Source organism: Callorhinus ursinus, unplaced genomic scaffold, assembly GCF_003265705.2.
Source record: "Callorhinus ursinus isolate GAN/ISIS: 27379988/994484 unplaced genomic scaffold, GSC_fseal_2.0 scaffold5, whole genome shotgun sequence".
Lineage (NCBI taxonomy): Eukaryota > Metazoa > Chordata > Mammalia > Carnivora > Otariidae > Callorhinus > Callorhinus ursinus.
In genome coordinates, this window is record NW_027397067.1 from 81,894,623 (window position 1) to 81,964,782 (window position 70,160).

The 70,160-nt window shown below is 47.0% G+C and overlaps 2 protein-coding genes and 2 long non-coding RNA genes across 5 annotated transcripts; 3 read left to right on the plus strand and 1 right to left on the minus strand.

Annotated features, from left to right (window-relative positions):
• The first annotated feature begins 20,261 nt into the window (after positions 1–20,261).
• LOC141372780 (uncharacterized) lies at positions 20,262–29,768 on the plus strand. The gene is made up of 3 exons (XR_012378188.1): positions 20,262–20,402; positions 23,652–23,802; positions 29,757–29,768. It is a non-coding gene; the product is annotated as an uncharacterized lncRNA (long non-coding RNA).
• On the plus strand, positions 20,644–22,458 carry LOC141372779 (uncharacterized). Its single transcript, XR_012378187.1, has 3 exons — positions 20,644–20,727; positions 20,980–21,047; positions 21,980–22,458. It is a non-coding gene; the product is annotated as an uncharacterized lncRNA (long non-coding RNA).
• Positions 29,769–30,467: 699 nt separating the features above from the next.
• On the minus strand, positions 30,468–60,370 carry LY6K (lymphocyte antigen 6 family member K). 2 transcript variants are annotated; one of them, XM_073893332.1, is made up of 4 exons: positions 58,272–60,370; positions 33,562–33,658; positions 32,550–32,654; positions 30,468–30,856 (listed from the first exon to the last, which is right to left on the minus strand). In XM_073893332.1, the coding sequence occupies exons 1-4, from the start codon at positions 58,326–58,328 to the stop codon at positions 30,576–30,578; spliced, it is 540 nt and encodes a 179-aa protein (XP_073749433.1). In that variant the 5' UTR covers positions 58,329–60,370; the 3' UTR covers positions 30,468–30,575. The 2 variants fall into 2 exon arrangements, with proteins under 2 accessions (XP_073749433.1, XP_025727325.1); XM_025871540.2 differs by lacking the exon at positions 58,272–60,370 and adding an exon at positions 37,337–37,466.
• GML (glycosylphosphatidylinositol anchored molecule like) lies at positions 37,545–58,301 on the plus strand. The gene is made up of 4 exons (XM_025871532.2): positions 37,545–37,677; positions 39,710–39,791; positions 40,266–40,373; positions 57,802–58,301. The coding sequence occupies exons 2-4, from the start codon at positions 39,725–39,727 to the stop codon at positions 58,095–58,097; spliced, it is 471 nt and encodes a 156-aa protein (XP_025727317.2). The 5' UTR covers positions 37,545–37,677; positions 39,710–39,724; the 3' UTR covers positions 58,098–58,301.
• Positions 60,371–70,160: the final 9,790 nt, after the last annotated feature.

The window sequence follows — 70,160 nt, forward strand, 5'->3', positions numbered from 1 at the left end:
AAAGGCACTGGCAGTGGGCCAGGAAGGGTGGGGAGGAGCTCACTAGCCAGAGCAGGGGCCAAGGTGGATGAGGAGGCCGTCCTAGGGATGCCTGTGTGGGAGCAGCTCCCTCTCTGAGCAGGGTGCTCTAGGCTTCTGTGCCGGCAACACACATGGAAATCCCGGCACTCCCTGGGCAGAGGCAGGCCATTACCCTGCTCACTGCGCGGCCAGGGGATGGGGTCGTGAGCATGCCGTGAAGGCACACGCTCGAGTTGTGTCTTTCCACAATGTCAGCTCTATTCGGTCATCAAACACGGCTACATCATCATAAAACAGGCTTAGGATTCCAAATTCAGTGACATCTCACCACATGACTAACACAGCACACAGAGCAGAACACAGGACAAGCCACACAACGAAGATTACAAGGGGGTAGGGAGTTCGCGAACCAAACACGAAGTCGGTCTGTGGGCGGCGGCTGAGTTGAGGTCTCAGGTCCGGGTCAGCTCTCGGCACTTACTGCTCCTTATGTTCAAGCAGGGAAGCATGTCAGTCCTGTTGGGAGATCAACCGGGCAGAGCCTTGGGCAGCAACTGCCTTTCTGAAGTGGTCAGACTGAGGCGGTCTGTCTGTCTAGAGGCGTCAGGTCCGAAGAGACTGATAGTTTGCTGCAAAAATCCTCCCTTTTAATTTATTTATTTTTTGTTTTTATTTTGTATTTAAATTAAATTAATTGACATATAGTATGCTATTAGTTTCAGAGGTAGAGGTCAGTGATTCATCAATCTTATACAACACCCAATGCTCATTCCATCGAGTGCCCTCCTTCAGGCTGGTCACCCAGTTACTCCATCCCCTCACCCCCCTCCCCTCCAGCAACCCTCAGTTTATTTCCTAGAGCTAAGAGTCTCTTATGGTTTGCTTCCCTCTCTGATGTCATCTTATTTTATTTTTCCCTCCCTTGCCCTATGATTCTCTGTTTTGTTTCTTAAATTCTACCTACAAATCAGATCATATGGTATTTGTCTTTCTCTGATTGACTTATTTTGCTTAGCATAATACCCTCTAGTTCCACCCACATTATTGCAATTGGCAAGATTTCATTTTTTTGATGGCTGAGTAATATTCCATTGTGTGTGTGTATGGGCTAAATGCTTTCCATCAAGTTTTTCCATCTTGTTATATTATATACATATATATATAATATATATATCACATCTTCTTTATCCATTCATCTGTCGATGGCCATCTAGGCTCTTTCCATAGTTCGGCTTTTGTGGACATTGCTTCTATAAACATTGGGGTGCACATGCCCCTTCAGATCACTACATTTGTATGTAGTGGTAAATACCCAGTAGTGCAATTGCTGGGTCATAGGGTAGCCCTATTTCCAACTTTTTGAGGAGCCTCCATACTGTTTTTCAGAGTGGTTGCACCAGCTTGCATTCCCACCAACAGTGTAGGAGGGTTCCCCTTTCTCTGCATCCCCGCCAACATCTGTCGTTTCCTCACTTGTTAATTTTTGCCATTCCTGGTGTGAGGTGGTATCTCATTGTGGTTTTGATTTGTATTTCCCTAATGCCAAATGATGTTGAGCACTTTTTCATGTGTCTGTTGGCCATTTGGTTGTCTTCTTTGGAGAAATGTCTGTTCATGTCTTCTGCCCATTTCTTCACTGGATTATTGTTTTTTGGCTGTTGAGTTAGACAAGTTCTGAATTCCTGTATGAGTTCTAGCCATTTTGGGGTGGAGTCTTTTGGGTTTTCTACATAGAGTATCATGTCATTTGCAGAGTGAAAGTTTGGCTTCTTCTTTGCTGATTTGGATGCGTTTATGTGTTTTTGTTGTCTGATTGCTGAGGCTGGGACTTCTAATACTATGTTGAATAGCAGTGGTGATAGTGGACATCCCTGCCGTGTTCCTGATCTTAGGGGAAAAGCTCTCAGTTTCCCCCCCCTTTTTAAATATTTTATTTATTATTCATGAAAGTCAGAGAGAGAGAGAGAGGCAGAGGCAGAGGGAGAAGCAGGCTCCCCGCCCAGCAGGGAGCCCAATGCAGGCCTCGATCCCAGGACCCTGGGATCATGACCTGAGCCGAAGGCAGACGCTCAACCATCTGAGCCACCCAGGCGCCCCTCAGTTTTTCCCCTTTGAGAATGATATTTGCTGTGAGCTTTTCTTTTTTTTTTTTTTTTTAAAGATTTTATTTATTTATTTGAGAGAGAGAGAGAATGAGAGATAGCACGAGAGGGAAGAGGGTCAGAGGGAGAAGCAGACTCCCCGCTGAGCAGGGAGCCCGATGTGGGACTCGATCCCGGGACTCCAGAATCATGACCTGAGCCGAAGGCAGTCGCTTAACCAACTGAGCCACCCAGGCGCCCTGCTGTGAGCTTTTCATAGATGGTTTTATGATATTGAGGTATGTACCCTCTATCCCTACACTGTGGAGAATTTTAATCAAGAAAGGATGCTGTACTTTGTCAAATTCTTTTTCTGCATCTACTGAGAGGATCATATGGTTCTTCTCCTGTCTTTTATTAATGTGATGTATCACACTGACTGATTTGCGGATGTTGAACCACACCGGCAGCCAGGAATAAATCCCACTTGATCATGGTGAGTAACCCTTTTAATGTACTGTTGGATCCTAGTGGCTGGTATCTTGGTGAGAATTTTGGCATCCATGTTCATTAGGGTTCATAGTGGCCCATAATTCTCCCGTTTGGTGGGATCTTTGTCAGGTTTGGGGATCAAGGTAATGCTGGCCTCATAAAATGAGTTTGGAAGTTTTCCTTCCATTTCTATTTTTTTGGAACAGTTTCAGAAGAACAGGTATTAATTCTTTAAATGTTTGGTAGATTTCCGCTGGGAGGGCATCTGGCCCTGGACTCTTGTTTTTTGGGAGATTTTTGATTAACCGCTTCAATTTCCTTAGTGGTTATAGGTCTGTTCAGGCTTTCTATTTCTTCCTGGTTCAGTTTTTGTAGTTTATACATCTCTAGGAATGCATCCATTTCTTCCAGGTTATCTAATTTGCTGGCATATAGTTGCTCATAATATGTTCTTATAATTGTTTGTATTTCTTCAGTGTTGGTTGTGATCTCTCCCTTTCATTCATGATTTTATTTATTTGGGTCCTTTCTCTTTTCTTCTTGATAAGTCTGGCTAGGGGTTTATCAATTTTATTAATTCTTTCAAAGGACAAGCTCCTAGTTTCGTTGATAGGTTCTACTGTTCTTTTGGTTTCTAGTTCATTGATTTCTGCTCTAATCCTTATTATTTCTCTTCTCCTGCTGGGTTTAGGCTTCATTTGCTGTTCTTTCTCCAGCTCCTTTAGGTTTAAGATTAGGTTCTGTGTTTGAGACTTTTCTTGTTTCTTGAGAAAGGCTTGTATATTATATATACTTCCCTCTTAGGACCGCCTTTGCTGCATCCCAAAGTTCTGAACTGTTGTGTTTTCATTTTCATTTGCTTCCATGAATTATTTTAATTCTTCTTTAATTTCCTGATTCACCTATTCATTCTTTAGTAGGATGCTCTTTAACCTCCATGTATTCGTGTTCCTTACAAGTTTTCTCATGTGATTGAGTCAAATTTTAAAGCATTGTGGTCTGAAAATATGCATGGTATAATTTCAGTCTTTTGGTACCAGTTGAGACCTGATTTGTGACCCAGTATCTGATCTCTTCTGGAGAATGTTTGATGTGCACTCAAGAAGAATGTGTATTCTTTTGCTTTAGGAGGAAATATTCTGAATATATCTGCGTAGTCCATCTGGTCCAGTGTGTCATTCTGCTTAGATGATTTGTCCACTGCTGTGAGTGGGATGTTAAAGTCCCCTACTATTATTGTGTTATTATCAATGTGTTTCTTTAGTTTTGTTATTAATTGGCTGCTCCCAAGTTAGGGGCATAAATATTTACAATTGTTAGATTTTCCTGTTGGATAGACCCTTTAAGTATGATATAGTGTCCTCCTTCATCTCTTATTACAGTCTTTGCTTTAAGACCTAATTTGTCTGATATGAGGATTGCCACCCCAGCTTTCTTTTGGTGTCCATTAGCATGATAAATGGTTTTCCTCCCCCTCACTTTAAACCTGGAGGTGTCTTTGGGTCTAAAATGAGTCTCTTGAAGACAGCATATTGATGGGTCTTGCTTTTTTATCCAATCTGATACCCTTTGTCTTTTGATTGGGGCATTTAGCCCATTTACATTCAGAGTAACTATTGAAAAATATGAACTTGGTGCCATTGTATTGCCTGTAAAGTTACTGTTTCTGTATATTGTCTGTTCCTTTCTGGTCTTTGTTACTTTTGGGCTCTCTCTTCATTCAAAGGATCCCCTTTAATGTTACTTGCAGGGCTGGTTTAGGGTTACAAATTCTTTTAGTTTCTGTTTGTCCTGGAAACTTTTTATCTCTCTTTTTATTTTGAATGAATCGTAGCTGGATAGAATATCCTTGGCTGCATATTTTTCCCATATAGCACCCTGAATATATCATGCCAGTCCTCTGGCTTGCCAGGTCTCCGTGGATATGTCTGCTGCCAATCTGATGCTTCTGCCCTTGTAGGTTACAGACCTCTTGTCTTGAGCTCTTTTCAGGATTCTCTCTTTGTTTCTGAGATTTGTAAGTTTCATTATTACATGTTAAAGTGTTGACCTATTTTTATTGATTTTGAGGGGGGTTTTCTGTGCCTCGTGGATTTTGATACCTGTTTCCTTCCCCAGATTAGGGAAGTTCTCTGCTATAGTTTGCTCCAATATACCTTCTCTCTCTTTCCTCTTCTTCTGGGATCCGAATTATTCTAATATTGTTTCATCTTATAGCCATCACTTACCTCTCAAATACTCCCCTTGTGATCCAGTAGTTGTTTATCTCTCTCTTTTTCAGCTTCTTTATTCTTCGTTTTGTCTTCTATATCACTAATTCTCTCTTCTGCCTCATTTATCCTAGCAGCTAGAGCCTCCATTTTTTATTACACCTCATTAATAGCCTTTTTGATTTCAACTTGTTTGGATTTTAGTTCTTTTATTTCTCCAGAAAGGGATTCTCTAGTTTTTCTATGCTTTTTTCAAGCCCAGCTGGTATCTTTATCATCATTATTCTGAACTCTAGTTCTGACATCTTACTAATGTCCATATCGATTAGGTCCCTGGCAGTCAGTACTGCCTCTTGTTCTCCTTTTTGAGGTGAGTTTTTCCATCTTGTCATTCTGTCCAGAGAAGAATAGATGAAACAGAGAGAAAAATACTAAAATGGCAACAATGACTCTAGAGAACTATACACTAAACAAATCAGAAGAGACTCGAAGCTGGAAAAAAAAAAAAGAGAGAGAAAGAAAAGAAAAAGAAAAAAGAGAGAGAATATAATCAGACTGGTGAGCAGAAAAGAGCAATACACTGGAGTCTGTGTGTATTTTGGTCTGTTTTGTTTTTTTAGAAAACTAGATCCCAAAATTGTAAAGAAGGAAAAACTTATGTATGTACAAAAATAAAATTAGATACAATGAAAGAGTAGAATTTAACCGTAAAAATGGAAATTGAAAGACAAGAAAAACAAAAGAGAAACAACAACAACAACCAAAAGGGAGGGATATAAACAGAGAGGTGAACAGAACAGAGCAGTACACCATCTCTTAAGTGTATTTTGGTCAGTCTGGTAGAGAAAACTACATCTCAAAATTGTAAAGAAAGAGAACCTTATATATAAAAATAAAATAAATACATTGAAAGGATAGAATGTAACTGTGAAGATGAAAAATAAAAAAGACTTTAACAAAACAAAACAACAACAACAACAAAAACAAAGTAAAAAAAGGAAGGGAAGAAGAAAAAAGAAGAGAGAATATGATCAGACAGGTGAATAGAACAGAGTCATACACTAGATTTTGGTTATATTTTGGTCTGTTAGAAGAAATTGTATCCAAAATTTAAAGAAAGAAAAAAAAGTATATATACAAAAATAAGATTAAATACAATGAAGGGATAGAATGTGACTGTAAAGATGAAAATTAAAAAAGATTTTTAAAAAGGAGTTGATAAAATAAGAAGTTGGTTGAAAAAGGAAAGAAGAAAAATTTAGAAAAAAAGAAAAAAATTAAATTAAAAAAACTAAAGTTGAAAGACTAAAGAATCATGGGGAAAAAGCCATAAATTCTATGTGCTGTATTCCCCTCTAGAGCTAGGGTTTTGCAGTTTCATTGATTAGTAAACTTGGTCTTGGCTGGATGATTTTTTTTTTCACTTTTTTATTGTTATGTTAATCACCATACATTACATCATTAGTTTTTGATGTAGTGTTCCATGATTCATTGATTGTGCATAACACCCAGTGCTCCACGCAGAACGTGCCCTCTTTAATACCCATCACCAGGCTAACCCATCCCCCCACCGCCCTCCCCTCTAGAACCCTCAGTTTGTTTTTCAGAATCCATCGTCTCTCCTGGTTTGTCTCCCCCTCCGACTTACTCCCCTTCATTCTTTCCCTCCTGCTATCTTCTTCTTCTTTTTTTTTTCTTAACATATATTGCATTATTTGTTTCAGAGGTACAGATCTGTGATTCAACAGTCTTGCACAATTCGCAGCGCTCACCATAGCACATACCCTCCCCAATGTCTATCACCCAGCCACCCCATCCCTGCCACCCCCCACCACTCCAGCAACCCTCAGTTTGTTTCCTGAGATTAAGAATTCCTCATTTTGTTTCCTGAGATTAAGAATTCCTCATATCAGTGAGGTCCTATGATACATGTCTTTCTCTGATTGACTTATTTCACTCAGCATAACACCCTCCAGTTCCATCCACGTCGTTGCAAATGGCAAGATCTCATTCCTTTTGATGGCTGCATAATAGTCCATTGTGTATATATACAACATCTTCTTTATCCATTCATCTGTCGATGGACATCTTGGCTCTTTCCACAGTTTGGCTATTGTGGACATTGCTGCTATAAACATTGAGGTGCACGTACCCCTTCGGATCCCTACATTTGTATCTTTGGGGTAAATACCCAGTAGTGCAATTGCTGGATCATATGGTAGCTCTATTTTCAACTGTTTGAGGAACCTCCATACTTTTTTCCAGAGTGGTTGCACAAGCTTGCATTCCCACCAACAGTGTAGGAGGGTTCCCCTTTCTCCGCATCCCTGCCAACATCTGTCGTTTCCTGACTTGTTAATTCTAGCCATTCATACTGGTGTGAGGTGGTATCTCATTGAGGTTTTGATTTGGATTTCCCTGATGCCGAGCGATGTTGAGCACTTTTTCATGTGTCTGTTGGCCATTTAGATGTCTTCTTTGGAAAAATGTCTGTTCATGTCTTCTGCCCATTTCTTGATTGGATTATTTGTTCTTTGGGTGTTGAGCTTGATAAGTTCTTTATAGATTTTGGATACTAGCCCTTTATCTGATATGTCATTTGCAAATATCTTCTCCCATTCTGTCGGTTGTCTTTTGGTTTTGTGGACTGTTTCTTTTGTTGTGCAAAAGCTTTTTACCTTGATGAAATCCCAATAGTTCATTTTTGCCCTTGCTTCCTTTGCCTTTGGTGATGTTTCTAGGAAGAAATTGCTGCGGCTGAGGTCGAAGAGGTTGCTACCTGTGTTCTCCTTTAGGATTTTGATGGACTCCTGTCTCACGTTTAGGTCTTTCAACCATTTGTAGTCTATTTTTGTGTGTGGTGTAAGGAAATGGTCCAGTTTCATTCTTCTGCATGTGGTTGTCCAATTTTCCCAATACCATTTGTTGAAGAGACTGTCTTTTTTCTATTGGACATTCTTTCCTGCTTTGTCAAAGATCAGTTGATCGTAGAGTTGAGGGTCCATTTCTGGGCTCTTTATTCTGTTCCATTGATCTACGTGTCTGTTTTTGTGCCAGTACCATACTGTCTTGATAATGACAGCTTTATAATAGAGCTGGAAGTCTGGAATTGTGATGCGCCAGCTTTGCTTTTCTTTTTCAATATTCCTCTGGCTATTGGGGGTCTCTTCTGGTTCCATACAAATTTTAGGATTATTTGTTCCATTTCTTTGAAAAAAGTGGATGGTATTTTGATGCGGATTGCATTGAATGTGTAGATTGCTCTAGGTAGCATTGACATCTTCACAATGTTTGTTCTTCCAATCCATGAGCATGGAACGTTTTTCCATTTCTTTGTGTCTTCTTCAATTTCTTTCATGAGTATTTTATAGTTTTCTGAGTACAGATCCTTTGCCTCTTTGGTTAAATTTATTCCTAGGTATCTTATGGTTTTGGGTGCAATTGTAAATGGGATCGACTCCTTGATTTGTCTTTCTTCTGTCTTGTTGTTGGTGTATAGGAATGCCACTGATTTCTGTGCACTGATTTTATATCCTGCTACTTTGCTGAATTCCTGTATGAGTTCTAGCAGTTTTGGGGTGGAGTCTTTTGGGTTTTCCATATACAGTATCATATCATCTGCAAAGAGTGAGAGTTTGACTTCTTCTTTGCTGATTTGGATGCCTTTGATTTCTTTTTGTTGTCTGATTGCTGTGGCTAGGACTTCTAATACTATGTTGAACAGCAGTGGTGATAGTGGACATCCCTGCCATGTTCCTGACCTTAGGGGAAAAGCTCTCAGCTTTTCCCCATTGAGAATGATATTCACTGTAGGTGTTTCATAGATGGCTTTTATGATATTGACGTATGTACCCTCTATCCCTATACTCTGAAGAGTTTTGATCAAGAAAGGATGCTGTACTTTGTCAAATGCTTTTTCTGCATCTATTGAGAGGATCATATGATTCTTGTTCTTTCTTTTGTTAATGTATTGTATCACGTTGATTGATTTGTGGATGTTGAACCAAACTTGCAGCCCAGGGATAAATCCCACTTGGTCATGGTGAATAATCCTTTCAGTGTACTGTTGGATCCTATTGGCTAGTATTTTGGTGAGAATTTTTGCATCCATGTTCATCAAGGATATTGGTCTATAATTCTCCTTTTTGATGGGGTCTTTGTCTGGTTTTGGGATCAAGGGAATGGTGGCCTCATAAAATGAGTTTGGAAGTTTTCCTTCCATTTCTATTTTTTGGAACAGTTTCAGGAGAATAGGTATTAATTCTTCTTTAAATGTGTGGTAGAATTCCCCTGGGAAGCCATCTGGCCCTGGGCTTTTGTTTGTTGGGGGATTTTTGATGACTGCTTCAATTTCCGCAGTGGTTATAGGTCTGTTCAGGTTTTCTATTTCTTCCTGGTTCAATTTTGGTATTGAAACATCTCTAGGAATGTACCCATTTCTTCCAGGTTATCTAATTTGCTGGCATATAGTTGCTCATCATATGTTCTTATAATTATTTGTATTTCTCTGGTGTTGGTTGTGATCTCTCCTCTTTCATTCATGAGTTTGTTGATTTGGGTCATTTCTCTTTTCTTTTTGATAACTCTGGCCAGGGGTTTATCAATCTTGTTAATTCTTTCAAAGAACCATCTCCTAGTTTCATTGATCTGTCCTACTGTTCTTTTGGTTTCTAGTTCATTGATTTCTGCTCTGATCTTTATTATTTCTCTTCTCCTGCTGGGTTTAGGCTTTATTTGCTGTTTTTTTTTTTCTAGCTCCTTTAGGTGTAGGGTTAGGTTGTGTATTTGAGACTTTTCTTGTTCCTTGAGAAAGGCTTGTATTGCTATATACTTTCCTCTTAGGACTGCCTTTGCTGTATCCCAAAGATTTTGAACAGTTGTGTTTTCATTTTCATTGGTTTCCATGAATTTTTTTAATTCTTCTTTAATTTCTTGGTTGACCCATTCATTCTTTAGTAGGATGCTCTTTAGCCTCCATGTATTTGAGTTCTTTCCGACTTTCCTCTTGTGATTGAGTTCTAGTTTCAAAGCATTGTGGTCTGAAAATATGCAGGGAATAATCCCAATCTTTTGGTATTGGTTGAGACCTGATTTGTGACCTAGGATGTGATCAATTCTGGAGAATGTTCCATGGGCACTAGAGAAGAATGTGTATTCCGTTGCTTTGGGATGGAATGTTCTGAATATGTCTGTGAAGTCCATTTGGTCCAGTGTGTCATTTAAAGTCTTTATTTCCTTGTTGATCTTTTGCTTAGCTGCTCTGTCCATTTCAGTCAGGGGGGTGTTAAAGTCCCCCACTATTATTGTATTTTTGTCAATGTGTTTCTTTGCTTTTGTTATTAATTGCCTTATATAATTGGCTGCTCCCATGTTAGGGGCATAGATATTTACAATTTTTAGATTTTCTTGTTGGATAGACCCTTTAAGTAAGATATAGTGTCCTTCTTCATCTCTTATTACAGTCTTTGTTTTAAAATCTAATTCGTCTGATATAAGGATTGCCACCCCAGCTTTCTTTTGGTGTCCATTAGCATGGTAAATGATTTTCCACCCCTTCACTTTCAATCTAGGGGTGTCTTTGGGTCTAAAATGAGTCTCTTGCAGACAGTATATCGATGGGTCTTGTTTTTTAATCCAATCTGATGGCCTGTGTCTTTTCATTGGGACATTGAGCCCATTTACATTCAGGGTAACAACTATTGAAAGATATGAATTTAGTGCCATTGTATTGCCTGTAAGGTGACGGTGACTGTATATTGTCTGTGTTCCTTTCTGATCTATGCTGCTTTTAGGCTCTCTCTTTGCTTAGAGGACCCCTTTCAATATTTCTTTTAGGGCTGGTTTTGTGTTTGCAAATTCCTTTAGTTTTTGTTTGTCCTGGAAGCTTTTTACCTCTCCTTCTATTTTCAATGACAGCTTAGCTGGATATAGTATTCTTGCCTGCATATTTTTCTCGTTTAGTGCTCTGAAGATCTCATGCCAGTCCTTTCTGGCCTGCCAGGTCTCTGTGGATAGGTCTGTTGCCAATCTAATGTTTCTACCATTGTAAGTTACATATCTCTTCTCCCGAGCTGCTTTCAGGATTTTCTCTTTGTCTCTGAGACTCGTAAGTTTTCCTATTAGATGTCAGGGTGTTGACCTATTATTATTGATTTTGAGAAGGGTTCTCTGTGCCTCCTGGATTTTGATGCCTGTTTCCTTCCCCACATTAGGGAAGTTCTCTGCTATAATTTGCTCCAATATACCTTTTGCCCCTCTCCCTCTTTCTTCTTCTTCTGGGATCCCAATTATTCTAATGTTGTTTCCTCTTATGGTATCGTTTATCTCTCGAATTCTGCCCTCGTGATCCAGTATTTGTTTCTCTCTCTTTTTCTCAGCCTCTTTATTTTCCATCATTTGGTCTTCTATATCGCTGATTCTCTCTTCTGCCTCATTTATCCTAGCAGTTAGAGCCCCCATTTTTGATTGCACCTCATTAATAGCCTTTTTGATTTCGACTTGGTTAGATTTTAGTTCTTTTATTTCTCCAGAAAGGGTTTCTCTAATAACTTCCACGCTTTTTTCAAGCCCAGCTAGTATCTTTAAAGTCATGATTCTGAACTCTAGGTCCGACACCGTACTAATGTCCATATTGAGTAGGTCCCTGGCAGATGGTACTACCTCTTGTTCTTTCTGCTGAGATGATATTTTTCGTCTTGTCATTTTGTCCAGAGGAGAACAGATGAATGAGAGAACAGAATGCTAACAGGTTAACAACGTCCCCAGCAAATATACTCTATTCAAATCAGAAAAGACCTGAAACCAAGGGAAAAGAAAGGGAAAAAAAGAAAAAGAAAAAGATAAAAACAAACAAAAACAGAACAAAACAAAAAAACAGAATATGATCAAATATGATCAGGCTAGTGCATAGATCAGTGCCACACACTAGATTTAGGGTGTATTTTGGTCTGTTAGAAGAACTTGCCTCCTAAAATTTTAAAGGAAGAAAACTTATATATGTACAAAATAAGGATTGATACAATGAAGGGATGAAAGATGACTGTAAAGATGAAAATTATAAAAGGTTTTATAAATGGAATTGATAAGTTGTTTGAAAGAAGAAAGAAGAAGATTAAAAAAAAAAGAAAAGAAATGGGAGAGACTGTGATCAGGCAGGAGACTAGAACAAAGCCATACACTAGTGATTTAGGGTATATTTTGATCTGTTAGAAGAAACTGTACGTCAAAATTTTAAAGAGAGAACAACTTATATATATATGCCAAAAATAAGGGTAACTACTATAAAGGGATAGAATATGACTCTAAAAATGAAAAATAAAAAATGTTTTTTTAAAAAAGGAATTGATAATATGTTGGTTGAAAAAGGGAAAAAGAAAAATTAAAAAAAAACAGTTAAAAAATTAACTTTGAAAAACTAATGAATCATGGTAAAAAAGCCATGAATTCTATGTGCAGTATTCCCCTAGCGCTGGAGTTCTCCCGTTCTCCTTGATCAGTAAACGTGGTCTTGGCTTGCTGGCTGTTCCTGCTGATCTTCTGGGGGAGGGGCCTGTTGCCGTGGTTCCCAAATGTCTTTGCCGGAGGCGGAATTGCCCCGCCCTTGTAGGTCCGGGCTAAGCAATCTGCTCGGGTTTGCTCTCAGGAGCTTTTGTTCCCTGAGAGCTCTCAGTATGGCTTTGGAGGACCAGGGTGAAAATGGCGGCCTCCCACTCTCTGCCCGGAGGAGCTGAGAACTCGGGGCCCTGCTCCTCAGTGCGCCCCCAGAGAAAAGCAGTCAGTCACTCCCGTCTCCCCAGTCTCCGGCTGCACTCCGTGCTCACCCGGCCTGTGACCGAGCGTTTCTATCTCTGGCACCCGACCCCGTGTGGAGTCTCCAAACCCAGCAGATCCCTGCGGTGCGCTCCCGCGCCGCTCCTCCCCGGGGAGGAAGGGGAGTCTCCCCAGATCTGCCGCTTGTTGGGTCCCTGCTGGAGGAGCAGTGGCCCAACTGGGCCGCGGATCACAGTTTATGGCCACCCCGAGCTGAGAGCCCGCGCCTCGGCTCCGTCTCTGCAGCCGGCTTCCCCGCTCCGATACCTGGGAGCTCTGCTGCACTCAGGCACCCCCGGTCTTTCTGTGACCCCAAGGTTCCTGAGTCCACACTGTCCCGCGATGTTTCCGCCTCCCGCTTAGCCACTGGAGTGACGTCCCTCAGCGGAACCGACTTCTAAAAGTTCCAATTTTGTGCTCCTTGGCTCTAGCACTTGCCAGAAGCGTTGGCTGGATGTTCTTGCTGATCTTCTGGGGGAGGGACCTGTTGCAGTGATTCTCAGTGTCTGCCAGAGGTGGAATTGCACTGCCCTTAACCGGGGCCGGGCTAAGTAACCTGCTGGGGTTTGCTCTATGTAGCTTTTGTTCCCTGAGGCTTTTGGAGTGGCTTTAGAGGATGAAAATGAAAACAGTGGCCTCCCAGTCTCTGGTCCTGGAGGAGCTGAGAACTCGAGGGTCCCAATCCTCAGTGAGCCCCAGAGAAAAACAGTCAATCTCTCCCGTGTCCCCGGTCTCCAGCTGCACTCCGTGCTCACCCGGCCTGTGACCGAGCGTTTCTATCTCTGGCACATGACCCCCTGTGGAGTCTCCATACCCAGCAGATCCCTGCGGTGCGCTCCCGCGCCGCTCCTCCTGGGGGAGCAAGGGGAGTCTCCCCGGATCTGCTGCTTGTTGGGTCCCTGCTGGAGGAGCAGTGGCCCGACTGGGCCGCAGATCACAGTTTATGGCCACCCTGAGCTGAGAGCCCGCGCCTCGGCTCTGTCTCTGCAGCCGGCTTCCCCGCTCCGATACCTGGGAGCTCTGCCGCACTCAGGCACCCCCGGTCTTTCTGTGACCCTGAGGGTCCTGAGACCACACTGTCCCAGAGAGGTTTCCACCTCCTGCTTAGCCACTGGAGTGACGTCCCTCAGCAGAGCCGACTTCTAAAAGGTCCGATTTTGTGCTCCGCGGCTCTATCACTTGCCAGAAGCGGCGGACGGAGGCCCCCACCCCCGCTGTCTATCCTCCTGAAGATCGCCTCGGATTCACTTCTCCGCACATCCTACCTTCCAGAAAGTGGTCGCTTTTCTGTTCAGAGAGTTGCTGCTTTTCTTTTCTTCAATCTCCAGTTGAGTTCGTAGGTGTTCAGGATGGTTTGATCCTTATCTAGCTGAATTCCTGGGACCAGACGAAATTACAGTCTCCTACTCCTCCATCATCATGGACTCTCCCAAAATCAGAACTTGTAGAAGTCTGCCTGAAAGGTGCTCAGGAGGCAAAGGAGGGCGGAATTCCAGGTGGAACAGTGTGGTTTCAGGATCCCCAGGGTCACAAAAAGACCAGGAGTGCCTGAGTGTGGCAGAGCTCCTAGGCATCAGAGCAGGGAAGCCGGCTGCAATCAGTGAGCCCAGGAGTGGGCTTTCAACTCAGTGTTGCCGTAAACCACAAAACGCAGGACAGTCGGGCAACCGCTCTCCAAGCAGGGGCCCAGCAAGTGGCAGAACCATGGTGAGAACCCCCTCCCTCCCCCAGGAGGAGTGGCGTGGGTGTGCACCCAAGAAGTTTGCAGGGTTTGGAGACTCAAAAAGGGGTTATGTGCCTGAGATAGAAATGCTCAGTCACAGGCTGGGTGAGCACAGAGTGCAGACAGAAACCAGGGAGACAGGAGTGACTGACCACATTCCTGGGGTGCACTCAAGATTGGGGGGGCAGGAACTTCCAGCTCTGGGGCTGGAGAGTCAGGCGCCACCATTTTCATCCCCCACATCAACTCCAGAGCTGCGTACACTGAGTCCGGCCACTGGCAAGGAGGGTGCAATTCCACCCGGGGCTAAAACACCTGAGATTCAGTGCAACAGGCCCCTCCCCCAGACCAGCAGGAACTTCTGGCAAATACCAAGTTTACTGATGGTACAGAACTGCAAAACTCCAGGGACGCCTGGGTGGCTCAATCGTTAAGCATCTGCCTTCAGCTCAGGTCATGATCCCAGCGTCCTGGGATTGAGCCCCACATCAGGCTCCCTGCTCCACAGGAAGCCTGCTTCTCCCTCTCTCACAACCCCTGCTTGTGTTCCCTCTCTCGCTGTCTCTCTCTCTGTCAAATGAATAAATAAAATCTTAAAAAGAAAAAAAGAACTGCAAAACTCAAGCTCTTGGGGAAAGAAGTATATAGCATTCATGGTGTTTTCTTATTATTGTTTCATCTTTTGGGTTTTTTTTTTCCTTTTCAGCTATCTTTTTTTTAATTTTAGCAATTCTTTTTAAAAGTTTTTTTAAATTTTCATTTTCACATTTATATTTTATATATATTTTTTCATTTTTGGCTTCCTTTCATTGTATTCAATTTTATTTTTGTGTATATATATATATGTATATTTTTTTTTTCCTTTCTTTCCTATTTTGGGATCTAGTTTCTTCTAACAAACAGGCCAGGATACAGCCAAGATCTAGTTTATTGTTTTGTTCTACTTGTTGTTTGATTTTATTCTTTTTGTTTTTGTATCTCTTCTCTTCCAATTTGTTTAGTGTATATTTTTCTGGTGTCGTGGTTCCTATTTTTGTATTTTCTCTCTCTTTCATCTATTCTTTTCTGGACATAATGACAAGACTGAAAAACACCCCAAAAAGGGAACAGGGGACATTTCTCACTGCCCAGGATTTAATCAATATGGATATAAGTAAGATGTTGGAACTAGAATTAAAAACAATGATTATAAAGATACTAGCTGGGCTTCAAAAAAGCATAGAGGAAACTAGAGAATCCCTTTCTGGAGAAATAAAAGAACTAAAATCTAATCAGGTCAAAATCAAAAAGGCTACTACTGAAATGCAATAAAAAATGGAGGCGCTAACTGCTGGGATAAATGAGGCAGATGAGAGAGTCAGTGACATAAAAGACCAAATGATGGAGAATTAAGAAGCTGGGAAGAAGAGAGATAAACTACTGGATCACGAGCAGAGGATTCAAGACATCAGCGCTACCATAAAGTGAAATAATATTAGATTTGGGGTCCCAGAAGAAGAGGGGGGTGGCAGAGGGTTTATTTGAAAATTATAGCTGAGAATTTCTCTAATCTGGGAAAGAAAACAGGCATTCAAGTCCAGGAAGCACACAGAATCCCCCTCAAAATCAATAAAAATAGGTTAACACCTCCACATAGATGCGGAAAAAGCATTTGACAAAGTACAGCATCCTTTCCTGATTAATACTCTTCACAGTGTAGCGATAGAGGGTACATAGCTCAATATCATAAAAGCCATCTATGAAAAACCCACAGCAAATATCATTCTCAATGGGGAAAAACTGAGAGCTTTCCCCCTAAAGTCAGGAACGCGGCAGGGATGTCCACTATCACCACTGCTATTCAATATAGTATTAGAAGTCGACTTCTAGCCACGGCAATCAGACAACAAAAAGAAATAAAAGGCATTCAAATCAGCAAAGAAGAAGTCAAACTCTCACTCTTTGCAGGTGACATGATACTCTATGTGAAAACAGAAAACATTCCACCCCAAAACTGCTAGAACTCATACAGGAATTCAGTAAAGTGGCAGGATATAAAATCAATGTACAGAAATCAGTGGCATTTCTATACACTAACAATGAGACAGAAGAAAAAGAAATTAAGGAATTGATCCCATTTACAATTGCACCCCAAACCCATAAGATACATAGGAATAAACCTAACCAAAGAAGTAAAGGATCTGTACTCAAAAAACTATAGAACCCTCATGAAAGAAATTTTGAGGAAGACACAAAGAAATTGTAAAACATCTTATGTTCATGGATTGGAAGAACAAATATTGTTAAAATGTCTGTGCTACCTAGAGCAATATACACATTCAATGCAATCCCTATTGAAATACTATTGACATTTTTCACAGAGCTGGAACAAATAATCCTAAAATTTGTATGGAACCAGGAAAGAACCCGAATAGCCAGAGGAATGTTGAAAAAGAAAATCAAAGCTGGTAGCATCACAATTCCGGGCATCAAGCTCTATTACAAAGCTGTAATCATTAAGACAGTATGGTCCTGGCACAAAAACAGACACATAGATCTATTGAACAGAATAGAAAACCCAGAAATGGGCCCTCAACTCTATGGTCAACTAATCTTCAACAAAGCGGGAAAGACTATCCAATGGAAAAAAGTCTCTTCAACAAACGGTGTTGGGAAAATTGGACAGCCACATGCAGAAGAATGAAACTGAACGATTTTCTTACACCATACACAAAATAAACTCAAAATGGATGAAAGACCTAAATGTGAGACTGGAATCCAGAGGAGAACATAGGCAGAAATCTCTTTGACCTCAGCAGCAGCAACTTCTTGCAAGACACATCTCTAAAGGCAAGGGAATTTGAAAGGCAAAAATGAACTATTGGGACTTCATCAAGATAAAAAGCTTTTGCCCAGCAAAGGAAATAGTCAACAAAACCAAAAGACAACCGACAGAATTGGAGAAGATATTTACAACTGACATATCAGATAAAGGACTAGTATCCAAAATCTATAAAGAACTTATCAAACTCAACACCCTAAGAACAAATAATCCAATCAAGAAATGGGCAGAAGACATGAACAGACATTTTTCCAAAGAAGACATCCAAATGGCCAACAGACACATGAAAAAGTGCTCAACATCACTTGGCATCAGGAAAATACAAATCAAAACCACAATGAAATACCACCTCACACCAGTCAGAATGGCTAAAATTAACAAATCAGGAAACAACAGATGTTGGCGAGGATGCGGAGAAAGGGGAACCCTCCTACACTGTTGGTGGGAATGTAAGCTGGTGCAGCCACTCTGGAAGACAGTATGGAGGTTCCTCAGAAAGTTGAAAATAGAGCTACCCATGACCCAGCAACTGTACCACTAGGTATTTACCCCAAAGATCAAATGTGATCTGGGGCACCTGGGAGGCTCAGTTGTTAAGCATCTGCCTTCGGCTGGGGTCATGGTCCCAGGGTCCTGGGATCAAGCCCCGCATCGGGCTCCCTGCTCAGCGGGAAGCCTGCTTCTCCCTCTCCCACTCCCCCTGCTTGTGTTCCTTCCCTCGCTTTGTCTCTCTCTGTCAAATAAATAAATAAAATCTTTAAAAAAAATGTAGTGATCTGAAGGGGTATCTGCACCCCAATGTTTATAGGATCAATGTCCACAAGAGCCACACTATGGAAAGAGCCCAGATGGCCATCGACAGATGAATGGATAAAAAAGATGTGGTCTATATATACTTTGGAATATTACGCAGCCCTAAAAAATGAAATCTTGCCATTTGCAATGATGTGGATGGAACGAGAGGGTATTATGCTAAGCGAAATAAGTCAATCAGAGAAAGACAATTATCATATGATCTCACTGATATGAGGAATTTTAGAAACAAGGCAGAGGGAACAATAAAACAAGGCAGAGGATCATAGGGAAAGAGAGGAAAAAATGAAACGATGAAACCAGCGAAGGAGGGAAACCATGAGATACTCTTAATCATAGGAAACAATCTGAGGATTTGAGGGGTGAGGGATGGGGTAACTGGGTGATGGACATTGGGGAGCGTATGTGTTATAATGAGTACTGCGTCTTATATAAGACTGATGAATCACAGACCTGTACCCCTGAAACAAATAATGTGTTAATTAATTGAATTTAAATAAAAATAAAAAATAAAATAAAATTTCTGATTTTGTGCTCCGCTGCTCTATCACTTTCCAGTAGCTGGCTGATGGAGCCTCCTTCCCCACGCCCGGTTGTTATCTTCTGATATAGCACCCCAAATTCACATCGCCACACCTCCTACCTTGCAAAAAGGGTTGCTTTTCTATTTGTAGAATTGCAGCAATTCTCTTCTCAGAGATCTGGTTGATTTTGCAGGTGTTCAGAATGATTTGATAACTATCTAGCTGAATTCCAGGGACCAGATGAAATTAGGGTCCCCTACTTCTCCACCATCTTAACTCCTCCCCAAATCCTCCCTTTTTAAAGGGATTTAACAGGTCTCGGGCCCCTGCAGACGTCCTCTGCTGGTTATCAGTTCTGGGGTGTTGTCTGCCAGTGCTGGTCTCGGCAATGTCTGGTCTTAGCTGCAATGCCCTCAACACAAGCCACTGCTTGACATGAGTGACTACATCTTGCTCTCTACAAATGGCTATGGCACAGGCATGGCTCCTGCCCTCCAGCATCCAGCTCCCTCTAGCACCTCCTGCTGGCAAAGTGAAAATGTGCGGGCAGAGTGGCAGTGAAAAGCTGGGCACAGAGGCCAGCAGCATGGACCTGAGCCCTAACTCCCGCCCCAGCCAGGAGGCAGTAGATGGTGGGATGGTGAAGAGGAAGGTGGTGACTTTGGGGCTCCAAGGCATGGGGTTCCCTTCAAGGCATCGGGAAGACAGAGGTGAAAGGGACAGCTTGCAGAGGGGGCCGGGGGGGGGGGGCTCTTTCAACAAGAGAAGGGACCCAGAAAGCTTCTAGGGCTCCAGAGGGCAAGGCTGCCAGAGCATGGAGCAGGGTGACTTCAGGGCCACACTCCTCACCGGAAGACAAGGGGGGGACAGCAGAGATCATGCTGGCTCAGGACCCTGAGTGCAGACCTGGAGCTCACACCCTTTTGTCAGGTAGGGCAGGGTCTGGGCGGGACTGACATGGCCATCTTTCTCCAGCTGGGAGGATGCCAGCAAAGGTGGTTCTGAAGGGGCTTCCCAAAGCCCTGCACAGGTGAGCTCGGGTGCCTCCTCCCAGCTGACCAGGGAAAAGCCAGTGGCTCATCTGTGGGCACGCACCCCTGGTCTCAGGATCCCAGCTCTCTACCTCATCCTCCACTCACACTGTCCTCTTTGTACCCCCACCAGGTCCACTCTACAGACAGGGGGCACCTCCCTGCGCCTGTGGTGCCCAGCTTGGTGCCTGCCACCTGGCGGGCCCTGTGTCATTGTGCTGCCTCCTGTAGGATCATTTCTGGGCCCCGGAGAAGCCAGCTGGCTGCCTGGAAGCTGGAATGCCCCGCGGGGGGCACCACCTTGTTGGTTCCACTGTAGAAACCTGGCCAGTGGGCAGGCTGGGGCTTGGCACCTCGGCCGCCTGGACCCTGGCAGGTATCAGTCTGCAAACAGGAGACAAGTAAGGGAGGACTTGTCCAACTGGAGATAAGGAGGCCCCCCACACTGAAATCATTCAGTTATTCATTAATTCCACAAATATTTATTGTGCTTCCCACATGTTGGGCACAGTGCCCAGCCTTGGCTCACAGTGGCCTTGGCTGGGATTGGGAGGGCCAATGGTTTTCACAGGAAGGAGGGCCGTGGGGGTGGTGAGTGCCAACCTGTGGCATCGGGGAATGGCTTCTTGTTCTTTTTGTTTGTTTGTTTTTAAAGATTATTGACTTATTTCTTTGTTTGAGAGAGAGAGAGAATGCACAAGCAGGGGGAAGGGCAGAGGTAGAGGGAGAAGCAGGCTCCATTGAGCAGGAAGCCCCATGCGGGACTCAATCCCAGGACCCTGGGATCATGACCTGAGCCGAAGGCAGACGCTTCACCCACTGAGCCACCCAGGCGCCCTAAGGGAATGGCTTCTGCGTGTACTTCGCACAGTCCCAGGTAGTAGAGAAGACCTATTTAAGAGATCCTCTGGGCTCAGGGGGCAGGTGCACCTGCCCCCCCCCCCCGCCTGGCTGTGTCCTCCCTGCAGCGAGTCTTCCGGCCAGCTTCCTGCCTTGTTTGCCTCATCACTACGGCAGAGCCCCCTGTGCAGCCGGCCGCAGGAGGCGCTGCTGAGTTCCCGTGCGCCGAAACCACGGACCGCTCCCGAGCCCGCCTGCACCCTCTGCCTCGCCACCCTGTGCCCGTGCCTGGCTCCCAGTGCTGGCACCACACTTCTTGGCCTGGGGCTTGCTCCTGGCCTTGATCCTTGGATCTTAGCGAAGTAGGACAGCAATGCCCGAAAAACGGATGCCCCCCTCAGTCTCTGAGGCGCCCCCAGTCCCTCGCGAGGTGGTGGGATGGTCAGAGGTGAGCTTTCTCTACAAGCACCACGTGATTCCCGCGGGAGAAGGGCGTGGCCTGCAGCGGTAACTGGCCGAGCATGCCTTCTCTTCCTCGTATCCCCTAGAGATGTCCCTTTACCTCCTGAGTGAATCACTGGCTCTCCAACCCTCACCTCTGGGTCTGCTTCTAGGGGAGCTCCAACTCGGCGCCTTCAGTGGCCGGCACACAGTCGGTCCACCGGCCGCTGCGGCAATGACAGTGAGCACCCCAGTAGAAGCGGGCACTCCTGGGGAGGCTGCAGGCATCTGCAGAGTAGACCAGACACCTGTCTGCGTGCGGCCTAGGGTCCAGGAAACTGTGGTTTGATCTTCCCTGGGCTGCTGAGTCCAGAAAAGCATCCCCAAATGGCAGCTGAGCCAGATACCTCCCACCAAGAAAGTCCTGTCCCCAGAAGCCGCCACCGGCAGACAGGCCTGGACTGGGGATCTCAGGGTCTGGTCCGAGGCCTGACAGTGCAGTTTAGCTGGAGGGCTGAGCGTGGCACCGAGGCTTGGCACCCTGGTCTCCTGAGTCGAGTTTGAGGGGCTTCCTCCAGGTTGGCCCTGAGGATCAAACACTCTCTGGGTGCGAAATGCTCTGTCATCTGTAAAGTCTGGCCATCATCCCAGAGCTTTCGGAGCCCAGAATTCTCCAGAAAGGTGTGTTGACACAGGCATCATGACCTCTGGGAAAGGGGGAAATGTCGCCAAGACTGTGACCTTCAGTGCCACTAACTAGAAGGACTGATCCAAGGGCATGGAGGGTCTAGGCCATCTGAAGCAAAAAGGAATCATACGGGAGGATATGAGAGAGGGAGAGAGAAGGGGTGAAGAAGGGAGAGGCATCCACAAGACAAGGAGAAGCACAGTGGGCAGGAGGGGAGCCCCTCAGGGGTGCACTGGTGAAGGTTTAACAAGCAGCTTGCCCACAAAACCATGCAGTGCATGTGCTTAAGTTTACTGCAAATTATATGCACGTAAAAGACACGTAGCACACCAGTCACAAAGAATAATAAGATACACAGTGCTCCTTATGGTCTCCTCCACACGACCAGCAGATGGGCCCAGAATGCTTTGCTGGGCTTTCTTGCAGCACGAGGGAATCATCCATTCTGACTGGTGTGCTGACGGATATTTTCCTCTGTCTTGAAGGGTAAGAGGAACGTGGAACAAAAGAGGCGTCACACGTGGGGGCTCCCTCATCAACGCTGTCAGGGAATTCTCTGGGCCAGGGGATAATTGTTTTCAAATTCTGCAAGTTTGGTGCCACTCCCAGAGCTCACAGCAGCAGACAGTCACTTCTGCATGATCAGCGTTTCTCTGCCACTTTGTTAAGTGTTAATAATCCAAAAAATGCTACACTGCGACATGGTTTTCCCTGACCATCTGCCGATTTCTGCGGTGTGGACCATCCCCTCCGGCTGACCCCGCTGCCAGTGTGGGGCCACCGGGGGCTGAGTGGGGCAGCGGCGCCAGTGGCCCTGCCACGTCGTGGCCCCACCGTCAGCCACAGTGGCCAGAGTGGGCAGAGCCACCACAGCAGACTGGATGACAGTCACATGTGGCAAAATAATCGGAGGTAATCGGTTCTGAGTATCACCTTCGTTGTAATATGATGTATTAAATTACAAGGGGATATAATTTAATTTGACATACGACTGTCCTTAATGAAAGCTCCCCAAGTTCTTGGAAATCGAACGGCTGGCTCTGGAGCACACCGCCGCTGTCCCTGCAGTGTCCCTGCCGTGGTGGGGGGAGAGAGAGGGGAGGCAGCCAGTGGGGGAGGGGTGAGGGGAAAGGAAGAAAGCACGTGGAGACTGAACATTAAGCAGAAAGCCAGGTGGGAGGAAAGGGAGGGAGAGAGGTGGGGAGGGGATGCCGGGGGGCTGGGGGGAGGCAAGGCCTGTGGTTCCCCCAGCTGCACGGTGGGCCTCCAACCTGGTGTGGTTTGTGGAGAGGGCGGGCAGGGCAGGTTGGTACTGGGGCTACAGCAGGGTGCCTAGGGCTCTTTGCACCATGGGGTCCGGGGCCAGAGTCCCCCAACCACATGGAGGCTGCTAAGACCATGCATGCACAGAAGAGGACAAGTTGTACAGTTAATTCAGCTGTGTCCCACTGTTAGGACATGAGGAATGTATTTTCTTGATTAAATTTTAAAAATACAAGGAATAGCAATGGGGCGCCTGGGTGGCTCAGTTGGTTGGGCGACCGACTCTTGATTTCAGCCCAGGTCATGATCTCCTGGTTGTGGGACTGAGCCCCATGCTGGGCTCCGTGATCAGCGGGGAATCTGTTTGAGATTCTCTCTTTCCCTCTGCCTCTGCCCCTTCCCCCTGCTCACTCACTCTCTCCCTCCTTCTCTCTCAAATAAATCCATCTTTAAAAAAAATATACAAGGAATAGCAAGACATGGACAATAAAGGTCTATTAGAGCTGTGCCCTGACATCACCTAGAGGGAGTGTGACTATTGAAAGTCAAACTCACTCAAGTTAAATGACATCTAAAATTCAGTTCCTCTGCTGCACTAGCAACCTTTCGAACACTTGATAGCCAGTAGTGGCGGGTGGCCGGTGGCATCTTAAGCAACCACAGGTGATGTGCGGTGCCCAGCCAAGTCTGAGAGGTGTGGCTTTGAATCACAAAAGCTTTCTTCCAGCTTTCTGTCTCCCCAACTCCACACAAACCAACACTATTGTTTAGGTTATCTGGATTTGTCAGGGGAAATGGTTCCTTTGCTTGAAAACCAAATATCTCTTAAGTTCCACTTGTCTAAGTGGCCTGTGGGGGTGACCAGAATCCCATCTTCCTCTGTTTGCCATAAAGAAGACCAAGAGCAGGTCTGCAGCTCTGACGGTGAGCGAGGAGACAGCACTGGCCTGCCGCAGAACTACCCCACCCCCCAGCCCCGCCAAGTCTCATGTGCTTTCTCCGCTCCTTCTGGAGCCCTGGACGTGCTTCTGCTATCTCCAACGAGGTGAGGAGCTGCCCAGCAGGAAGGTGTGGGGGACTCGGCTTTTTTTCACTCAGGATAATTCCCTTGAGTTTCATTCAGGTTGTTGCCTGTGTCACTAGTTCATCCCTTTCATTGCTGAGAAGTGTTCCACAGTGTGGATGGACCACAGCTGGTCTAACCACTTCCCCACTGAAGGGTATCTAAGTTGTTTCCAGTTTTTTACTATTTTGAATGAAGCCCCATAGGTGTTTTGCACACACACACATTTTCATATCTCTGGGAGAAGCACTCATTGCTGGGTCATGCTGTACTTGCATGTCCAGTTTTATAAGAAACTGCCACACTGTTTTCCATTGTGGCTGACCAACCTACATTCTCACAAGTGGTGTGTGAGTGATCCAATTTCTCTGCATCCTCACCAGCATTTAGTGTGGCCACTATTTTTTTATTGTAGCCTTTCTGACAGGTGTGTAGTGACATCTCATTGTGACTAATGCTGAATTTGCATTTCCATTAAGGATAATGATGTTGAACATCTTTTCGTGTGCTTGTCGGTGAAATGTCTGTTCATGTGTTCTACTCCATTTTCTAATTGTATTTTCATGTTTTAACTGTGGAGCTCTGAGAGTTCCCTATATATTTTCGATGATACTTCTTTGTAGGATTGTATAGCTTATAGAAATGTCCTCCAGGTCTGCAGCTCATCTTCCCATCCTCCTAACAGGATCTTTAGCAAAGTAAAACATTTTAATTTTGAGGAAGTCCAATTTATCGACTGTTCCTTTTATGGATTGTGCTTTTAGTGTCAACTCAAGAACACTTTGCCTAAGCCCTAGATGGTATTCTTTCCCATATCTTTTTAATGTTTGTAAGATCTGTAGACATGTCATCTTTTTCATTCCTGATATTGATAATTTCTTTTTTCTCTCTAGTCATGATCATTCTTTCTAGGGATTTATTAGTTTTATTAGCTTTTTCAAAGAAATAACTTTTGATTTTGTTGATTTGGGGGCTCCTTTTTCTATTTAATTAATTTCCGTTTCTATTTCCTTTGGGTTCATTTGTTATATGTTTCCTAATTTCTTGAAATTGATACTCCCATCTTTAACCTTCTGACTTTCTACCATTAATACATGATTTTAGATCACAAATTCCTCCTTATAAGCAGGCATTAACACTACACGACAAATAATAATGTATTACTGTTCACTTTAAAAATAAAACTACCAGTTACTTTACCAGCAAAAATGGGCTTATTGGAGAACAACAACAACAAAAAAATGCAGTGCAGGACCAGCATCCTATGTCAAAACGATAGGAAGCCTCTTTTGTAGAAGAAAGGAGGAGCTGGGAGGGGCTGTTTTAAACTGAAAGTCCACTGCACTAAACTGGGAGCTGGAAGTAACTGGTTTCTCATTGGCTGAGCTGAGACAGTCTCTCACAGGCTGGGCTGTGACAGTCCCTCATTGGCTGGGCTGTTGCCTTGGGAACCTTCCTTCCTCCTCAGTGCAGTAAAGGGTCTCCACCCGGCAAGGTGAGGTGCTTGCCCGTTGAATGGGCTATTGACGAGGGGAGGCAGGAGGTGAGAGCTCACCTGCTGGCCTCTCTTGCGTCTAAAGGAAGCTTCCCTTTTTTCATTTTCACATTATGTACACATTTAATTTAATATAAGTATACTCTAACTTCCATTGTCATTTTTTTTGAGTCTTAGAATATCAAGAAATTTACTGCTTCATTTCCGAACATTGGGAATATTTTAATTTTTGTTATTAGTTTTTTACTTAATAACACTATGGTCAAAAACACACTCAAGATGATTTCAATCCATTGAAATTGTAGAGAATTGCTTTACCCACAGCATATGGATAAAAATTTGATAATTATTCCATGCCCACTTGAAAAAACTGATTTTTCAGTTGTTGGATGCCGTGCTCTGTATGTCATTCGGTCAAGTTTGTTAATCCTGATGTTCAAATATTCTACCTCTTTATTAATTTGCTGGCTTGTTTTGTCATACACACAGAGAAATTTATAGTGAAATCTACCATTTCATCTTTTATGTCTGTTAATGTTTGCTTGATGGATTTTGAGGCTATGTATATAGAGGCATACGAATTTAGAATTATATCTTCGGCTTGTTGGATTTACCCTTTTGCAGTTATGAAAAACTCTCCATTATAGCAATGCTTTTTGTATTGGCATCACCTTTGATACTAGAAAGTCTATGTTTCCTTTTTACGTGGTGCGCCAATTACTAAGAATAGCTCAGCTCCAGCGGTCCCCCGCCAGGCCCCTCAGACCCGCTTCCCCCGGCCGGTGCCGCCATGCGAGGCTCCGCCGCTAGGGGCGCCAGACAGAGAGGGCGGCGCTGCGGGGAGGGACCTGCTCCTTCCGCGGCACTTCAGCCTGGCTGCCCCGGGGCGCTCTCTTCTCCGCCGCCGTCCAACCCGCCGCCGGTTTTTTCAGCGTGCAAAGCTTCGTCGCGCAGGGTGTGGGTCCAGCCCGGCCCTCCTCCAGCCCCGAGACCCCCGCCCCGGATTCACCTCTCCGTAGGAGTCTTTGGGGCCACTCACTCCTTGGAGCTTTCAATTTTTATTAATCCCATCTTCTTCATTTGGTAACTACAGCTCCAGGAGGGGAAGCTACCTAGGCTAATCATGTTTCCCTCCTGTAGGAGTTGGCAGCCTGAAGGCCAATCTAGCAGCTTGTTTTTATAGAACCTAAAAATAGTCTTTTATATATTTAAATGTTGGGGGAGGGGAAGAATCTTTTGTGGAAGTTGTGCGACATACATCTAAATTCCATCAAGATCTCTAACCTCTTTGTAAACCATGCAAAAACCAAAAAACACTTTGATCCGAATCAGTTCCCTCCTGCCTGGTGTGCCGTTGGTATCGTTTTCTGTCTTATTTTCTTTGACCTTCCAAATAAGGAATTATCCTTGCGCTACCTAGTTGAGGTTTGCTTTAATTTATCCACATGTCTTAGTCCTCTCGTGTTGCTGCAACAAAATGAGGACTGAGTGGGTTGAACAACAGATTTCTTTCCCCCAGGTCTAGAGGCTGGAGGCTGAAGTCCGGGTGCCCGCTGCCTCGGGTTCTGGTGAGGACCTGCTTTCTGGCCTGCAGCTGGACCCCTTCTCGGCCCCCTTCTGGCTGTGGCAAGGAGACAGCTTTCTGGCGTCTCACCTTCTAAAAATACTGATTCCTTTGGCTCAGGGCCCCACCTTATGACCTCATGTCACCTTAATTACTTCCTTAATCCAAATAGTCACATTTGACTTTAGGATGTCAACACGTGAATGTTCGAGGCACCATAGCTCAGTCCATAGCACCACATATTAAGATCACTCTTTATGATTCTATCTTTCTATCTGCGATTGTCACTCCCTTTAAAGAATGTTTACTGGGTGTTCCTTTAGTAATGATTGATCAGTGGTGAACCATTTCAGGTTGGTCGGTTTGGTTTTTTTTATCAGAAAATATCTTTTTAAGTATTCAATTCCAGGCTAATTTCTTATTTTCTTTCAGCGCTTTGGAGGTAAGAATTCTTGCCTCGTATTCTGACTTCCATACTGAAGGTTGGGTCCACACAAAGTATAATTGCTCTTCTGTTTTAGACATATCTTTTCTCCCAGGCAGCTTTTAATACTTCCCATTGGCTTTGAAATCCTGAAGTTTTACTCTGAATGTGTCTCAGTACAGGTCAGTTGTGATTGCTTGATCTGAGTATTTGTCGTAAATCAGTTTTGAAAACTCACCTGTTGCTCTTTGTTTTAAAATTGCCTGTGTTCTATTCTCTCCGATCCCCTCTGGAGTTCTGCCTACTTCTGTATTAGACTTTCTCCTCGTTCCACGTCTTCTAGGCTCTTTGTATCTTTGATCATTTTTTACCTCTGGGCTGCATTGTAATAATTTGTTCAGATGAAATTCCACTTTTTTATTCTCCATGTATGTGTAACCTGTTTTTTATCCCTCAAGTTTTTATATTCTGTGGTTTTCTCATTTCTAGAAGTTCTCTTTAGGTTTTCTTCCTTTTCTTTCTTGTGTGTGAGGCCTACTTAATATTTTTTCACTGTATCTTGTTCTTTCCTTTTTTTATGCTCTTTTATATCTTTTTTAATGCTCTTCTATATCTTTCAGCAAATCTGTATTATATTCTATTATTTCCAATGTGTGGTGGACTAGTTCTACTTGTTTCTTGTGTCTTTTGTGAATTTTGTTATTTTAGCAGGTATTTATGAGGTGATACCTGAGAGAGTCTATGACTTCTGAGTTCAGAGAATTGTAACTCAGGAGGAGCAAGCTACAGCCAAACCATAGGCTAGCCCCCACAAATAAAGGAGAAGCCCATTACTTTAGGGTGAAGAAGGAAGAAGTTGGGAGGGTGGTTTTGAAGGAAAGTCCGCTGGAGGCTAGCAGGGCTTCAGGCTGATGCTGGGTTCTGGCAGCTGAGCTGCAGGGGTGTGGTCGATTTCTTGTGGGAGCCCCATCTTTCCCTGGGGGGCCATAACTCATGATTATCTCCTGTTAAGGACGCTTCTGTTGGGTCTGTAACAGACAATTCTTATAATTCACCTGGACTAGTCGGGCATGAGAGCGCCCCCTTCTGGCCTCCTTGACTCCATTTTAGTGAGGTTCCCTTGATTAATTTTCATGGAGTATATTCATTCCTTCAGAGAGGATTTTCCTTTGGTTTTACCCTATAGAGACCTGGAAAAACAATCTGTTACCACTTCGTGTTTATTTCTTGTATTGGGCCTTATTGGAATAAACCAATAGTGGAAATATGAACCCCAAAGTCATATGAGAGTTTTTAATTTTCAGAGAACATTCTCTGTATGTTTCTCTCCATGCAGAGTCCGTACTGACACAGTTTCCTTGTGCCGTGTATGTGTTTTCTAGTTTCATACTTAATTTGGGATATCGCTCTTCTGAAGCTTATTTGTGGTTCTTTCATGCCCTCTCTTATGGAGAGCCAGTACCTTGTCCACTCCCTCACATGTGGTTCTAGGGAACCAGAGAAAAGCAAGTATCCTGACGGCTGCCAGCTCCAGGATGCTGATTCTATACTCCCATGATTCAGTTTCTTTTTTCTCTTCCTTCTTTCTTAATTTTGTTTCTGAAATGTTCAAATTGGCATGGCATACAGTTGAAAAGTATTTTAAATATTTATTCAACATGTTAAAGTTTAATAGGAGGGTTTTAAGCTCTCTACTGAGGCATATTGCCAGGTAAACCATTTCTATACTCCTGATTTTTCTCATTTTATTACATGGCTAAGCTTTCTACTTTAATGTCTGATTGTAGTTATGACAGCGTATGTATATCAGGTTTTCCAGTTTAAATGGCACACATCAATGTGTCACCATTAGGAATGTTTGTTTTAGGTTTCAGGGAGGTAACTTTTATTAAATGATTGAAATTCTCTTCTATTCCGGAATTTTTAGAAAATCATGTTAAGTGAATGTTGATGGTCATTGGGTTCTTACCCGTATCCTCCGATGAGAGCACGCAGCACCCTTGTGTAAGATGGAACCATTCTCACCTTGCTGGAGGAAGCTGCATCTGCTCATAACCTATCTGTTACTTTAATTCTCTTGGGCTTGGTTAGCTAATATTTATTCTGTAAAAAGGAGGAGGTGGTAGGAGGTTTCTAAGTGCTTGGGACAGAATGATGTTTCAGACAGATGGACATGCTTGTTCGAAGATGCAGAGGCTATAGAGAGCCTGTGTGTTCAGGAATGCACCAGTAGCTGCACATGTACCAATCAGGAGATGGGTCCATGGCAGCCTCCGACAGGCAAGATTTGAAGCCTCAACTCCCGAGCTCCTCCCGTGGGCCCTTGTGTGACCCATCGAGTCCAGCCATTAGAGGAGAGGGACTGGCAGCTCATGGAGCTTCAGGGAGACTTGTTACCCTTGGAAGACTGCTCCCTAGACTCAAAGTAGACCCTCAACCTCTCTTTTTTCTAGGTCTAAAAGCCGACACATAGGTGCTGAGGCTCATGGGCACGCATATTCTGGTGTGGGGGGTATCTGCCACCTTGCAGCAGCACTGCCTTGCCAGAGCCCCCCCGCTCCCCCCGCTCCCCCAGGCTGCCGTCCCAGTAGCAGTGGCACTCAGCAAGGGGAGTCTACCTGGCCCTGCTGCTGGCTACCTGACCCGAGTTCCCAATGTTGGACGAATGCACGTGGGCAAACCTGTGAGGCCACACACCTGTGCCAGCTGCTGGGCGAAGTCCAAGTTCATTCCACAGAATTCCTCCTGTTCCGTCTCCCAGAGTCCAGGTGGACAAGCCCAGTGAGAGGAGCCGTGGTGCTGCCCCCACCGTAGCCGGCTCTCCCTGGGATGCTATACCCCCGCCCCATGCTGAGGAGTCCTTCACTCCTGGGTGTCTCATGCCCAGATCATCCTGTCTTCCCCCTAGCCCAGGGTCCACCCAAGGCCAGAAGCATCCGAGCACACCTCTCCATGGGTGACACTCAGGCTCCCCTCCACCAAAACTGAAGCCCTCAAAGGCCAAGAGGAGGAAAGCGCAGCAGCAATGAACAGAATATAAGGCTTGTGTTCAAAGAGAAACACTGTTAGAGGGTTTGGACTTACTCCGAAGGCAAGTTGTGGGCCACGGCCAACTGGACTTGGTCCCCACCCAGCTACCCTAAGGTCTCTCAAAAGTCAGACTGTTAGTCAGTGGAAAACAAGTTTAATGCAACAGGTTCCAAACAGCTGCAGCGAGTCCATTTCAACTGTGCCATGCTCCAGAAGGCAGGGACCGAGGCATGCTCCATGGCTCACGGCAGCCTGAGGCCCCAAAGCCCAGAGGACAGTGTCAGGAAGAGCACCAGCCAAGCACTGCTGCCCCCCGCGTCGCTTGCGCTCCCGCCTTGTCTGTACCCTGGCTCGGGGAGGTCTGGCCCCTCTCTGTTACATAACATGCCACTGCAGCACTTTACATACAGAAAAGGCGTGGGCTTTAAGAGGACAAAGGACTTGACTATCAGATCCAACGATTCACCTACTGGACAATACTTTGAGCACTGCTTTGAAACATAGAAGAAACGTGGATATATTCCTAAGAGCAAATACAGAAAGGAATCACGTGAATTGAAAGCAGCGCCCCCAAAGAACTTTCTGTCTGTACCTGTCCAACCCTGAACTTCTGGTGCCCCCCGCCCAGAGGTCCATGGTTAAAGAGGCCCCCCTTCCCACTGCTGCCCCCCTTCCCTTCTCCCTCACCCCCCCCACGCCCCATCTAGGAGGGAGTCAGGAGTCATCACCAAGGAGGAATGGGACAGGCCTTTGCTATTGTGGATGTGGGGCGGCTTGCCTACAGAGTGGCCATGTGATACACCCCCACCCCTGCACCCTCTTCCCCAGCCATGGCTGGTGCATGCCTACTGGGACCCGAGGACTGGGCTCTCCACTGGGGAACCTAGAGGCTCCTAGGCCTCAGCATCTCACTACCAGGGTGTAGAGGTCTTGGTAACCACGGGACACACATGGGAGCTGGACTCTTGCCCATCCAGGCCATGGCCCAGGGTTCAGCACTGGGCTCTTGATGAGCCACCAGCCAGGGCCTAGGCGCCCATGCCGTCGCCGTGCACCTGCCAGGGGCAGCATGGTTCAGCACTGGCTGCACGGCACTCTTCTGGCTTCACCTCATCATCAGGTCATCGTGCCAATCGCTTTTCCCTAGGAGCTCGTGAAGTCGGCCTGGGGCTAGCGCCAGTCCTAAGCCTCCACTCTGCACCCCACACATTTCCGGGAACATGGGCGGGACCTCCGGAAGTGCTGCCACGCTGCCTCTGAATTCCTGAGCCCTGACCACGCCACTGCTGGATGGTGCTGGCTTCCAGACGCCTCTTTGGTGGGGGCAACTTCGTGTGGCCAGAGTTCTTGGGTGAGTTACAGGCGACAGAGCAATGGTCTCCCATTTAACAGCACACACATTCCTTCCAGAACATATGGTAAGCCCACACCCCTAATTATGTAGCTCTCTTATAAAACTATTCTCCGCGGGACAGGTGAAATCATTAAAGCTTCATTTTTCACTTAAAAATGAATACAGAGAGGGGCTTCTGGGTGGCTCAGTCGTTCAGCATCCGCCTTTGGCTCAGGTCATGATCCCAGAGTCCTGGGATCAAGCCCCGCATCAGGTTCCCTGCTCAGCGGGAAGCCTGCTTCTCCCTCTCCCACTCCCCCTGCTTGTGTTCCCTCTCTCGCTGAGTCTCTCTCTGTCAAATAAATAAGGGAAATCTTTAAAAAAAGAAATGAATACAAATAGGAGCGCCTAGGTGGTTCAGTCAGTTGAGTGCCTGACTCTTGGTCTCAGCTCAGGGTGATGTCCGGGTCCTAAGATCGGCCTGGTGTTGGGCTCCATGCTCAGTGGGGAGTTGGCTTGGGACTCTTTTTCCCTCTGCCCCTCCCCCTGCAGGGGCGCCTCTCTCTCTGTCTCCCTCCTAAGTTTGATAAATAAATTTGTATAAATATGGATACAAATAAACTTCTGTGACTTTCTTCCTGCACCCCACTATTTCCTCTAGTCCAACTTTTCGCGGTCTGACATATGTTGGCACTGGTTTTCCATAAGCTGGACTCCTCTGCCACCTGCTTTCAGTCCTGATGTCTCAGGACCTTGCTCTCCAATTTTTTTTAAAGGTCACTTTTGTATAAGTTATTCCCTGTTGAGAAAAACTGGACAGACCCTACTTCCTGTTAGTATTTACTGACCTGCCTGTGAACCCAATATGAACTGAGATACTTACTCACGGCAACAGAAGAACAAAACTTAGCACCCTCGTCACAGTTCGTTTCATGGGTGCAGTTGAAACTATTCTCTATCTCACATACATGACACCTCAGTGTTACACCTGAAAGGAGGAATAACAACAAAGGAGACAATTACAGTCTCCAGCCCTATCAGATGAACACCCACCATGCTCTTCCTCGTCTGAGTGAGTACAAAACCAGTGGGTCTCCAGTCCTTTGCCTTCTCTCCTGGGCTTCCCTCCTCCTCCCCCGGGCTGTGGCTCACTCACACACCAACACCCAGACACACGGTACGGACATGTACACACACAGACACGCACCAGAGCACCCGGGCACCCGCACCACCAGCCTGCGCACCCATACCTTTCCACAGAAGCACCCTCCACACGTGCATGCATGTGCGCACATGCACACATGGACACACGCGGCATCTCACATTCGGCGGCTCGGCAGATTTGCCACCTGCCCTTCCCGCTCACCTTTCTGGGCCACCTAACCTCCTCCAGCAACAGCTACACCCTCCTCGACACTCTTAGGCCCTGCGCCCTGACCCCTGGGCGACAGCCCGCTCTTGGGTCTGTATTAGGGCAGCACCCGCTCCTGGGAGAGAAGCTGGTCACCGTCTCACAGCTGTTCCAGTTCTCGGAGACACCCCTGGAAGTTCCCATGAGGCCCAGGCCAAGCTTGGCTCCCAGCCTGACATGTTCCAGGAAGGCAGTGTGAGGGGACACTGAGGAGACAGCAGGATGCTAGGGAAGAAACCAGGATTCCAGCCACTCCTGCCTGCCCTTGGCGGGGGAGCCCCAAGATGACAGGCTCTCCCATTAGGTGTCCAAATCCACAGGCTGCTCTGCTGACCCTCTCTTGCTCCCCGATGCCTGTGCTTCCAACCGCCCAGAGCCACCTGGGGCCGTGGCAATGTCCATTTCGGGTGGCCCCGCCGTGTCTACCAATGCATTCTGGCCTGCCTTCTTCTGCCAGTCAGGAGACTGAGGGGCCCAGACGTACCTTGTTTTCCAGACACGGTGACATCTGTCTCCACCCGTGGCAGGTCCAGGACCAGGAGCAAAGCAAGGAGGATCGTCATTTCCAGCGGTGCCTGGCCCTGGACACAAGGAGTGAGGCCATGTGCTCAGCTCTGTGGCTCCAGGGTTAGGCCTGACTTCCTATGTGTCCACCCCCATGGGTCCAGGGGAGGCAATGTGGTCTCTCGGGCAGGGTGCACACCTACTGCTGCATCCCGTCTGGTAACCCAGTTTATGCCTGACCATCCATGCCGACCAGATCCCAGGTCCAGCCCCACTCACCCTTCCCTGACCCCAACCACTCCAGGCCCCGCTTCCCGACACCAACCCCGCCCACGCCCCACCCCACTCACTACAGCAACGGAGCCTAGGCCCGGCCCTATGTGCCCACACATCAGTTAATAGGTAAGTTAAGCCATTGATATGTATTGAAATGGTTGGTACGTTTGGTGTAAACTCCCTCAGAGACACTCTCTGTGTTATGATTATTATTATTGTAATACGTCATATTGATTACATTGGCTGGTTCTTTGTGTGATGTGTTGTCCCTGTTCTTTTTTATATTTCTTTGCATAGTTCAATTTTGTATTTTTGTTTCAGTTTTACCTTCTACTTAGATCTCTTGAAACAGCTTTCTTTCTCCAATTTTCCTACTTAACTATTTACTGCCGGTTGTCACTTTCAACGGTGTCCTTTGGTTCCCGCTGATCACCATGATTAATAATGGCCATGTCGTGTAGCCAGTGAGCCTGTTCCCCTTTCCTCTCTCTTCTTACCCCATTCTTTACTTCCATTATCTGCTTCATCCGAACAGATGGAGGATGACCGAAGCATTTAGTCCTACAGCGTAGGAGCTTGGGACCATCATTCCCAAAAGAAAACACTTGCCAAACTGAAAACCAACCACATTTAGTAGCCCCTCGGAGAACTGAGGACGACAGAAGTGACAGTCCCAAATGTGGCAAACCAGCTGGACCCTGACAGGCCATCCTGAAACACGCTTACCTGGAGCAGAAGCTGCTGGAGCTGTAAACCGGTAGGAGCAGTTACATGCAATTTTGACAAAGTGCTGGAAGCTGGGTGTGAACAGCAGTCCTTGGGAGTCTCCCATTCTCACAAGAGTCCACATCCAGCCCCCAGCACTTGGCCACCAAGCCCTTTCTTTTTCTTTTGGAAGGATAGCAGCTGAAAGTGCCACAAAACACACCCTCTGTCCTAGGAGCAATGCACAGGAAAGATGCGAGCTACAACAGGAGACAAAAACAAGGACACTCAAGAATGTGAAACCTAAGGGAACTAGAGCTGCAGAAAACATTACACAGAGTCCCACTCCTAAGCCAGGTAACATGAATCCTCAGGCTCAAAGCCTATTTACAGCAGTTCCTATTAACCAGCTCCACACGCCCAGCTTTCAACCAGAAACACAAGGCGTGCCAAAAGCCAAGACAACAGCTTGAGGAGGGAAAGCAAGCACGAGGGCAAGACCTATATAACAGAGACGTCAGTCATCAGAGAGGGATGGGATGGGACAGGACTAGGATTCAGACACGAAGAGCACCCGTAGAAAAAGCAGATGACATGTGAAAACAGATACCCAATGTGAGCATCGAGACAAAAACTCTGAGAGTCAAATGGAAATGCTAGAAGCCAAAACCAGTGTGGCAGAGATGAGGAATGCTGCAGATGGCACATCAATGGACTCAAGACACAGTTGTGGAAAGACTCAGCGAGCTTGAAGACAGGTCAGTAGAAATCTCCCCAGCCAAAAAACAAAGACAAAAAAGGATGAGAGAACAGAACGGAATATCCAAGAACTGTGGGAAGGTGTTTTTTATGTAACATACAGGTAGTTGAAAGACCAAAAGGAGGAGGAGAGAACAGCACAGAAGAATTACCTGAAATAGTCAGGGCTAAGGGCTTACCAGTGTTACTGACGGACATCACCGGGAAGACTCTGGAAGCTTAGAGAACAAAACAAGTACCAGACCAAAACGAACAAAGGCACACACACACACACTCACACACACACGGACACACACGCTCATGCACACGCGCGCACACACACACACGAATTACGTACACCTGGGCATGTTCAAACCTACAATCCGAAATGCCACGAGTGTTCGGTTCAAAGAGAAAACTTTAAGGAACCCGCACAAAGGAATAATAAGGGGAATTACAGTGCACTTCACATCAGAAACCATATAAGCAAAAGGATCGTAATAAGACATGTCAAGGGTTGGAAGACAAATCCTGCCAACCTAGAATTCTGTACCTAGAGGAATTATCTTTCCCAAAGTACAGCAGAACATAGTTTTGAAAAGGCATGTAACATGTAACATACATTTGGTCCAGTATTGACTTCAACTTTCTTTTAGTGTTGGGTCTACAATAAAATATATCCAACACGTTTGCAGTATACACTCCCGTCAGTTTCAAATATCCAAAGAAATAAAACGAAGATAAACGTTAAAAAGAACTGCAAGGAAGCTCTCTTGATATATTTATCTGCACGTTCTATACCTCCACACCTTTTTAAATACCACAGAGGCACTGAGCGTGTCAACACTCCCTGCACATCAGCAGAGAGAACAGCTCCTCCGGAGGGTCAGCATGCACCAGCCACCTGCACACGCCTCTCGGCTCCTCTCCCCGCCTGCACCTGCATCCCCGCCCAGCAGGGCCCCAAGCTGCTCCACGCAGGCATTGGGGGCAGTAGGCCTTTCCCAGCATGAAGCCTTCCTCCCCCGTGACTTCATCTTGCGGGAAGTCATCCTGCCTGCTCTCCATCAGGCAATGCTCTGCCAAGGCAGCCAGGTCCCGGTGCCGCCTCCACCTGGGGCTCACCCGAGGTCCCTGCGCCCCCAGATGCTTCTCCTTATGTACTCGTTGACCCCCACCTCAAGAGCAACTTGGGGAAAGTGCCAGAACATTGTCCATGCAGATATTCCCTGCTCCTACCAGCGTCCGGAAAAACGTGCGGGGAAGAGGGGGTGACTACAGTGTGGGAGATGCCGGAAGCCTCACGTGCACACAGGCTGCAGTGTGACCCAGGAACCTTCCGCCACACCCAACCCCCACCCGTCCCCTCCCGCAGAATCAAGTGGCCCCAAAGTGTGGGCAGTGAGGGGATGGGCCCCCAACACCTGAGTCCAGACCCTGGCACTCTACTCCAGGACGGCCCCCCAGGCACCAGGCAGTGCCTGCTCTTGCAGCGGGGTCTCGCGGCGGGAACGCATGCAGGTTTCATGTCCACAAGGACTCGAGAAACTCTGAGTACCTTTTCCTCAATACCGGCCGAGCAAGAAGTGAGTCCCAGGGAAAAAGGAGGAAATCCTCCCGTTTTCCAATTCACACCCTTGCAAACCTCGCACCCCCTCCCCCAGCACTCCCAGCAGAAGATGGAAAGTATTTGGGACAGCGTGGTAAGGACAAGGAGACAAAACACAGCCCGACATGGAAGGCCCCAAGGGCCGGGCAAGGAAAGGCAGGCTCCACCAGTATTCGTTAGGAAAGGTCGCAGGGCAGGCAGCCCAGGCTCTCGTTTCCATCTCGGAAACTAAGAAAAGGACATCAAATTCAGCCCACACAAAGGGCCTCAAAGGAGGAAGCGCAGAGCCAGGGGAGAGGTCCTGGTGGGGCCGAGACCCCAGGGCAGAGGGATGCCCCCCACCCCAGACCCGCCCTGGGCCACGCCCAGAACCTTCTGGAACCCCCCCTCGCCGTCCCTCCCCTCCCCCTTCCCAGAGACACCCAACCTTCTCTCAGTGAACTGCCGCGCTGCTGGGCCTGTGAGGTAAGTCGCCAGAACCTACTGGAACCTTCCGCGCCTCCTGGCTCTGTGAGGGCGGGGCCTTCGATGCCTGCCGAACCTTCTAGAATCCCTAGAACCTCAGAGCGCAGGCGCGCCGGCACGCGCACGCGTGCGCAGAGACCCTCGGGAGTTGGCCACGCCCACGCAGACTTCCTTGGGGACGTGCCCCTGCTGTGAGAAGCGCGACTGTGGTGCGGAGGGTCCTCCTGCTCCCCTGCTGCGGCTGTGCCTCCGAACCCCGCTGTGCCCACGGTCTCCGGCCGCGCCAGCCCCCGGTTCCAGAAGGTTCTCTGTGGTCGTCATGGGTCGTTGCGGACCGTGGGCTCAGGCAGCCGGCCGGGCGGAGTGGGAAGGGGCTGTCGTGGGGGAGCGGCGGCGGAGGCCTGGGGCGGGAGGCAGGCCGGCCCCACCGCCGGGAGGGGCTGCCACCGGCTGGGGCGGGGGGGCTCCTCACAGGGCGGGGACAGCAGGGGTGCAGGCGGCCCCCGCCGACAGGGAAGGCGTCCTCCCCCTGCGGCAAGGGGGCTGCGCAGACAGGCGGCCCCCCCTCTCCCAGGGGCTCCCCTCAGACAGGCGGCCACTGCCCTCAGCCAGCTGCTCCCCCCTCCGACTGGTGGCCGTCCTCCCTCAGGCAGGTGCTCCTCCCTCCGGCTGGTGGCCGTCCTCCCTCAGCTAGCTGCTCCTCCCTCCGGCTGGTGGCCATCCTCCCTCAGGCAGGTGCTCCCCCCTCTGGCTGGTGGCCGTCCTCCCTCAGCTAGCTGCTCCTCCCTCCGGCTGGTGGCCATCCTCCCTCAGCCAGCTGCTCCCCCCGCAAAGGCCAAGTCCATCCCAGCCAAGTGCTCATCTCGCCCCCAGTGAGGCGGCCGTCACCCCCATCAGAAGGTGCTTCCCCCCGACAGGCGGCAACCCCCCTCAGCCAGGCGCTTCCCGCTCCGACAGGCGGCCCTCTCTCAGCCCGGTGCTCAGCCCCCGTGACCGGCGGCCCCTTTCTCAGGCAGATGCTTCTTCCTAGACAGGTGACCCCTAATCAGGCAGGCGCTCCCCTACCCAGGCAGGCAGATGCTCCCCGACAGGTGGCCTCCCCCCACCCCGTTCAGCCAGGGATTCCCCCTCAAAAGGGCAGCCACCACCTCTCAGGAAGATGGTCCCCCACACACAGGTGGACGCCCCTCAGCCAGGGACACCCCCTCCGACAGGTGGCCGACCCCCCTCAGGAAGCTGGTTCCCCCACCGGCTCCTCAGACAAGTGGTCCCCATCCCCCCACCCCCTTCCCCACTCTCCATTACCTCAGGCAGGTGCTTCCCCTCTGGCACCCCCCTCACCCCCTCAGGCCGTCACCCCTCCCTTCAGACAGGAGTCCCCCACTCTCAGGCAGGTGGCCTCCCTCACCCTCAGGGAGGCCCCAGTCAGGCAGGCGCCAGGCTCCTCCTCAGTCAAGCTCCCCCTCCGGGCAGGCGACACCCCCACCCCCATGCAGAGATGCATCCCCCTGAGCACTGATGACTGATCCTGACCCTGAAAAGGCAGATGGCGCATCCAGGGATACGAGCTGCTGGGGCAGGGGAGGCGGTTTCCGAAGGACCCTGGGCACACAGCGTTGGGGGTGCAGGTGGGGCCCCACGGGAACATAGTACAGAGGCAGGCACTGCCCGGTGCCTCGGGGGCTGTCGTGGAGCAGAGCTGCAGGGTCTGGGCTCAGCTGTGGGGTCCCCAGCCCCTCCGTGGCTTGCACTTCGGGGCCACCTGATTCCACAGAGGCGGGGCGGCTAGCAGAATGTTCCTGGCGCGCACTGTGGCCCGCGTGCAAGTGAGGCTTCTGGCATCTTCCCTTCCCCCCACGTTTGTCCAGATGCTGGTGGGAGCAGGGAACACCCAGGTGGACAATGTTCTGGCACTGTCCCCAAGTTGCTCTTGTCATCAACGCGTACATAAGGGGAAGCACCTGGGGGCGCATGGACCTCGGGTGAGCTCCGGGTGGGGGCGGCCCCAGGGCCTGGCTGTCTTGGCGGAACTCTGCCTGTTGGAGCGCAGGCAGGATGACTTCCTGCAAGATGAAGGCAGGAGTGACGAAGGCTTCCTCCTGGGAAAGGCCTATCCCCCAGTCCCTGTGTGGAGCAGCTTGGGGCCCTGCAGGGCGGGGATGCAGGTGCAGGTGGGGAGAGGAGCTGAGAGGTGCGTGCGGGACCTGGTGCATGCTGACCCTCCTTGAGGAGCCCTGTTCTCTGCTCATGTGGGTCTGGCAGACACACGTCCTGTGAGGGGCGCTCTGTAGATATGGAGCCTGCTGACATGCACCCTGTGTCTCCTCACCTATAGGTTCAAGTTCAAGAAATGATGCTTCTCTGTGCCTTGCTCGTAGCCGTTGGCTGGCTGCAGGTCACTGATGGATATGCACCTTGTAAGTATCCCCCCTGGCTGTCTGGGAGGCACTAAGAATTTATGTGTTATCCAGGGTCAGAGACAGAATTTGAGTGGCATTTCTGTCATCTTAGCCAGCAGAGCCGTCCGTCGTCAGTGCAGTTGGTGGGCACGGGGTGGATTTGGAAGTGTCCCTGAGCTAGGAGAGGGTCAGGAGGGGTTTTCTAGATGAGGCCCTTCCTCTTCTGGAGTGGGCAGGAGTGGCTGAGTCCAGCGACATCTGGGAGGGCACTGGCCTTTTAGGACGGTCAGGCTTCCTTGGACAGATGAAGCTTATCTGCAGAGCGCAGGGTTCCCTCACTTGGTCTCTGGGAACAGGAGCAACTCCTGGCTTCTGCCTATAGCAGTGTGTCCTTTAAGGCAGGGGGAAGGGGTCACCCGCCAGGGGAGGGTGTAACCGGCTGGTAACAGGGTGGAAAATGCTGGAGCCTGATGCTGCTTATTCTTCGCTTAGGGGCCTATCATATGAAATGCTACAACTGTTGGATGATCAACAACTTCTTTTGTGCAAAAACTAGAGCATGTCCCATAAATCTCAGGCGCTGCATGACAATCTCTGCTCGTAAGTACCTGTCTTACCTACGCCTTGTGATTTAGTGAGTTTCAGGGAGCAGGTCCAATCTGTTCTTTCTCTGCACCTAGCCCAATGCCCTTGGCCTGCTCTGCCCCTATCCTGGGAGCACATCCTAGGCACTAGGCTCAGCCCCAGGAAAGGGTAGTGTGCACCATCTTGGAGAGCCCCATAATCTGCAAGGTCGGGCCGCAGTGTGCACATCTCCTGAGATGTGTCCAGGGGCCAGGGGGATGGTTGCACCTCTAGGGCTCCACCCTCCTGTCAGGCCTTGGTCACAGGGGTTGACACCCCTGGGTAACCTGGGTGATTCCTCGTGGCCCATTTGATTCTGGCCGTCTTAGCAGAGGGCTTCCAGCTAAGCAGACCCAAGAAGTGGGCGTACCAGTGACTTGTCAGGACAGCGCCTACCTCACACAGAAGCGAAGGCCAAGTGTGGGCTTAGGCAGAAAGGTCAGGCAGAGCGTCCTTTCAGGATGCTCTTGCCTCTCACTCAGAGGCTCTCGTGCCCTGAGAAAGGTGTCCCACTCCCCTGAAGAACGTGAACAGCCAGAGGCCAGTGACCACTCGCTTACCCTGGGAGGTGCAGCCAGAGTAGGGACTGGGAAGGGAGGCAGAGGCCTTGTCTTGGGCCCTGCTCAGGGCCTGTTCTCCAGCCCCTGTTCTTCCCCAGCGTCCCTATGAATCTTCACATGCCATTCTGTGTTCCAAGCACCCTGCAAAACAGTCCTCTTACTGCCACCTCTTGGTTGTACCAAGTGCCGATGCCCGCACTGGGGACTCAGGCAGGAACTAGGATCTGTCCTTTGTTCCTGCAGGGGGCACCTACGGTGTGCAGGTCTCAGCCTCTCAGTAATGTGGCGATGTGGCTGGAATGGCCTTCATGGTTCTTAATAGGATTGCAAGAGGCCCTCAGCAGTAACCATCAGGGGACTTTGAAATGACAGGGGTTGTCACTTACAAGTCTGGAGCTTATGAGGCGCTCCTGGAGGCACACAGCGATGTCCTGGGTAGTAGAGAGAGAAGGTATGGGCTGGGACTTCTCCTTTTATTGGGGTCAAGGGTGGGGACCCAGGGTTTCTTGGGCCCATCTTTTATGGGTGAATTTAAAAACCTGACAGTGGGGGGGGGGCGCCAGAGTGGCTCAGTTGTTGAGCATCTGCCTTTGGCTCAGGTCTTGGTCCCAGGGTCATGGGATCGAGCCCTGATCGGGCTCCCTGCTCAGCGGGAAGGCTGCTTCTCCCTCTGCCACTCCCCCTGCTTGTGTTCCCTCTCTCGAGGTGTCTCTCTCTCTCAAATAAATAAAAAAAACTTGAGAGTAGGAATTGAAAGCGCGGGAAGAGAAAACACAGGACACCCAAGTGGTCACCTATGGAAACCAACCAAGATCCCTAAAGCAAAGGAGCCTGGGGGGGGCGGCGGTGTGGGCTTCTGGCTCTTTATCTCATCCAGTGGCTGGGTACTCGTTTATTCCAGACAGCCATCTTTGAAGTGGATGGCTTAGCAGTCATGGCTTGTGTGGCACTTGCATTACAGAAGGACAAAAGACCCACCATCAGGGCTACACTCCCTCTGGGAGACCTGGATGAGTTGTGCATCCACACGTTGGGATGACTGCTCCTGAAGTGGGCTGTGGACTCTGCTTCCAAGCACCTCACCCTCTATGGCTCTGGGGTAGACTTGGCCCAGAGAGAACTTGCCTGAGGTCTGCAGGGCTGAAGTGAAGCAGAGACTTGCTCTGGAAAGTCGCTGTGGTTTTCCACAGTGTGGACAGCAGGGGACTCCTGCGTCTCCTCACTTTATCCTGCTGCACATCCATCCCTTCATCCCCATTGCCGGGCCTTTTGGCCAAGAGCGCTTCCTTTTTTTAAAAAAATTTTTATAATTATGTTAATCACCTTACATTACATCATTAGTTTTTGATGTAGTGTTCCATGATTCATTGTTTGTGCATAACACCCACGGCTCCATGCAGAACGTGCCCTCTTTAATACCCATCACCAGGCTAACCCATCCCCCCACCCCCCTCCCTTCTGGAACCCTCAGTTTTTCAGAGTCCATCGTCTGTCATGGTTCGTCTCCCCCACCTCCGGTTTCCCCCACTTCACTCTTCCCCTCCTGTTATCTTCTTCTTCTTCTTTTTTTTTAAGCATACATTGTATTACTTCAGAGGTAGAGCTCTGTGATTCAACAGTCTTGCACAATTCACAGCGTTCACCATACCGCATATCCTCCCCAATGTCTATCACCCAGCCACCCCATCCCTCCCACCCCCCCATCACTCCAGCAACCCTCACTTTTTTTCCTGAGATTAAGAATTCCTCATATCAGGGCACCTGGGTGGCTCAGTTGGTTAAGCGACTGCCTTCGGCTCAGGTCATGATCCTGGAGTCCCGGGATCGAGTCTTCATCAGGCTCCCTGCTCAGCGAGGAACCTGCTTCTCCCTCTGGTCTTTACCCTTCTCATGTGCGCGCTCTCTCTCTCTCTCTCTCTCTCTCTCATTCTCACTCTCTCAAAATAACTAAATATATCTTAAAAAAAAATTCCTCATATCAGTGAGGTCATATGACACATGTCTTTCTCTGATTGACTTATTTCGCTCAGCATAACACTCTCTAGTTCCATCCACATCGTTGCAAATGGCAAGATCTCATTCCTTTTGATGGCTGCATAATAGTCCATTGTATATATATATATACCACCTCTTCTTTATCCGTTCATCTGTCAATGGGCATCTTGGCTCTTTCCACAGTTTGGCTATTGTGGACATTGCTGCTATAAACATGGGGTGCACGTACCCCTTCGGATCCCTACATTTGTATCTTTGGGGTAAATACCAAGTAGTGAAATTGCTGGGTTGTAGGGTAGCTCTATTTTCAACTTTTTGAGGAACCTCCATACTGTTTTCCAGAGTGGCTGCACCAGCTTGCATTCCCACCAACAGTGTAGGAGGGTTCCCCTTTCTCCACATCCCCGCCAACCTCTGTCGTTTCCTGACTTGTTAATTTTAGCCATTCTGACTGGTGTGAGTTGATATCTCATTGAGGTTTTGGTTTGGATTTCCTTGATGCCGAGCGATGCTGAGCACTTTTTCATGCGTCTGTTGGCCATCTGGATGTCTCTTTTGGAAAAATGTCTGTTCATGTCTTCTCCCAGTTTCTTGATTGGATCATTTGTTCTTTGGGTGTCGAGTTTAAGAAGTTCTTTATAGATTTTGGATACTAGCCCTTTATCTGATATGTGATTTGCAAATATCTTCTCCCATTCTGTCGGTTGTCTTTTGGTTTTGTTGACTATTTCTTTTGCTGTGCAAAAGCTTTTTATCTCAATAAAATCCCAATAGTTCATTTTTGCCCTTGCCTCCTTTGCCTTTGGTGATGTTTCTAGGAAGAAGTTGCTGCAGCTGAGGTCGAAGGGGTTGCTGCCTGTGTTCTCTCTTAGGATTTTGATGGACTCCTGTCTCACATTTAGGTCTTTCAACCATTTTGAGTCTGTCTTCATGTGTGGTGTAAGGAAATGGTTCAGTTTCATTCTTCTGCATGTGGCTCTCCAATTTTCCCAACACCATTTGTTGAAGAGACTGTTTTTTTTCCATTGGACATTCTTTCCTGCTTTGTCAAAGATTAGTTGACCGTAGAGTTGAGGGTCCATTTCTGGGCTCTCTATTCTGTTCCATTGATCTACGTGTCTGTTTTTGTGCCAGTACCATACTGTCTTCATGATGCCAGCTTTGTAATAGAGCTGGAAGTCTGGAATTGTGATGCCCCCAGCTTTGCTTTTCTTTTTCAACATTCCTCTGGCTCTTCGGGGTCTTTTCTGGTTCCATACATATTTTAGGATTATTTGTTCCATTTCTTTGAAAAATATTCATGGTATTTCATGGGGATTGCATTGAACGGGTGGATTGCTTTAGGTAGCATTGACATCTTCACAATGTTTGTTCTTCCAATCCATGAGCATGGAACGTTTTTCCATTTCTTTGTGTCTTCCTCAATTTCTTTCCTGAGTATTTTATAGTTTTCTGAGTACAGATCCTTTGCCTCTTTGGTTAGGTTTATTCCTAGGCATCCTATGGTTTTGGGTGCAATTGTAAATGGGATCGACTCCTTAATTTCTCTTTCTTCTGTCTTTTTGTTGATGTATAGGAATGCCACTGATTTCTATGCATTGAATTTATATCCTGCCACTTAACTGAATTCATGTATGATTTCTAGCAGTTTCGGGGTGGAGTCTTTTGGGTTTTCCACAGAAAGTGTCATATCATCTCTAAAGAGTGAGTGTTTGACTTCTTCTTTGCTGATTTGGATGCCTTTGATTTCTTTTTGTTGTCTGATTGCTGTGGCTAGGACTTCTAATACTGTGTTGAATAGCAGTGGTGATAGTGGACATCCCTGCCTCATTCTTGACCTTAGAGGGAAAGCTCTCAGTTTTTCCCCATTGAGAATGATTTTCGCTGTGGGTTTTTCATAGATGGCTTTTATGATCTTGACGTATGTACCCTCTATCCCTATACTCTGAAGAGTTTTGATCAAGAAAGGATGCTGTAATTTGTCAAAGGCTTTTTCTGCATCTATTGAGAGCATCATATGATTCTCGTTCTTTCTTTTATTAATGTATTGTATCACGTTGATTGATATGTGGATGTTGAACCAAACTTGCAGCCCAGGGATAAATCCCACTTGGTCGTGGTGAATAATCCTTTTAATGTACTGTTGTATCCTATTGGCTAGAATTTTGGTGAGAATTTTTGCATCCATGTTCATCAAGGATATTGGTCTATAATTCTCCTTTTTGATGGGGTCTATGTCTGGTTTTGCGATCAAGGTAAGGCTGGCCTCATAAAATGAGTTTGGAAGTTTTCCTTCCATTTCTATTTTTTGGAACAGTTTCAGAAGAATAGGTATTAATTCTTCTTTAAATGTTTGGTAAAATTCCCCTTGGAAGCCATCTGGCCCTGGGCTTTTGTTTGTTGGGGGATTTTTGATGACTGGTTCAATTTCCGTAGTGGTTATAGGTCGTTCAGGTTTTCTATTTCTTCCTGGTTCAGTTTTGGTAGTTGATACATCTCTAGGAATGTATCCATTTCTTCCAGGTTATCTAATCTGCTGGCATATAGTTGCTCATAATATGTTCTTATAATTGTTTGTATTTCTCTGGTGTTGGTTGTGATCTCTCCTCTTTCATTCATGATTTTGTTGATTTGGGTCATTTCTCTTTTCTTTTTGATTACTCTGGCCAGGGGTTTATCAATCTTGTTAATTTTTTCAAAGAACCAGCTCCTAGTTTCGTTGATCTGTTCTACTGTTCTTTTGGTTTCTACTTCACTGATTTCTGCTTGATCTTGATTATTTTTCTTCTCCTACTGGGTTTAGGCTTTATTTGCTGTTCTTTCTCCAGCTCCTTTAGGTGGAGGGTTAGGTTGTGTATTTGAGACTTTTCTTGTTCCTTGAGAAAGGCTTGTATTGCAATATGATTTCCTCTTAAGACTGCCTTTGCTGTATCCCAAAGATTTTGAACAGTTGTGTTTTCATTTTCATTTTTTCCATGAATTTTAAAAATTGTTCTTTAATTTCCTGGTTGACCCATTCATTCCTTAGTAGGATGCTCTTTAGCCTGCATGTATTTGAGTTCTTTCCGACTTTCCCTTTGTGACTGAGTTCTAGCTTCAAAGCATTGTGGTCTGAAAATATGCAGGGAATGATCCCAATCTTTTGGTGCCAGTTGAGACCTGATTTGTGACCTAGGATGTGATCTATTCTGGAGAATGTTCCATGGGCACTAGAGAAGAATGTGTATTCTGTTGCTTTGGGATGGAATGTTCTGAATGTTCTGAATCTATCTATGGAGTCCATTTTGTCCAGTGTGTCATTTAATGTCTTTATTTCCTTGTTGATCCTTTCCTTAGCTGATCTGTCCATTTCAGTGAAGGGGGGTGTTAAAGTCCCCCAGTATTATTGTATTGTTGTCGATGTGTTTCTTTGCTTTTGTTGTTAACTGGCTTCTATAATTGGCTGCTCCCATGTTAGGGGCATAGAAATTTACAGTTGTTAGGTCTTGTTGGATAGACCCTTTAAGTAGGATATAGTGTCCTTCCTCATCTCTTAGTACAGTCTTTGGTTTAAAATCTAATTTGTCTGATATAAGGATTGCCACCCCAGCTTTCTTTTGGTGTCCATTAGCATGGTAAATGGTTTTCCACCCCCTCACTTTCAATGTGGGGGTGTCTTTGGGTCTAAAATGAGTCTCTTGCAGACAGCATATCGATGGGTCTTGTTTTTCAATCCAGTCTGATAGCCTGTGTCTTTTGACTGGGGCATTGAACCTGTTTACATTCAGGGCACCTACTGAAAGATATGAGTTTAGTGCCATTGTATTGCCTGTAAGGTGACTGTTACTGTATATTGTCTGTGTTCCTTTCTGGTCTGTGTTGCTTTTAGGCTCTGTCTTTGCTTAGAGGACCCCTTTCAATATTTCTTGTAGGGCTGGTTTCATGTTTGCAAATTCCTTAGTTTTTGTTTGTCTTGGAAGCTTTTTATCTCTCCTTCTATTTTCAATGACAGCCTAGCTGGATATAGTATTCTTGCCTGCATATTTTTCTCATTTAGTGCTCTGAATATGTCATGCCAGTCCTTTCTGGCCTGCCAGGTCTCTGTGGATAGGTCTGTTGCCAATCTAATGTTTCTACCACTGTAGGTTACATATCTCTTCTCCCGAGCTGCTTTCAGGATTTTCTCTTTGTCTCTGAGACTCGTAAGTTTTACTATTAGATGTTGGGGTGTCGTCCTATTTTTATTGATTTTGAGAGGGGTTCTCTGTGCCTCCTGGATTTTGATGCCTGTTTCCTTCCCCACATTAGGGAAGTTCTCTGCTATAATTTGCTCCAATATACCCTCTGCCCCTCTCTCTCTTTCTTCTTCTTCTGGGATCCCAATTATTCTAATGTTGTTTCGTCTTATGGTATCGTTTATCTTTCAAATTCTGCCCTCGTGATCCAGTAGTTGTTTCTCTCTCTTTTTCTCAGCCTCTTTATTTTCCATCATTTGGTCTTTTATATCACTGATTCTCTCTTCTGCCTCATTTATCCTAGCAGTTAGCGCCCCCATTTTTGATTGCACCTCATTAATAGCCTCTTTGACTTCAACTTGGTTAGATTTTAGTTCTTTTACTTCTCCAGAAAGGGTTTCTCTAATAACTTCCATGCTTTTTTCAAGCCCAACTAGTATCTTTAAAATCATCACTCTGAACTCTTAGTTGCGACATTGTACTAAGGTCTGTATTGAGTAGATCCCTGGCAGTCAGTACTGCCTCTTGTTCTTTTTGTTGGTGATTTTTCCGTCTTGTCATTTTGTCCAGAGGAGAATAGATGAATGAGAGAACAAAATGCTAACAGGGTAACCACGTCCCCAGAAAATATACTCTAAACAAATCAGAAAAGACTTGAAGCTGGGGGAAAAGAAAGGGAAAGGAAAAAAAAAAAGAAAAAGATAAAAACAAAAACAGAACAAAACAAAACAGAATATGATCAAATATGATCAGGCTGGTGCATAGATCAGTGCCACACACTAGATTTTGGGTGTATTTTGGTCTGTTAGAAGAAAATGCCTCCCAAAATTTTAAAGAAAGAAAAACTTATATATGTACAAAAATAAGGATTAATACGATGAAGGGATGGAATGTGACTGTAAAGATGAAAATTATAAGAAATTTTATAGAAGGAATTGATGAGATAAGAAGTTGTTTGAAAAAAGTAGAGGATTTAAAAAAAAAAGGGAGAGAATGTGATCAGGCAGGAGACTAGAACAAAGTCATACACTATTTAGGGTATATTTTGATCTGTTAGAACAAACGTATCTCAAAATTTTAAAGAGATAACAACTTATATATATGCCAAAAATAAGGGTAACTACTATAAAGGGATAGAATATGACTCTAAAAATGAAAAATAAAAATGTTTTTTAAAAAAGGGATTGATAAGATGTTGGTTGAAAAGGGGAAAAAGAAAAATTCACAAAAAAGACAGTTAAAAAAATTAACTTTGAAAAACTAAAGAATCATGGTAAAAAGCCATGAATTCTATGTGCAGTATTCCCCTAGCGCTGGAATTCTCCCGTTCTCCTTGATCGGTAAACTTGGTCTTGGCTGGCTGTTCTTGTTGATCTTCTGGGGGAGGGGCCTGTTGCCGTGGTTCCCAAATGTCTTCACCGGAGGCGGAATTGCCCCGCCCTTCTCTGTCCGGGCTAAGTAATCTGCTCGGGTTTGCTTTCAGGAGCTTTTGTTCCCTGCAAGCTCTCGGTACAGCTTTGGAGGATGAGAGTGAAAATCATGGCCTCCCAATCTCCGCCCAGAGGAGCGGAAAACTCGGGGCCCCGCTCCTCATTGCGCCCCCAGAGAAAAGCAGTCAGTCACTCCCATCTCCCCGGTGTCCAGCTGCACTCCGTGCTCACCGGCCTGTGACCGAGCATTTCTGTCTCTGGCACCCAACCCCGTGTGGAGTCTCCAAACCCAGCAGATCCCTGCGGTGCGCTCCCGCGCCGCTCCTCCCCGGGGAGGAAGGGGAGACTCCCCGGATCTGCCGTTTGTTGGGTCCCTGCTGGAGGAGCAGTGGCCCGACTGGGCCGCGGATCACAGTTTATGGCAAACCTGAGCTGAGAGCCCACGCCTCGGCTCTGTCTCTGCAGCCGGCTTCCCCGCTCCAATACCTGGGAGCTCTGCTGCACTCAGGCACCCCGGTCTTTCTGTGACCCCGAGGTTCCTGAGACCACACTGTCCCGCGAAGTTTCCACCCCCGCTTAGCCACTGGAGCGACGTCCCTCAGCAGAGCCGACTTCTAACAGTTCCGATTTTGTGCTCCGCGGCTCTATCACTTGCCAGAAGCGGCCGACGGAGGCCCCCTCCCCCGCCGTCTATCCTCCCGAATATCGCCTCAGATTCACTTCTCCGCACGTCCTACCTTCCAGTAAGTGGTCGCTTTTCTGTTCAGACGGTTGTTGCTATTTTTTTCGTCGATCTCCTGTTGAGTTTGTAGGTGTTCAGAATGGTTTGATCCCTATTCAGCTGAATTCCTGAGACCAGAGGAAATCCAGGTCTCCCACTCCTCCGCCATCTTGCTCCGCCCCTTCTCCCAAGAGTACTTCCTAAGAGCACAGTCGTTGCTTGGCTGCTGGGCTGCAGAGGCGACAGGTGTGTGGGCGAGCACTTTAGACATCTCTAAGAGTTCTCTCTGCATGGCCCGGAACGGGAGGGCAGAGAAACATGGCGTCGATATTTTCCTGCCAAGTGGGCTCTTCCCCCCAGCCTCAGCTCCAAGTAGTAGACCTGGTTCTGGACTATCCTTCTGATCACCAGCCTGCCCTTGATACACGTCCATCTCTCAGCTCCTCCCCCCAGTCATGGAAGCTAGAACACCTGCATTTAATAACTGACCCCCATAGGGCTCCAGGGGCTCAGTTTTCCCGAGCGGCCCTGGTGGATACCGAAACAATGAGTTGACCAGAGCCTTCGGAGGGCTGGAATGCTTGCATATTTTCCCCTGCAGGATATTTGCTGACTTCTGGGGTTGTGCAAGTAAACGGAACACCTCTTCAGAAAAATTCTGAACCTCAGAGACTGAGCTTCGACCCATACTCAAACTCAGTGATGTCTCAGCAATGGACAGACACAGTCCCCGGAACACAACAGAGACCCCAGAAAGGGTTGCACTCACATATGCCCGAGTGATTTGGGGCAACGGTGCAAACATAGTCGGTGGGGGAAAGATAGCCTCTTCCACTTGATCGGGCAAAAGTGAATCTTGACCTAAACCTCAAATCGTATTCAAAAATTACCTCCAGAGGATCATGGGCTAAATGTAAAAGGTAAAATCTACAACTTTTAGGAAAAGAGAGCACAGAGGAGAAAGTCATTGGCACCTGTGGCTAGGCAAAGAGGGCCTAGCCTTGACGACAAATCACGACCAATAAGAAGGGAATTGGTGACATGGGACGTCCACCAGTGATCACTGTTTCCGTGTGGAAGGCCCTGTTAAGAAGAGGGAAAGGCAGGCTCCAGACCGGGAGGAAAAGCGCGGAAACCACATATCCAACAGAAGACTGATGTCTCGAGCATACACACAATCCAACAGCAGAAATGCAGCCGGTCTCGTTTGAACGAGGCCAACGACACGAAGAGAGATTTCACCGATGTGGATTCACATGTAGCAGGTAAACCCGTGAACAGATTTTCAACATCTTTGGCCACTAGGATAATGAAAATTGACAAACAGTGTTAGATATCATGAATCAAGAGTGGCCAAAGTAAAACAGAGGGACCATCCGATATGCTGGCCGGGACGGTAAAGAAACCAGATTTAAAAAAAAAAAAATCTTATTTATCTATTTGGCAGGCGTCCAGGCGTCCCTACATTCTCATTTTTTTAAAAGATTTTATTGATTTATTTGACAGAGAGAGACAGCGAGAGAGGGAACACAAGCAGGGGGAGTGGGAGAGGGAGAAGCATGCCTCCCGCTGAGCAGGGAGCCCGATGTGGGGCTCGATCCCAGGACCTGAGCCGAAGGCAGACGCTTAACGACTGAGCCACCCAGGTGCCCTACATTCTCATTTTAAAGCATGCCTCTATTAAGCAGAATATATTAATTCCTGTGTACTCTGAAAGTCTTGGGTTTCTAAGTGTAGCCATTTAAATGTTAATGCAAGTAATGGTATGTTAGATTTTAAATTCCTTTTCTGTTAAACGTTTTCCTTTTGACAATTGTATATTCAAAGCCCTCGCAGGAAATACAGAAAGATCCTGTACAGCTTTACTCAGTCACTTCCAGTGATAACATCTTGCAAGACCATAGTTCACTGCCACAACCAGGGCACTGGCATTCAAAATAGTAAGGAGAAAGAACAGTCGTATCACCATAATCATGCCTCATATGGACGCACAGACATCTTTCCCACCTAAATGCCCTGCCATGGACCCACCTCCCCATGTGCACAAAACTAATCTGGGGTCCACTTCTCTAAGTTGGTCATTTCAAGAATGGCGTCCAACAGGGACCATGGACCGTGGAGTTTGCCTTTCTCGTGCAGCGTAATTACCCGGACATTCACTCAGGTGGATGTATCAATATCTGCTCTTTTTTACTGCCGAGGAATACCCATGGGGAGGATGTACCATGGTTTCTTTACCCTTTACGCACTGAAGAACACCCAGGATGAGTCTGGGGGTGTCGTGTTACAAATTAATCTGCCAACAACAACTATGCATTGTTTTATCTAATTACTCTGGGGGAAACCCTCAGAAGTGCAATTTTGGGGGTGTATGGTAGCTGTGCGGTTCGTTTTTAAGAAACTGGACAGTGGTCCCAATCTTGGCTGCCCCATTTTTCATTGTCACTGGTAATGTATGAAAATCTGGTTTCTTGGGGCGCCTGGGTGGCTCAGTTGTTGAGCGTCTGCCTTCGGCTCAGGTCATGGTCCCAGGGTCCTGGGATCGAGCCCTGATCGGGCTCCCGGCTCTGCCAGAAGCCTGCTTCTCTCTCTCCCTCTCCCCCTCCCCCTGCTTGTGTTCCTTCTCTGGCTGTCTCTGTCAAATAAATCAATAAAGTCTTTTTTAAAAAATGAGACTGTAGGGACGCCTGGGTGGCTCAGTCAGTTAAGCGGCTGCCTTAGGCTCAGGTCATGATCTCAGGGTCCTGGGATCGAGTCCATGTCGGGCTCCCTGCTCGGGGGGGAGTCTGCTTCTCCCTCTGCCTTCCACTCCTCCTGCTTGTGTACAGTCTCTCTGACAAATAAATTTTTAAAAACTTAAAAAAAATAAAAAAAATAAGAAAATGGAATGTAGGGGCTCCTGGTTGGCCCACTTGGTTAAGCATCTGCCTTTGGCTCAGGTCATGATCTCAGGGTCCTGGGATCGAGCCCTGCGTCAGACTCCCTGCTCGGCGGGTAGCCTGCCTCTGCCTCTCCTCCCCACCTGTGCTCTCTGTCACTCTCTCTCAAATAAATAATTAAAATCTTTAATAAAAAATAATAAATAAAATAAAAGGAATGTAAAAAGGTTGCAAATAAAATATAGAACGTGGTATACAACTTAAATATTGGCCAAAGAAAGCTCTTCTGCCCACACTGAGGCAAAGGAACATTAACACAAGAACGTCACTTGTGTGAAGAGCACCACTGTATGGAGAGGAAGGGGTAAGAAAACCTGGAAGAAACCATCGTAGAAATGCACACACGCCCAATCACAGGATGTAGATCCACACAGAAAAATCCTCCATAGAATTTAGGAACTGTAGGTAGATCCACAATGACAGCATGATTGTCGTTAACACATCTCTCCCCATAGCTTCTAGGTGCCAGAGCAAGGAGGCAAAACTTACCGCAGCGGTACACCCCCGGTGGATGAAGTCTTTCTGTAAAGGATCAGGGAGCAAACGTGTTCAGCTCTGTAAGCCTTCTAGTCCTAGTTGCAAGTACCCAGCACTGCCCGTGAGGAGGTGGAAGCCGCCATAGAGGATGGGGACACATAGTGATCGTCCCTATGTCTGAACAAATCTTGACTGCTAGACGCAGCTGGTGGACTGGGGTCGTCCCGCGGGCTCTTGTTTGTCGGCCTCTGCTGCAGAAGGTCTGAACGATGCCGTTTACAGACCAGGAATAATTATTATATATATAGCAGCAGAGCCACGCATGAGCAAGTACCCACGCTTTACAAGGTCGCTTATGACGTTTGCAATAAGGACTGAAATTATTTAGAGTTCCTTCTCTGTTACGGTGGAATTAAACTAGAAATCATGACTCAGAAGAGAACTGGGAAATCCTCCACTTCTTAGGAATTACTACCAGTCACCAAAAGAGAAGCCACAACAGAAATGAGAAAATACTGAGGTCTCAACGATTAGAAAGCTATGACATGGGAAAACGAGTGGAGAGCAGCTAAAGCGGTGCCGAGAGCCAAATAGGGAACACTCCCGGCATCTAGTAGAGGAGATAAAGGGGGAAAAGGCCCTAGGCTTCCACTCAGGAAGGTAGGAGGAGAATAGGAAATCCACCCAAAGCAATAGGAAGGAAATGTAAAGAGGATAGCAGAAATCCTTGAAGTAGGAAGACAAAAACAGCACAAACCAGATAAAATCCCCACAAAGCCAATAGTTGGTTCTTTGGACGGATTCATAGTATTGGTAAAACAGTAGGAGAAATCAAAGAGAGAAACATAAAATTCATAATTTCATTATCAGAAATGAAAAGGGAGGCATCCCTGAGACCGTACAGACCTTGTATAGATAATAAGAGCCACTATGAATAGCCTTCTTGTGATCAATCTGAGCTGTGCGATGAAATGAACAGTACCTTGAAAAACGCATTTTAACTACATCTGACCCACAATGACATCGTAAAGCCGAAGTGTCCTGACTCATTTCTGGAAAACCTACCCAAATAGAGAGTGCTTTTCTGGCAAATTCCCCACTAGCTTTAAGGGAGAAATCAGCCCAATCTTACACAAACGCTTCCAGAGAAAAACAAGGAGGATTGCTCCCCAACACATTCCCCCTGCCTGATGACAGCCTCACCCCAACCCAAAAGCCCAGCAAAGACATCGGAAGAATGGAAATCACAAATGATCCTCTCTTATGGCTAGAGATTTAAAAATACTACCCAAATTGGAATAGAATCCTACTGTCGATAAGTTATGCCCCACCCAATGTGATGCAGTATCCTGCATGGGGTCGTGGAACAGGAAAAGAATGTTAAGGAAAAGTGAACGAAATCTGAATAAAGTGTGGAGTTGAGTTAATAAGACTTTATCGGCGGTCATTCATTGTGTTTGACAGATGTGCCATAGGACAGTAAGTAATGAGAGACTAGAGGGGATTGGGTGTGAGGTGTGTAGAACACACACACACACAATCAGGCAATGGCCTGGATACAAGGTCAGTACTCCAAAATCAGTTCAAAAAAAATCACTTGTATTTTTATGCAACAACAAATTCAAAATGAAATTTTCAAGAAACCCGTAGCATTTTAAAAAGCACCGCAATACCCAGAAAGAAATGCAAGCAGATCTCTCCAAGATTTCCACATCGAAACAGCAAAAATGCAATTGAAATGGAAGATTAAATAAACGGATACACCAGGCTTATGGATGGTGAAACCTGGTAGGGGTAAGGTGGCTGTTCTCCCCAAATTAATCGAAAACTTCCATGATATTCCAGTCAGAGTCTCAGCAGGTCAATGTGTGTGAGTGTGTGTGTGTCTGCATGTGCGCCCGCACATTTGCGAGTGGGTGTGCACGTTGATTCCAAATATCCGAAAGTTTATGGAAATATGAAGGGCTGGGAATGTCCAAGGCAATCGTGTGGAAGAGGAGAAAAGCTGGAGGACTTGCACTCTTAACTCTCAAGATTATATCATTTCGTCAGTCATTTTGACAGTCTGATGTTGGTGTCATGGTTGAAAACTAGACCTGTCGAGGAGAAAAGAGATCTCACAGGTGTCTAGTTACGTGCTTTCTGACAAGGTTGGCCCTGCAGGGATTGGGGAAAGATGCTTGTCTGTACTCACCACTGGTGGGTAGATGAGATCTTATTTGCTGTATTTACTTTACACAAAAGAAGCAGCTTCAGGTGCCTTGTGGATCTCCATATAAATACTAAAAGAGCCAGGGGCTACTAGGTATTTATCCAAAGAACACAAATATAGTGATTTGAAGGGGCACATGCACCCCAATGTTTATAGCAGCAGTGTCCACAATACCCAAAATATGGAAAGCGCCCAGATGTGGATCAACAAGATGAACGGATAAAGAAGATGTGGTCTCTATATACAATGGAATATTACTCAGCCACCGAAAGAATGAAATCTTGCCAATTGCAACGACGTGGATGTAATTAGAGGGTATTAACCAAGTGAAATAAGTCAGAGAAAGACAATACCATATGATCTCACTCATACGTGGAATTTAAGAAACAAAACAGGTGAATGTAGGGGAAGAGAAGGGAACATAAAATAAGATGAAAGCAGAGAGGGAAGCAAACCATAAAAGACTCTAACTGTAGGAAAGAAACTGAAGGTTGCTTAATGGGAAGTGGGTGGGGGATGGGGTAACTGGGAGACGGGCATTAAGGAGGGCACTTGCTATGATGAGCACTGGGTGCTGTATGCTACTGATGAAGAATTAAATTCCACCTCTACAACTAATCATACACTACGTTACCTATATTGAATTTAAGTAAAATTTTTAAAAACGTTAGTTGAAAGATGCCTTCTAGTGGTGCCTGGTTGGCTCCAATCAGTTAAACTTCTGCATTCGGCTCAGGTCATGACCCCAGCGTTCTGGGATTGAACCCCTCATCGGGCTCCCTGCTCGGCAGGGGAGTCTGCTTCTCCCTCTCCCTCTCCCTCTCCCCCAGCTTGTGTGTGCAATCATTCTCTCTCTCATTCACTCTCTCAAATAAAAAGATAAAATCTTTTTCAAAAGATGCTTTCTAAAATAAATTTAAAAAAAGAACAAGGGTTTTTTTTTTTTTTAAAGAGAAATGTGGAAGAATATCTTTGTATTATAGGATAATTACGAATTTAAGAAAACCGAACAGTATAGTGCCGGTTACGTGTGGGAAAAGTGGCAAATGGAATTACATAAAAATTCACAACTCCTAGCCACGAGAAGATATGGAAAGACTGTGAAAACGATGCCACAGATGAAGAGAAAGCCCGTCAAAACATTGTCTGCGCAGGAGCTTGTGTTCAGTATATAGAATGAACTTCATCCTATGAATGAACAATTGAACAAGCAGATCATTGGGTAGAAATTCGAGCAAAAAGGCTTGAAGGCTGTTTACGAGAAAATGATATCCAAATGGGTAATAAATCTACAAAAAGATGCTCAACATCATTGTTTTCGTTGGAAACGCAACTCAAAACCATGATACGGTAACCCCCAAAAATGATTAAACATTCACAAATGACCAGTCGTGTGGTGGCAGGATTTCAAAGTGTACATGATCCTTTGGAGTGTAAATAGGTACAACCGTTCTGGAAAACTCTTCAGCAGCATCTGTTAAAGCCATATACATTCATCGTAAAGACTCAGCATTACCACCTATAAAGAACTCACACATGCTCACCTCAAGATGAGGACAAGAATATTCCTTGCAGCACTCTTTGGGGATAGACAAAAGCCAGAAACAATCCTAATGTCCATCAACCATCAACCGTGGAATATTCATCAGTGGAAAAGTATACAACTATGAGAGTAAACAATGTAGAACGGGGACCATAGCAGGGGTGGAGAGAGAAAAACACAAAGTAGAGAAAACACAAAGTAGAGAAAAGAAACCAGACACCTAAAGAAACAATGCAGGATTTCATAATCACAAAGTTCAACAACAGACAAAATCAACATACAGGCTTTCAAATCAAGACACCTTTTATCTTTGGCCTTGGCTGCTTATAGTGCCTGATGGAGGGACAGAAGCAGGAAACAAGGGTTTTCATCCAGTTCTGTTTCTGGACCTTGATGTTGGTGATATGGTTATGAGCAGCACTTCATGAAAAGCCACTCAGCAGTCGACTTAATGAATATGCCCTCTGCAGTACAGTACTCAACTTTCTAAAGTCCGTTACACGGCAAATAAAGAAAAGCAAGTGACTGGAGCCAGTTGTTCATTCCTTCTCTTTAACCCCAGAGCCATGAGTGGATACATCAACTGTGGCAAGTTCCAGGGAGAAAGCATGGTGTAAACACTGGGGTCACCAGGGGAACAGAACTCATGAATGAGAGCCGAGGAATTAAACTGAAGGACTCTCGAAGGAGACCTCAGATGGAGCCTTGCTCCAGTGGCATTTGTTGGCCGAGGCTATTGGGTGTGCCCACCAGGGAAGGTCATCACAGTAGTTGTGGGACCCTCCGTGGGACAGAGCGTCCAGTCTGTGCTGGGGAGCAGGTTGGCATTAAGCGTGCATCGATGTTTATATGTTGGGCCTGGAGCTGGGAACATCTGGCCAAGGGGCCACTCTAACTGCAGAAACTCAGGTGAGGGCCACACTTCCAGGGTCACTCCACTTCAGGGGCTGTGTGATCCTGTGGGACATAAGCAATTGCATTTATAGAGCCCTGGAATTCTTGGGACAAATAACGAACACGACATTTCATGTGTACAGCTATGTGCCAAGGTGCCATCCTACTATTTAGGGAGAGCCCGAGGCAGAGGCGAGGTGGCAGTGTAGACAGAAAAACATCTCCAGAAGTTGTTCAAGGAGGAACCAGACCCTCTAGTGGCCTTACTTGGACATTCTTTATCAGTGAAGAATTCTAGGCAACGTAGCATTTGCGGATGTAGAATGTGGGCATGGAGCTAGTTAGTACTGGGTGAAGTGTGCTTTGATATTTGCAAGCAGAAAACGTGACGTCAATGATTATCATCTCTACTTTTCTAGGTTTGAATGAACGGGAAATACTCGTTTACAAGGACTGTACAAACAACTGCACCTTTGTATATCCATCTGAAGTACCTCCTGAAGCCCCAAGATCCAAATATTTCAAAACTAATAGTTTCTATTTTGTTCGTTGTTGTAACACTATTAATTGCAATGAAGGAGGACCTCTTATCCTGGATAAGGATATTCTACCCGATTATACCATTGAGGAGGCGTTAGAGGGAACTGTGCGCCTGGGAGAGTCAACATTTTTCCTGAGCGTTGCCTCCATCCTAGTCAGCAATACACTGACATGAGAAGCCCTCTTGGAGGGCCTGATCTCTCCCCCCATTCCTCAGAGCAAGTTCACTCTCCTTTCCTCCCTTGTGAGCCGCGGACCCTGACCCACACGCCTCCCAGTTGGCCGGTTACCCCTTTTCAGCTTATTTCAAGAGAGAAATAAAGAACATCATTGTTTGGGTACTGCTTACCCGGAGATTTCTTTGTGGTTTTAGCGTTTGATCTGTTCGTTCCTCTTTAGACATCATCTCAGAAGTAGACCAAAACCTCTTGCCACTTTAGCATACAGAGATCGAGTCTTCGAATGAAAAGCAGAACAGTTACAGGGGACAGTGCATGTGTCGGCTGAAAGAGCAGTCCCAGCTGTGCCCAGACCACAGGCAGCTGAGGCCACCTGAGGCTCCATGCTTCCGGTTTCAGGTCGGGACGATGGTCGCAGGAGGGTGCTTGGCGACAAGGTAGCACACAGACAATGAGCGCCTGACATTGGACACTGTGCCCGGTGCCTTTGTGTGGGTCAGACCAGTCGTGCATGAACCAGAGTCCTCCGTCAAAATGGCACCTGTCTTCACGCCGGCGAGAGGTTTCCTCAGCTGCTGACCTCTGAGAAGGGTAAGGGGCTGAGGGCCAGCTGGTGAGCGCCTTGAAATGGCAGGGGGACTCTTGGGCTGCTGCTGTCATTCTCATTGCACACAGGGTCCGGGTCAGAAAAGAGACGTGAAGGGAGCACGAGAGCTACACCTTCTTTTGCCCTGTCCTCTCCTCCTTCTTAAACTTGATTTTAAATTAGATAGAATCCACACAACAGAAAATTCGTCATTTCAAAGTGTGTAATTTGGTCTTTTTTACTATATTCACCATGCTGTGCAGCCATCACCACCGTCGAATTCCGGAACATTTTGCAGCCCAAAGGGAAATCCTGCTTCGACAAACAGCCAGTCACTCCAGGACCTGTCTTGCAAGGTAGGCAGATATTTCCGCAAGAAAGAGGAGAAGTGTTTGCAAACAGAGTGAGATTTCAGTGAGGCTGTGCCACACGTTGTCAGCCCCGTGCTCCTCCAGGAGCACCGTGACAGCGTGCGCCAGGGTGCTCAGATTATGACCAGTCAGGAGGCTGATACTGTTTCAGTCTTTCCTCTTCTAGAAACAAAAATAACCACAAACATGGAAAAAAGAATATGCATGCCTGAGCTGGACATCTTCAAAATCCGGAAACGAGTAGAATGATGGGCAAGGGAGCAGCCAGCCCAGCAGCCCCTGCGGGTCAGGGAGGGTCCGGTTCTATGGGGGAAAGGATGCGAGGCATAGGACCCAAGCAGGATTAGAAGTTGCGATTGGAACCCCACTGAAGGCCGGACTTTTTTTTTTTTTTTAGGATTTTATTTATTTCAGAGCAAGAGAGAGCAGGAGCTGGGGGAGGGGCAGCGGCAGAGGGAGAGGCAGACTCCCCGCTGAGCAGGGAGCCCAGTGCAGGGCTCCATCCCAGGACCCTGGGATCAGGACCCAAGCCCGAGGCAGATACCTAACCGGCCCCCCAGGCGCCCCAGGGCAGGACTTTGAAAGACTCTGCCTGTATCAGGAGAAGAGAAGGAAGCTGAGTTCCCCAAGGCAGGGGGGTGAGGAGGAACACCCACCCGTTCCCGCCTGAGAACCAGGATAAACGCCCTCACGTTGGCTCAGGATTCTTGTCCCTCACGTCTTCGGGGAACCCCCAGGCTGAGTAATGAACACAAAAGGTGGCCCTGGGCAGGGGGCCATGCTTGGCGGACTGGAAGGAGCCAGAGAATCGCTCAGGTGCAGCGCAGCCTCAGCCCAGGCCCCCTGCCCGAGGAACAGATGTCCCGGTTGTGGACGTCCGCGATGTTAAAGGCCAGGCTATTCCTGCACGGGGAGTCCTGACGAGGCCCTGGAACGAGGATCATCAAGCGGGGCCCCTCCAGATCACCTGGAGGATTTTCAGAAAGGGCCCAGTGGACGTCCGCAGCCAAGAGCCTCGGGGAATTCCAAGCAGGACACACGGAAAGGGACTTCCACAGAGCACTGGGCAGTGAGACTGCAGGAGCGCTGCGGACATACAGACGGTTTTGACCCCAAGACGCTTTACTGCGAGGTTGTTTCCAAGATGTGTGCGGTCACTCCCAACCCCACGTCCTTTGATGGGGGGGAAGAGGTGCGGGGAGGGCCCGAGGAGCGGGGTTCGCGTGGCGCCTCTGCCACGGATGAGCCGTGAGGCTGTGCAGCTGGAGGGATTCTCCGAGCCTCGGTTTCTCGGCCGGGGCCACACGGGTCAGCTCAGTGCTCCCCTGCCAGGGCTGCTGTGAAGTCCTGCCCTGGGGCGCCTGGGGGGCCAGTTAGGTATCTGCCTCGGGCTTGGGTCCTGATCCCAGGGTCCTGGGATGGAGCCCTGCATTGGTCTCCCTGCTCAGCGGGGAGTCTGCCTCTCCCTCTGCCGCTGCCCTTCCCCCAGCTCCTGCTCTCTCTTGCTCTGAAATACATAAAATCCTAAAAAAAAAAAAAAAAAAAGTCCTGCCCTTCAGTGGGGTTCCATTCGCAACTTCTAATCCTAATCTAAGAGGAGGGAACACGTGTACCCGCGGCACAGAGGGACACACACAGGCTCCCTCCAGGGGTGCGGCTTCCATTCCAGGCCTGCCTGCCATCTCGTGTCACCACAGAGCAGGGCCTCAAATAGAGAGGCAAGTTTTGAACGGTGGCAGAAGCAATCCACCTTCATCGAGCACCTGCTGAAACAGAGAGCTGGGCACCTTCCAGATGCCAACTGGCTGTGTCCTCCCCGGGGCCTGTGAGGTGGGAGTTCTCGAACACAATGCCCCCGGGAAGAACTCGAGGCTCAGAGGGATGAAGGGCTGGGCGTGATGGAAAGGCCGGGCCCTGGCTTGTGGCCATGTGCCCGCAGGGTCTGGAGCCCCTCTTCTCCGTGGCTCCACGGCCCCTTCAGCCGTTTCTGGCCGGAGCGGGGAGAAGCCAACGCTACTGGCAGCAGTCCTCCTCCACCACCGATCAGCCAGGAGGGTGCAAATCCTTTCCCTCCTCCAGGGAATCTGCACGGGAACATAGGCCCTAGGGGCACCTGGGCTTGGGCAGGGCTGGCTCAGCCAGGGTGCAGCCCCGCCTCCCTCCCTCCCTTGCTGTGAGCTCAGGGTCTGGTTAATGGGAAGTCAGCAAACACTTACCGGAATTAGGGTCTGTCTAGTTTTTCTCAAAAGCGAATAATAACATAAAGTGACATATAAAAAAAGTGGAGAGCAAGGTTCTGAGACATCCAGACTGAAAGTGATTGGCTGAGGAGACCAGCTTATGGAAGCTTATGGAAGACCAGTACTGATATAAGGCAGCCCGCGAAGACCTGGACAAGGGGAAGTAATGGGGTGCAGGAAGAAAGTAGTAGAGGTTTATTTGTATTTATTTTTATTTTTTAAAAAAGATTTATTTATCTACCTTAAAGAAAAAGGGGGTACATTGGGACGTGTAAAGGGAGAGAGACTCCCAAGCAGACTGCTTGCGGAGCATGTAGCCAAACAGGGTGGGGGGTCGATCTCAGGACCCCAAGATCACCACCTGAGCCGAAACTAAGAGTTGGATGTTCAACCGAGTGCGCCACCCAGGCACCTCTATTTATATGCATGTTTTAAAAAAGATTTTACTTATTTGTCAGAGAGAGAGAGAAAGAGCACTTACACAAGCAGGGGAGCAGCAGAAGAGAGAGAAAAAGGCCCCACGCTGAGCAGGGTGCCCAACAAGGGACTCAATCCCACAACCCTAGGGTCATGACCTGAGCCAAATGTAGACGGTTAATGGACTAAGCCACAGAGGCGCCCCTACCTGTATTCATTTTTAAGTGAAAAATGAAGCCTTAATATTTCACCTGTCCCGCGGAGAATAGTTTTACAAAAGAGCTACATAATTAGGGGTGTGGGCTTACCATATGTTCTGGAAGGAATGTGTGTGCTGTTAAATGGGAGACCATTGCTCTGTCACCTATTAATCACCCAAGAACTTCTGGCCACACGAAGCTGCCCCCAGCAAAGAGGCGTCTGGAGGCCCAGCACCATCCAGCAGTGGCGTGGTCAGGGCTCAGGAATTCAGAGGCAGCGTGGCAGCACTTCCGGAGGTCCCGCCCACGTTCCCGGAAATGTGTGGGGTGCAGAGTGGAGGCTTAGGGCTGGCGCTAGCCCCAGGCCGACTTCACGAGCTCCTAGGGAAAAGCGATTGGCACGATGACCTGACGATGAGGTGAAGCCAGAAGAGTGCCGTGCAGCCAGTGCTGAACCATGCTGCCCCTGGCAGGTGCACGGCGACGGCATGGGCGCCCAGGCCCTGGCCGGCGGCTCATCAAGAGCCCAGTGCTGAGTCCTGGGCCATGGCCTGGATGGGCAAGAGTCCCGTCCTCACAGAAGGATGTCGCGCGCTCTCATCAGAGAATACGGGTAAGAACCCTATGATCATCAACATTCACTTAACATGATTTTCTAGAGATTCCGGAATAGAAGAGAATTTCAATCATTTAATAAAAGTTACCTCCCTGATACCTAAAACAAACACCAAAACTCAGAATTCATAGAACCTTTCCGTTATTACCTCATAAATACCTGCTAAAATACTAAAATTTACAAAAGACACAAGGAAACAAGATACAATGGATAAGTAGAAATAGACCACCAGGGGTGTCAAACACTGAAAACAATAGATACAGGATACAAAGTAAATTTCTTTTATTAACATATAATGTATTATTTGTTTCAGGGGTACAGGTCTGTGATTCATCAGTCTTACACAATTCACAGCACTCACCATAGCACATACTCTCCCCAGTGTCCACCAACCAGCCACCCCATCACTCCCATGCCCCTCCACTCCAGCAACCCTCAGTTTGTTTCCTGAGATTAAGAGTCTCTTATGGTTTGTCCCCGTCTCTGGTTTTGTCTTGTTTCATTTTTTTCCTCTCTTCCCCTATGATCCTCTGTCTTGTTTCTCAAATTCCACATATCAGTGAGATCATATGATAATTGTCTTTCTCTGTTTGACTTATTTCGCTTAGCATAATACCCTCTAGTTCCTTCCACGTCGTTGCAAATGGGAAGATTTCTCTTTTTTTGTTGGCTGCATAATACTCCCGTGTGTGTGTGTGTGTGTGTGTGAGTATACCACCTCTTCTTTATCCATTCATCTGACGATGGCCATCTAAGCTCTTTCCATAGTTTGGCTGTAGTGGACATTGCTGCTATAAACATTGGGGTGCCCGTACCCCTTCGATCCCTACATTTGTATCTTTGGGGTAAATACCCGGCAGTGCAATTGCTGGATCATATGGTAGCTCTATTTCAACTTTTTGAGGAACCTCTATACTGTTTTCCAGAGTGGCTGCACCAGCTTGCATTCCCACCAACAGTGAAGGAGGGTTCCCCTTTCTCCGCATCCTCACCAACATCTGTCGTTTCCTGACTTGTTAATTTTTGCCATCCTGACTGGTGTGAGGTGGTATCTCATTGTGGTTTTGATTTGTATTTCCCTGATGCCCAGTGATGTTGAGCACTTTTTCATGCGTCTGTTGGCCATTTGGATGTCTTCTTTGCAGAAATGTCTGTTCATGTCTTCTGCCCGTTTCTTGATTGGGTCATTTGTTCTTTGGGTGTCGAGTTTGATAAGTTCTTTATAGATTTTGGATACTAGCCCTTTATCTGATATGTCATTTGCAAATATCTTCTCCCATTCTGTCGGTTGGCTTTTGGTTTTGTGGACTGTTTCTTTTGCTCTGCAAAAGCTTTTTATCTTGATGAAGTCCCAATAGTTCATTTTTGCCCTTGCTTCCCTTGCCTTTGGCGATGTTTCTAGGAAGAAGTTGCTGCAGCTGAGGTCGAAGAGGTTGCTGCCTGTGTTCTCCTCAAGGATTTTGATGGATTCCTGTCTCACATTTAGGTCTCTCCTCCATTTTGAGTCTATTTCTGTGTGTGGTGTAAGGAAATGGTCCAGTTTCATTCTTTTGCATGTGGTTGTCTAATCTTCGCAACAGCATTTGTTGAAGAGACTGTCTTTTTTCCATTGGATAGTCTTTCCCGCTTTGTCGAAGATTAGTTGACCATAGGTCAACCATAGTTGACCGTTAGTTGAGGGTCCATTTCTGGGCTCTCTATTCTGTTCCATTGACCTACGTGTCTGTTTTTGTGCCAGTACCATACTGTCTTGATGATGCCAGCTTTGTAATAGAGCTTGACGTCCGGAATTGTGATGCTGCCAGCTTTGCTTTTCTTTTTCAACATTCCTCTGGCTATTCGGGGGTTTTTCTGGTTCCATACAAATTTTAGGATTATTTGTTCCATTTCTGTGAAAAAAGTTGATGGTATTTTGATAGGGATTGCAGCCTGGGTTTAGGCTCTATTTGTTTGCTCTGGGTAGCATAGACATTTTCACAATATCTGTTCTTCCAATCCATGAACATGGAACATTTTTCCATTTCTTTGTGTCTTACTCAATTTCTTTCATGAGTATTCTATAGTTTTCTGAGTACAGATTCCTTCCCTCTTTGGTTAGATTTATTCCTAGGTATCTTACGGTTTTGGGTGCAATTGTAAATGGGATCGATTCCTTAATTTCTCTTTCTTCTGTGTCGTTGTTAGTATATAAAATGCAGCTGACTTCTGTGCATTGGTTTTATATCCTGCCACTTTACTGAGTTCCTGTATGAGTTCTAGCATTTCTGGGGTGGAGTCTTCTACGTTTTCACATAGAGTATCATGTCACCTGCAAAGAGTGAGAGCTTGACTTCTTCTTTGCAGATTCGGATGCCTTTTATTCCTTTTTGTTGTCTGATTGCTGAGGCTGGGACTTCTAATACTATGTTGAATAGCAGTGGTGATAGTGGACATCCCTGCCGTGTTCCTGACCTTAGGGGACAAGCTCTCAATTTTTCCCCGTTGAGAATGATATTCGCTGGGGGTTTTTCATAGATGGCTTTTATGATCTTGAGGTATGTACCCTCTATCGCTACACTGTGAAGAGTTTGAATCAAGAAAGGATGCTGTACTTTGTCAAATGCTTTTTCTGCATCTATTGAGAGCATCATATGGTTCTTGTTCTTTCTTTTATTAAGGTCGTGTATCATGTTGATTGATTTGTGGATGTTGAACCAGCCTTGCAGCCCAGAGATAAATCCCACTTGGTCATGGTGAATAATCCTTTTAATGTACTGTTGGATCCCATTGGCTGGTATTTTGGTGAGAATTTTTGCATCCATGTTCACTCAGGGAAATCGGTCTGTAATTCTCCTTTTTGATGGGGTCTTTGTTTGGTATTGGGATCAAGGTAAGGCTGGCCTCATAAAATGAGTTTGGAAGTTTTCCTTCCATTTCTATTTCTTGGAACAGTTTCGGAAGAATAGGTGTTAATTCTTCTTTAAATGTTTGGTAGGTTTCCGCTGGGAGGGCATCTGGCCCTGGACTCTAGTTTTTTTGGGAGATTTTTGATTACTGCTTCAATTTCCTTGCTGCTTATGGGTCTGTTTAGGTTTTCTATTTCTACCAGTTTTGGTAGTTCATATGTCTCTAGGAATGCATCCATTTCTTCCCGATTGCCTAATTTGTTGGCATACAGTTGCTCATAATATGTTCTTATAATTGTTTGTATTTCTTCAGTGTTGGTTGTGATCTCTCCTCTTTCATTCATGATGTTTATTTATTTGGATCCTTTCTGTTTTCTTCGTGATAAATCTGGCCAGGGCTTTATCAATCTTACTAATTCTTTCAAAGAACCAGCTCCTAGTCTCGTTGTCTGTTCTACTGTTCTTTTGGTTTCTACTTCACTGATTTCTGCTCTGATCTTTGTTATTTCTCTTCTGCTCCTTGGTTTAGGCTCTATTGCTGTTCTTTCTCCAGATTCTTTAGGTATAGGGTTAGGTTGTGTATTTGAGACCTTTCTTGTCTCTTGAGAAAGGCTTGTATTGCTCTATACTTCCCTCGTAGGACTGCTTTTGCTGCATCCCAAAGATTTTGAACAGTTGTGTTTTCATTTTCATTTGTTTCCGTGATTTTTAAAAATTCTTCTTTAATTTCCTGGTTGACCCATTCATTCCTTAATAGGATGCTCTTTAGCCTCCATGTATTTGAGTTCTTTCCAACTTTCCTCTCGTGATTGAGTTCAAGTTTCAAAGCAGTATGGTCTGAAAATACGCAGGAAATGATCCCAGTCTTTTGGTACTGGTTGAGACCTGATTTGTGACTCAGGATGTGATCTATTCTGGAGAGTGTTCCATGTGCAGTAGAGAAGAATGTGTATTCTGTTGCTTTGGGATGGAATGTTCTGAATATATCTGTGAAGCCCATCTGGTCCAGTGTGTCATTTAAGGCCCTTATTTCCTTGTTGATCTTTTACTTGGATGATCTGTCCGTTTCACTGTGGTGGGTGTTAAAGCGCCCTACTATTATTGTATTATGTCGATGTGTTTCTTTGATTTTTGTTATTCGTTGGCTTATATAATTGGCTGCTCCCATGTTAGGGACATAAATATTTACAATTGTTAGATCTTCTTGTTGGATAGACGCTTTAAGCATGATAGAGTGTCCTTCCTCATCTCTTATTATAGACTTTGGTTTAAAATCTAATTTGTCTGATATAAGGATTGCCACCCCAGCTTTCTTTTGGTGTCCATTAGCATGGTAGATGGTTTTCCAGCCCCTCACTTTAAACCTGGAGGTGTCTTTGGGTCTAGAATGAGTCTCTTGCAGACAGCATATCGATGGGGGTCTTGTGTGGTTTTTTGTTGTTGTTGTTTTGTTTTATCCAGTCTGATACCCTGTGTCTTTTGATTGGGGCATTGAGCCTATTTACATTCAGGGCAACTACTGAAAGATATGAGTTTAGTGCCATTGTATTGCCTGTAAGGTGACTGTTACTGTATATTGTCTTTGTTCCTTTCTGATCTATGTACTTTTAGGCTCTCTCTTTTCTTAGAGGACCCCTTTCAATATTTCTTGTAGGGCTGGTTTGGTGATCACAGATTCTTTTAGTTTCTGTTTGTCCTGGAAGCTTTTTATCTCTCCTACTATTTTCAATGACAGCGTAGCTGGATATAGTATTCTTGACTGCATATTTTTCTCATTTAGTGCCCTGAATATGTCATGCCAGTCCTTTCTGGCCTGCCAGGTCTCTGTGGATAGGTCTGCTGCCAATCTGAAAAGCTTAATGAAATCCGAGCAAAACTAGAGGGGCAGGTGACTGCCATGTCCACAGGAGGCCATGGGGGCGTGCATGCCCCACCCCAAGTAAATTTGCTTAAGGAAGAAAAAGAGCATAGAAAACATGACAAAAGAACAAGATACAGTCAAAAAATAGTAGGGGGATTTCCCCGAAAGAAAAAAAAAATCTACAGAGAACACCTAGGAATGAGAAATAAAGAAGTGGAGCATAGAAATTGGGGGATCAGTGTAATATTACATACGACACATAGGTGAGGAGTGAGTAAGAAACTGCGGTGTCAGCTGTTAACCTCACAGCAGTGATTTTGCCAGGAAAATAGGCGTTCCAGAGAATTGCAGCTCAGGACGAACAAGCGACAGGTGAACCACAGGCTAGTCCCACAAACAAGGGGAGGAATGTTAATTTAGGGTGAAGGAGGAGGAAGTTGGAAGGGTGGTTTTGAGGGAAAGTCCGCCGGAGGCTAGCAGGGCTTCAGGCTGACGCTGGGTACTGGCAGCTGAGCTGCAGGGGCGGTGGATTTCATGTGGGAGCCCCATCTTTTTTTTGTTTTTTAAGATTTCTTTCTTTCCTTCTTTCTTTATTTCTTTATTTATTTGACAGAGAGACAGTGAGAGAGGGAACACAGGCAGGGGGAGTGGGAGAGGGAGACGCAGGCTTCCCGCCGAGCAGGGAGCCCGATGCAGGGCCTGATCCCAGGACCCTGGGATCAGGACCCTGCGATCATGACCTGAGCCGAAGGCAGAGGCCCAATGACTGAGCCACCCAGGCGTCCCGTGGGAGCCCCATCTTTCCCTGTGGGGCCCATAACTGATGATGCTTCCTGGGATGGACACGGAGGGGTAGGTGCCCCCTTCCAGCCTCCCCTTCTAGCTCCCAGAGTCGACTCTCATGAAGTTTTCCCTTTACTCTTTTTCACAAAGCTGAACACATTGCTTAAATGAAACTCAAAGAAGAAAAGAGATGGGAAACGCAAAGAGACCGGAATGCGCGGACAATGGGAGGACATAGTGTAATAGAGAAGTAGGGAGAACCCCAAAGAAGTTGAGGGAATAGAGCACAGGCAATATTCAAAGTAAGAATCGTGGAGGATTTGCCAAGGGGATCAAGGATCGAGGCGAGGCAGAGGGGAGGCATCGTTTCCTCGGCCCAAACTTTCAGTTTTATGGGATGAAAAGAGACGTGCGGATGGGTGACAGTGATGGACACACAACGAGTTGATCAAAATTAATAGCACTGAACTGAGCACTAAAAAATAGTGAAGGAGGTAACGTTCTTACTATGCGTATTTTAAAACCATAAAAAAAGAAACAAATGGGAAACATGGGGTAAACTGAAAATAGGACGTAAAGTATAATCATTCTACGTCAGTTATCACATGTATGTAAACAGAATGAATTTGGGAGGAAAAGACAACGAGTTGAAGCTGGCAAGAAGACACCGTTGCATGGCGCTCCGGGGTGGGGAGGGGGTGGGGGGCCGTCAAGTTCCCGAGAGGTTGAAATTCGCAGGATGGAACTATACATCCCAGGCAACCGCGACCAGATGCACCCATGATGCTGGGGTGGGAAGTGCACTAGTGTCTTCAGTGGACCAGGGGAGGGCCCCCCGGGACCGAGAGCCCGCATGGGGCCCTCTTGCCACCCACTCAGTAGGCTGCCTAGAGGGATGGAGGCACCAGAGCCGCCGCAGGGGGCGATGAACACACTGCACGAGCCGGCCCTCGGGCTGTCAGAGTCTTCTCCGGCGCCCAGCTGGAGGACCGACGCATCTGGCGACGTCAGGGACACTGCCAGAGAGAGCCGCGCGGGAGAAGCCCCCACCACAGAAAGCTTCGGGTCTGTACAGCTGCCTGGCTTAGGGAGCGCGATGTCCACTGAGGATGACAGGATTCGCTAACAGCCTTTTCACTGTCTCACCGCTGTCCCGTCTCAAACCGATGGGGACAATAGGAAGAGGCAGGCGCGCGCGCGCTCGCGCGCACACACACACACACACACACGCGCGCGCGCGCGCGCGCGCACCCCTTCCCACTGCCGGCGCCACCTCACGGAGACCCAAGTTCAAAGCAGTGAGCGCTGCGGGTTTTCAACGTGGAGGACAGGAAGCAGAACGTGAACGCGGTGACGGAAACCCGGAGTCCACGAGACGATCCCGGGGAGGAAGCAGGGAGCACAAAGGTACAGCGGTTGGAGATGCCCGTGTTCCATGGGAAGGCACCCGTGGGCTCCACGGCGTCAAAGACCCTAGTGGGGTGGAGGCACAGGGTGCTGGGCGGCCGAGGGTGTCTGCTTACCGGGGCTGTTCGTCCACTCAGGAAACACTGCCTGCGTCTTCACCCACGTCACACCTGCCACCCATGAGGCCAGGCGAGTTGTTGGTCCAGGGTTGAAGGACAAGCTAAAGGCCAGCCCGCTGCACTTGGAGTCCCATGTCTTCCCCGAGCTGCGCAGGGCAGCTGCGCAGAGAGCGCAGATTCCACACAGAAGCTGCAGGCCCCTGTGGGGTCCACTCTCTGTCTGGCTTTCGGATTGCCGGTGTGTCTCCTACTGGAGATCAGCCTGGAAGGGGGAGCTCGGGTAGGGTCAAGGCCGTTTGTCTGCTCCTTGGTCTGTCTGCTGGGAGGAGCCCGGGTGCATCTCCCCTCCCCGGGCGGCTGTGAGAACCGTCCCTGTCTTCACAGCACTTGACCGGGTGGCCGGGGCCCTGCCCTCCGCTGGTCTGCAGGCTGCAGCAGGGGAGAAGCCACTGTCCCCAGCCTGGGGCCTGACTGTGCCCCGACTGTGTCCCGCCGGCCCCACGCAGGCTCCCCGGCACCCACACTGGCCTGCGGGCCTCGAGGTCCGTTGCCTTCTCGCGGGCGCCCTCTTCGG

Excerpts from the sequence above, each read along its gene's own strand:
- GML (XM_025871532.2), top strand. The coding sequence starts at position 39,725 with ATGATGCTTCTCTGTGCCTTGCTCGTAGCCGTTGGCTGGCTGCAGGTC. Across the intron at positions 39,792-40,265 it reads CACTGATGGATATGCACCTT|GGGCCTATCATATGAAATGC; the intron begins GTAAGTATCCCC and ends TTCTTCGCTTAG. Across the intron at positions 40,374-57,801 it reads CTGCATGACAATCTCTGCTC|GTTTGAATGAACGGGAAATA; the intron begins GTAAGTACCTGT and ends CTACTTTTCTAG.
- LY6K (XM_073893332.1), bottom strand. The coding sequence starts at position 58,328 with ATGATGTCTAAAGAGGAACGAACAGATCAAACGCTAAAACCACAAAGA. Across the intron at positions 33,659-58,271 it reads AACCACAAAGAAATCTCCGG|GGCCAGGCACCGCTGGAAAT; the intron begins GTAAGCAGTACC and ends CCTTGTGTCCAG. Across the intron at positions 32,655-33,561 it reads CACCGTGTCTGGAAAACAAG|GTGTAACACTGAGGTGTCAT; the intron begins GTACGTCTGGGC and ends TCCTCCTTTCAG.